Source organism: Nicotiana tabacum, chromosome 11 (assembly GCF_000715075.1).
Source record: "Nicotiana tabacum cultivar K326 chromosome 11, ASM71507v2, whole genome shotgun sequence".
NCBI lineage: Eukaryota > Viridiplantae > Streptophyta > Magnoliopsida > Solanales > Solanaceae > Nicotiana > Nicotiana tabacum.
In genome coordinates this window covers 176,719,196-176,791,284 of record NC_134090.1, presented here as the reverse complement: position 1 = coordinate 176,791,284, position 72,089 = coordinate 176,719,196, and the positions used below count along the sequence as shown (strand labels likewise).

The window sequence follows — 72,089 nt, the reverse complement described above, 5'->3', positions numbered from 1 at the left end:
CCTGACATGGACAACTAGTTTATTTTGGAAGACTGGCATAATACTCTCTCAATTTTATGTTTATTTGATTCTATTAAACTCTCCATTTTATAAAATAATAAAATATCAAACTGGTTTGTTGTAGAAAAAAATTTAAAAAAAATTAAGTGGGGCGAGCGGGGAGGGTTGAAAATTAAAAAAAAATAACTATGCGGGGCGGGCCGGGGCGGGTTGAAATTTTTGTGGGTTTTGCCAAACCCGCCTCGTAGCCGCCCTGCACCCGCCCCACCCCGCCCCATTGCCATCCCTACTAGAAGCCAAGATGTGATGCCACTTAAAAAACGTGCTATGATTTTTCTCGATGAGTCAAATGACAAAAATCCTCTCCCCTCCTCCGGTATTGGGGCGTCTTAACGATAATTGTGGCCTAAAGCCGAACTTTGACGAAAGATTTTAATTTTTTTTAAAATATGTACACATTTAATTAAGTCTATTTTCTAGCTTCAAAGTTATTAAATATTTTGTAATACTTTTTTTCCAATTGATAACATAGGTGATTAATTTGATAACCACCTACTTTATCAAAAAAACATTGTTGCTTCTAATACTTGATGCAATACTTGAAATTTCAAAGAGAAACAAAAAAGAATCACAATTTACTTTATTTTTAATTGGTTCTTGATTTTATATTTTTTATTTTTATAAAGGCAGTAAAAACTTCAAGTGGCTCTTGTCTATTCTTGTTTTGGCAGGAAAGGAGCAATTTGTTTTACGCGTTTTAGTATGATGAGAAAGCCAAAAGATAAACAAAGTCAAAATTTGGGTCACTTGTCAAAATAGTAGAAAAAAATCCACTTTCATAAAGCAAGATCTCCAAAAAGTAATTTCTTGTCCAAATTACTATATTTATTTCCTAAAATGATACTCAATCTTTGAACAACAACAACAACCCAGTATAATCTCATTTAGTGGGGTCTGGGGAGGGTAGTGTGTACGCATACCTTACCTTTACCCTAGGGTAGAGAGGCTATTTCCAAATAGACCCCCGGCATCCTTTCCTCCAAGAACTTTCCACCTTGCTCTTGAGGAAACTCGAACTCACAACCTCTTGGTTGGAAGTGGAGGCTGCTTACCATCAGAGCAACCCCTCTTGTCTTAATCTTTGAAATAATCATGAAAACTATTTTTTTCCTCTCTTATAAAAATTGTATTGTTTCACTTAAAGCGCTTAAATTTTTTTTAAAACAAATAATTCATAAAAAAAAATAGACAAGAGCCACTTGAAGTTTTTACTGCCTTTATAAAAAAAATTAAAAAAAGAATCAAGAACCAAATTAAAAATAAAGTAAATTGAGATTCTTTTTTATTTCTCTTTGAAATTTCAAGTATTGCATCAAGTATTAAAAGCAACAAAAAGTTTTTTTTTATAAAGTAGGCGGTTTTCAAATTGATTACCTATATTATCAATTGAAAAAAAAATTATTACAAAAAATTTAATAACGTTGAAGCTAGAAAAATAGACTTAATTAAACATATATATATATATATATATATATATATATATATATATATATATATATATATATATATAAAAAAATTAAAATCTTTTGTCAACGTTCGAATTTAGGCAATAAATATCGTTAAGCCTCCCCTATAAATTAATTTTGGACCATATACTTGATCACAAAGGTTACAAAGCTTGGCATAAATATATTCCCCATCCTTGCCCCCCTCCCCCCTCTCCCTCTCACACGCGCACACACAAAAACTGTCCCTCCCCAGGGGGATTTCTGTCATTTAACTCATCCAAAAAAAAATCATAGCACTTTTCTTTATTGATGTGATATATTTATTGATATAATAGAAACATTAGTGGTAAGTAAATGTTTGTCCAAATTCAATTCATGGACCCAATACGTGATGGTACAAGCTAAGATGTGATGACACTAAAAAAACGTGTGTATAAAAACGTGTATATATATATATATATGGGGTCTTGAATTCACTTAATTTTTTTATTTATTAAATTCTTTTGGTAAAAATCCTCCTTTTGCCACCGACTTAAAACCTTTGCTTTAGCTCCTCTAGAGCCGACCTAAGACCTTTGCTTTATGCTGGGCCCTGGTTCTCAACAAGCCATGTGGTGTTAATTGTACAAAGGCCACAGCCTCTCTATTATCTAGCCTAAGTTGTTTTTATATTTAACTTTCCTTAAATGAAGGACAATTATATATATATATGTCGCAGCCTAAAATTCAATTAGTCGTGATTGTACCTAACCCATCCCACCAGGTAGTACAAATCACGAGCTTCTAAGAATAGAGTTTACAAAACTGATATGAAGAAAGTACATCATCCGTTTAACAAATAAATAAACAGAGTTTAAAATTCTAAGGCTACCATGAACAAGAGGCAGCTATAACAGTGACGCCAATACTTCTTCCAAGTCAGCTCCCATCAAACACAGCACCGTTGACATCCGAAATCTACACACAATGTACATGAAGTTTAGTATGAGTACAACCGACCCATATACTCAATAAGTAACAAACCCAAACTTAGGTTGAAAGCAGTGACGAGCTGGAACATAGGTCGGGTCCAACACCAATATCCAATAACAGTGCATAACAATATAAAGCATATAATAAGGAAGTAACTTAGAGATAAAATGTTCCGCTTTTTCACAATTTTTCCAAAATAGTTCCGCCTTCAAGAATATCAGTGAAAACTCAATTTCTTTACCAAAAACGTCGAGAAGTATGAGATAGTTTTAAAATCTGTATTTTCTTTTTCAAAAATCCTTTCCACAATAAATAAGATGTTTCATTTTCTTTCCAAATAGCAAGTGTGAGATACCTCTATACGACCATGTATCAATGTGCGTAAAAATGTCATGGATGACATGATAGCGTACAACATGAGGAAAATGCGACTCGATGCATGTAAGTCATATATGCATGCCAATGTCATGTATCTCAGAGATGAATCATGTACTCACACTCTCAGAGTACTCAATCTCTCGATATCACACTTTTCACTCATTATCATCAACCACTCGGTACTGTATATGGCCCATACGGCCCAGAAAAGATCCATCCCGGAATATATACATAACTGACTATAAGTCACCCAGTACCGAGGAAAAATAGGCCAAACCAGCCTCATGGAGAAGATCCATCTCCGGGTATATATACATAAATGATCACCCACTCGGCACTGTGTAATACTCGTTGCGGCATGCAACCCGATCCCTCTCTCTCTCTATATATATATATATAGTCTTAAGGCTCGTTGTATATATACATACATATATATATATATACATATATAGCCCTAAGGCTCGTTGGGGCGTGCAACCCGATCCATGTATTTATAGTCGACTGCGCTTACTGGGGGTTTTATAAATACATGGATCGGGTTGCACGCCGCAACGAGCCTTAGGGCTCTCTCTCTAGATATATATATATATCCCTATCCTAAGGTTTGTTGCGGTATGAAACCCGATCCATGTATTTATAGTCGACTGCGCTCACTGGGTTACAGAGCTTGGCATAAATATATCCCCCCTCCTTGCCCCCCCCCCCCCCCCACACAAAAATTGTCCCTCCCCCAGGGGGATTTCTGTCATTTGACTCATCGAGAAAAATCATAGCACGTTTTTTTATTGATGTGATATATTTATTGATATGATAGAAACATTAGTGGTAAGTAAATGTTTGTCCAAATTCAATTCATGGACCCAATACGTGATGGTACAAGCTAAGATGTGATGACACTAAAAAAATGTATATATATATATATATATATATATATATATATATATATATATATATATATATATATATATATATATATATATATATATATACTTTTTTCATATCTATATTTATATCTATATTACTATAAAAGCATGAATACAATGTCGGTTTACAAAAATAACCTTATAATATTAAGCATAATAACTCATAATAAAAGGACATAACCGGAATTCCAGATATTAGCCTTATAATCCTATTAGTTTTAGGACATAATATTACACGTTAGAAATCATACATGATTACCTTTAAGAATCCTATTAGTATAATTACTTTCGGGATGTCTAATTCATATAAAATTGAACAAGTAAATATTTTTAGTCCGGTAATCTTATTACTTTTAGGATACACCTTAAAAATCCTTATTTGATTCTTATTTACTTTTCGGAAAAAAATCTTTAAAATATTACATTTAGAACTAGTAACTATCTTCCATACACGTTCTTCTTGGAGGAAGTTGACACAAATTCAAATTTCTTTGACGGGTGAATTTACTAAGCTATCCCATAAATAAATACCTAATTATTGGAATTCAATTTGCTTATTTTTATTTCAAGAATATTAAACTATACTATTTTGTGATGACCCAAAATGTCACCTTTAAATTAAATAACTATCTTGGTATTTTAAGACCTTGAAAAGCGATATCAATAATTTCTCGACTTGCGTGCGCAGTCCATATAATTTTCCGAAAGGTTTTTATGTGAAAAATGGATTAAATTGTGAATTAGAGCTTTAAAACTCAACTGAGTTGACTTCGGTCAATATTTTGAGCAAACGAACCCGGAGCCAAGTTCTGACCATTCTGGTAGTTCCATATCGTGATTTGGGACTTGGTCATATGCCCAAAATCGAATTCGGAGGTCCCTAACTCAAATTATCGCCATTTAACGGAATCTAGAAATCTAAGGCTAAAGATTTCTTAAGTTTGACTGGAGATTTGACTTTTGAGCAAACGACCCCGGAATGGAATTTTGATGATTCCAATAGTTTCGTATGGTGTTTTGGGCTTAGGAGCATGTTCGGATTTGGATTTGGAAGTCCGTAGGACAATTTGACGCATTTTGGCGAAAGTTAAAAATTTGAAGGTTTTTGAGAAGTTTGACCGAGAGTTGACTTTTTGATATCGGGGTCGGATTCTGATTCCGGAAGTTGGAGTAAGTCCGTAATATCGAATGTGACTTGTGTGCAAAATTTGAAGTCATTCAGGAATGATTTTGGTAAGGATAGAAATACTTAGTCTTTTTTAAGGAAGCTTAAGTTGGAAAAGTCAACCGGATGTTGACTTATATGTTAGAGGGCTCGGATGTGAGTTCTGATGGTTCGGTTAGCTTCGGGAGGTGATTTATGACTTAGGAGCGTGATTGGAAGGAGTTTTGGATGTTCATAGTAGATTTAGGCTTGAATTGGCGAAGTTGATATTTTGGCATTTTCCGGTTAATAGGTGAGATTTTGATATAGGGGTCGGAATAGAATTCCGAGAGTTTCAGTAGTTCCGTTATGTCATTTGGTATATGTGTGCAAAACTTCATATCATTCGGACGTGGTTTGGTTGGGTTTTTTATCAAGAGAGTGATTTAGAATATTTTGAAATTCTTAGGCTTGAATCCGATGCGAATTTGGTGTTGTGATAGCGTTTTAAGCGTTCCGAGAGTTGAAACAAGTTTGAATGATGTTATGGGATATGTTGGAATGTTTAGTTGAGGTCCAAGTGGCCTCAGGTGAGTTTCGAGTGGTTAAACGGACTATTTCATCTTTGGAAAAGTTGTAGATTTTTTTTGAGCTTCAGGTGTGCACCAGAAAAATTCTGGTGCGAGGAGTCTAGTTTGGAAGCTCACATCATGAAATATATAAGGAATCGGAAAAAGTGCAAAACATAAAAGTTGTATCCCTTGTATTATAGTTTCAAGAAAGTTCAACCATTTAGCATTTGGATATTCTATGAGAAGGTTATGATAGATCCAATATGGCTGATAGATCAGGTTTGACAGAATTTTCTGATGCATTTTAGAAGCTCATATCTCGGAATATATGAAGCGTTATATGGTGTACAACCTATCAAATGAAAGATCTTCGAGTCTAGTTTTTAAATATTTAAACCGTTTGTCATTTGGATATTTTCACAAGGATTATAGGCACTTTAACAGAAGATGTACAGCAGGGAAAATGGTAAGAGGATGTACAACCTGTACAGCGCAAGGTACACCTTGATGAAGCTTGGGCAGAATGTTTTTAAGTCCTCTTGTCCGCGATTTGGGTCCATTTTTCTGCCATAGTTGATCATTTTGAGAGCTTTTTAAGGATATTGAAGAGAGATTCAAGGAGAAACGTTTGGAGGTAAGAATTTCGGACCTAAAACTCATTTATATTGTGAAATCCACCTAGAAAATCATTGAATTCTTGCTAAAAATGGAAGAAATAGGGCTTGGGATTTTGAGATTTTGATTAGGGATTTGGAGGACCATTTGGGGTCGGATTTGAGAACTTTTGGTATGTATGAACTCGTGGGGAGATAAGGAACCCGTTGATATAAAAATTTCTGAATTTCAAGAAATGAGCCCGGGGCTCGGGTTTTGCTAATTTCGGGATTTTTGATGTTTTTTGATTGTTTTTGCTTGGGCTTTGTTCCCTTAGCATATTGTGACGTATTAGTTCTGATTTTGGATAGATTCGACGCATGTGGGGGCCAATTCGAGGGGCAAAGGCGTCGCGAGCTAAAGAATTAGCTGGTTCGAGGTGATTAATGATTTTAAATGATGTCCTGAGGGTTTGAAAACCCGGATTTTGCACAACGTAGTGCTATACTGAGTGATACACACGCTGCGTGATGAGCGTGGGGTTCATTGCTACTGGGGATTGCGACTTGGTCCATCCCAATTGATATTTTCACTACATTTTGACTGAGACTTATGTATTGTCATCATGACTTGGGCTAGTCGCCATGTTTGGGGCCTTGTGCCGACCTGTAGAACCCTTATGGGATTTTTGACTGGTTTTCCTCACTTATTTCCTAAAAATCATATCCTCAGTCATGTTTCTTATTGTTTAAAAATGATATGAACCGGGTTATAAAATGTTAATCATAAATGAAAGAAATATGTGGGCTGAGATCCCTACCTTATATTATTTTGCCGGAGAGGTTGTGATTATAATGACTGAGAGGGGTTGAGGACCCAAGAGTGAGGATATTATATATGATATTGGATCGGGCTGCATGTTGCAGCAAATACTTATATGGATCGGGCTGCGCGCCGCAGCAAATATGTATATATATGGATCGGGTTGCACGCCGCAGCAATATAGCGCTTGGGCTGTAGGAGCCCCTCCGGAGTCTGCACACCCCCAGTGAGCGCAGTTGACTATTATTATTATGGATCGGGTTGTGCGCCACAACGATATATAGATCGGGCTGCACGCCGTAGCGGTATATATATATGTTTCGATTTTGTTATTGTGAGAAGTATATAAATTGAGTGTTGAGGGTAAGAAATAAGTAAATGAACAGAAATGCTCGAAGAGCGGATTTATACTGGATTAATGCCTGTCAAACTACCTGTTTTCACCTGGTTCAAAGAGTTCCATTCAATTTTCTTTACTACTTGCTCTTTAAATGGTTTTACTACTTTGATATAGAACTACTTAGTGCCTTTACGTGATTTCATACCGTCAGCCATTATTTATTATTATAACTCACTGGGTCGGAGTACTCACATTACTCCCGGCATCGTGTGTGCAGGTACAAGTGTCCCTGAGGTGTAGAGCGAGCTTTCCTGCTGTTCAGGTTTTCATCAGAGTTATCGAGGTAGATGCATGGCGTCCACAGACCCGATTTCTCCCTCTATCTTTCTTTACTATTCCGCATTTTAGACATATTTCTACATTAGGCTGTTGAAACCTTGTATTAGAGGCTTAAACTTGTGACACCAGATCATTGGGCATTTGTAGAGATAACCTTGTAAGGACTATTGGGTGTTTGACTTCCGTCTTGAGTTGACGTATGACCTCGAGCTATGGATATGTTGAAGGACCTCTCGTGTAGTTTAGTTGTGGAGTGGAGTAGGTCTTCATGTTGTTTTATGAGTTAGATTGACTGGTACGAGGGTGAATGCGAGATTTGCAAATGGTTTGAGGAATTAGATGGGTTGTGTTGCATGAGCTTATGAAGGATTTAGCTTAATCTCATCTAGTTGGAGCAGTCAACTAGTTATTGCGGCACAAGCCGATGACATGACGCCTTGTCTTTTGAGGCTTTGCTGAGATTGGATAAGTTTACCTAGCTATTTCAAGTCCATTTTAGTGGTACACCTTCTGAGGACCCACATGATTTTCTGAACGGCTGCCATGAAGTATTGCAAAATATGGGAATAGTTGAAAGAAATAGGGGTTTATTTTACTGTGTTTCAGATGACGGGTTCCGCCAAGAGGTGGTAGAAACATTAGGTATTTACTAGATCTGTTATAGTTCCGTCTGAAGATACGGATGTATTAAGAAGATCACCCAGTGAATCATGCAGGGGTGCAACGGACCTTGACGTCAGGTTGATTTATATGAGTTACAAAGGACAACATTATGGATTATTGGACATTGTGACCCATGACTTCGCGCCAAATGGGGATGTATACTATCAATGAATGGACCGAATGGTCATATGTTATATCATTCTTGACCTGAAATGTGTGTATATATATCTACTATCAATGAATGGATGGAATGGTCATATGTTATATCAATCTTGACCTGAAATATATATATATATGGTACTGAAAGGCTCCCCAATAATTTACACATATTTAAGGCCTGAGACATGCAGGGGATAAGGTTAGGACTTGCAGTATCTCTGCCTCCTTAATAATCCAATACTTCAGTATCAAAGGAGTTAGAAAAACAACTATAAATTTATAGAAGGTCTGCTCAGTGTGGAAGTCAAGGTTGCAGATTTTGGGTGCTTCAAAGGAAGTACAGTGGTTGACGATCTTCTGGACTATGTAGTTCGTGCCAAGATTTATCTTGATAGAGCTATACTTTTGTGATTATTGTATATAATTGGGGGGAAAGAGTTACCCTAAATAAGAATCGAAGAGTATACGAATAAATATGTTAGCTCAGCAGTGTTGAATCAACATAGCAAAAGAAGAAATTAGCCGCCGGTGTTTGTGGCAAGCCTATGAAGAAGGCAAACTAGCTAATGCAACACCACCTACTCAGCTCAGTTCTCATAAATGTTTTTGAAGGAGTTTGTCTCCCAGATTCCTGTAATATGTGGTCTGGACGGTTGTAACAGGTCACCATGACAGTGTCAGAATATGTCATCAGGTTTTATAAGTTAGCCGTCATACTCCTACTTTGGTTCCTAAGCCCGAGAGCAAGTCCACAGACTCATTAAAGGACTCAATTATGATTTTGAAATTTAGTAAAACCCGGGAAGCTACAGGTTGATGCTTCATTTCGGCTAGTGGTAGAAATTGCCAAAATATTAGAATGTGTTCTGGATAAAAAAAAAAGCTAAGAAGACCAAGAGGTCTCGAGGTTTTAAAGGATTCAGCGGATCCTACTCTACAACTACAAATCATTATGATAGGGGCTCGGGCAGCTGGCCATCCCAGTCAATATATCTGATTACTCGGGGTGCTCCAGAAAGTTCTTTTAATGCACCACCGCCACGGGGTTCATATAATGGTTATTCTAGTTATCTAAAATAGATTCAGTATGAGCAGCCGAACCCTCAAAGGGATTGTTATGAATGTGGTATTACTAGGCACATCATGGGAAAATTGTCCTAGACTTGGGAGAAACATATTTTGTAAAAGCACTCAGGCTACATGCCCCATTACAATTACTACTCCACCTACATGACCAACCAGAGGTAGGGGGTAGGATGTTAGAGGTGGAGGTGAGACTCCTAGAGGTGGAGACCGAGCCGTTGATATATTTTCTATGGTATGACTGAGGTCGCAACACCAGATGGTGTTGTTACAAGTATGGTCTCGAATTATTATAAAGTAACAATTTTGTTAACTTGATTCGGTTCCGAGTATCGAGGCAAGTCCTCCTATTGTGCTCCACTCATGAGTGAGCTTCGTAATTCTGAAATCTGCTTATGTGAATACTCCTGTTGGGAGATTCGATGGAGATAGCTATGTCCATCATTATGTGTTGAAATTTTGTTAAACGGAAAATTATTCAAAAGAAAAAAATGGAATGTTCCAATTTAGCACGATGTGCATATTACTTGTGGTACAGAGTTGAGGATGAGATCCTCGTGTTTTATATAATGTAAAATATTTAAATAGGGCTACAAGCCGCGGTAGATGTTATATGAGGACGAGGTCCTTGTGGTGAAAAACAATATTGTATGAATATCATTGTGATAATGTCGTGCTTGTAATGCGGGGATTAGTGTTATTGATATATACTCTATGGTGCTTTGCTGGGTTGTGTATATGTTGTTAGGAGTTTATTTTGGTGTTACTCCGACAGGTGGATATGCCCAATTACAGGGGAGACTCTGCAGAAATTTCTGGAAAAAAAATTGGGAGTTAGAAAAATTTGGGATATTGAGATGTGCAAAGAAAGAGATAAGTTATATTATGTGTTTGAGGACGGACTCTACTTCTCATTTGAGGACGAATGACCCTAAGTAGGGGAGAATGTAATACCCCATATTTGATGGGTGCGTAGGCATGAGTTTCTATAGCCAGTCGAGACTAATATCATGTGTTGACGTGAAAATCAGACCTTTCTGGAAATGATTGGAGTGTATGAAATTTGGTCTTCAAGTTTAAAAATATGGATAAAGGAAATAATCTCAATTGAAATGGTATTGTCAGACTTATGTTAAATGCGGTAATGTGGGATCAACCGCGAATATTTGTGTAAAAGTAAAATCATCAATTTGGCAACCTGAGAATAATTCTTAGTACGTTCGAGGACGAACATTTATTTTAGAGGTGGAAAATGTGATGACCCAAAATGTCACCTTTAAATTAAATAACTATCTCGGTATTTAAGACCTTGAAAAGCGACATCAATAATTTCTCGACTTGCGTGCGCAGTCCATATAATTTTTCGGAAGGTTTTTATGTGAAAAATGGATTAAATTGTGAATTAGAGCTTTAAAACTCAACTGAGTTGACTTTGGTCAATATTTTGAGCAAACGAATCCGGATCCAAGTTCTGACCATTCCGGTAGTTCCATATCGTGATTTGGGACTTGGTCATATGCCCGAAATCGAATTCGGAGGTCCCTAACTCAAATTATCGCCATTTAACGGAATCTAGAAATCTAAGGCTAAAGATTTCTTAAGTTTGACTGGAGATTTGACTTTTGAGCAAACGACCCCGGAATAGAATTTTGATGATTCCAATAGTTTCGTATGGTGTTTTGGGCTTAGGATCATGTTCGGTTTTGGATTTGGAAGTCCGTAGGACAATTTGACGCATTTTGGCGAAAGTTAGAAATTTGAAGGCTTTTGAGAAGTTTGACTGAGAGTTGACTTTTTGATATCGGGGTCGGATTCTGATTCTGGAAATTGAAGTAGGTCCGTAATATCGAATGTGACGTGTGTGCAAAATTTGAAGTCATTCCGGAATGAATTTGGTAAGGTTTGAGACACTTAGTCTCTTTTAAGGAAAATTAAGTTGGAAAAGTCAACCGGATGTTGACTTATGTGTTAGAGGGCTCGGATGTGAGTTCTGATGGTTCGGTTAGCTTTGGGAGGTGATTTATGACTTAGGAGCGTGATTAGAAGGAGTTTTGGAGGTTCGTAGTAGATTTAGGCTTGAATTGGTAAAGTTGATATTTTGGCATTTTCCGGTTGATAGATGAGATTTTGATATAGGGGTCGGAATAGAATTTCGAGAGTTGCAGTAGTTCCGCTGTGTCATTTGGGATATGTGTGAAAAATTCCATGTCATTCAGACGTGGTTTGGTTGGGTTTTTTTATCAAGATAGTGATTTAGAAGATTTTGAAATTCTTAGGCTTGAATCCGATGCGAATCTGGTGTTGTGATGTTGTTTTGAGTGTTCCGAGGGTTGGAATAAGTTTGAATGATGTTATGGGATATGTTGGCATGTTTGGTTGAGGTCCCAGTGGCATCGGGTGAGTTTCAGGTGGTTAAACGGACTATTTCATTTTTGGAAAAGTTGCAGATTTTTTTTTGAGCTTCAGCTGTGCACCAGAAAAATTCTGGTGCGAGAAGCCTAGTTTGGAAGCTCATATCGAGCAATATATAAGGAATCAGAAAAAGTGCAAAACATGAAAGTTGTATCCCTTGCATTCTAGTTTCCAGAAAGTTCAACCATTCAGGATTTGGATATTCTATTAAAAAGTAATGATGGATCGAATATGGCTGATGGATCAGTTTTGACAGAATTTTCTGATGCACTTTAGAAGCTCATATCTCGGAATATATAAAGCGTTATATGGTGTGCAACCTATTAAATGAAAGATCTTCGAGTTTAGTTTTTAAATATTTAAATCGTTTGTCATTTGGATATTTCCACAAGGAGTTATAGGCATTTTAACAGAAGATGTACAGCTGGGAAAATGGTAAGAGGATGTACAACCTTTACAGCGCAAGGTACACCTCGATGAAGCCTGGGTTAGAATGTTTTTATGTCTTCTTGTCCGCGATTTGGGTCCATTTTTCACCCATAGTTGATCATTTTGAGAGCTTTTTGAAGGAGATTGAAGAGGGATTCAAGGAGAAACGTTTGGAGGTAAGACTTTCGGACCTAAAATTCATTTATATTGTGAAATCCACCTAGAAAATCATTGAATTCTTGCTAAAAATGGAAGAAATAGGGCTTGGGATTTTGAGATTTTGATAGGGGATTTGGAGGACCATTTGGGGTCGGATTTGAGAACTTTTGGTATGTATGAACTCGTGGGGAGATAAGGAACCCGTTGATGTAAAAATTTCTGAATTTCGAGAAGTGGGCCCAAGGCTCGGATTTTGCTAATTTCCGGAATTTTCATGTTTTTCGATTGTTTTTGCTTGGGCTTTGTTCCCTTAGCATATTGTGACGTATTCATTTTTATTTTGGATAGATTCAACGCGCGTGGAGGCCAATTGAGGGGCAAAGGCATCGCGAGCTAAAGAATTAGCCGGTTCGAGGTGAGTAATAATTTTAAATGATGTCCTGAGGGTTTGAAAACCCGGATTTTGCACAGCGTAGTGCTATACTGTGATGAGACGCACGCTGCGTTATGAGCGTGGGGTTCATTGCTACTGGAGATTGTGACTTGGTTCATCCCAATTGATATTTTCACTACATTTTGAATGAGACTTATGTATTGTCATCATGACTTGGGCTAGTTGCCATGTTTGGGGCCTTGTGCCGACCTGTAGAACCCTTATGGGATTTTTGACTGGTTTTCCTCACTTATTTGCTAAAAATCATATCCTCAGTCATGTTTCTAATTGTTTAAAAATGATATGAATCGGGTTATGAAATGTTAATCATAATTGAAAGAAATATGTGGGCTGAGATCCCTACCTTATATTATTGTGCCCGAGAGTCTGTGATTATAATGACTGAGAGGGGTTGAGGACCCAATAGTGAGGATATTATATATGATATTGGATCTTGCTGCACGCCGCAACAAATACTTATATGGATCGGGCTGCGCGCCGCAACAAATATGTAAATATATATATAGATTGGGCTGCACGCTGCAACAATATAGCGCTTGGGGTGTAGGAGCCCCTCCCGAGTCTGCACACCCCCAGTGAGCGCAATTGACTATTATTATTATGGATCGGGCTGTGCGCCACAACGATATATATATATATATATATATATATATATATATATATATATATATATATATATATATATATATATATATATATATATATATATATATATATATATATATATATATATATATATATATATATATATATATATATATATATATATATGAATTGAGTATTGAGGGTAAGAAATAAGTAAATGAACAGAAATGCTTGAGGAGCGGATTTATACTGGATTAATGCCTGTCAAACTACCTGTTTTCACCTGGTTCAAAGAGTTTCATTCAATTTTCTTTACTACTTGCTCTTTAAATGGTTTTACTACTTTGATATAGAACTGCTTAGTGCCTTTACGTGATTTCATACCGTCAGCCATTATTTATTGTTATTACTCACTGGGTCGGAGTACTCACATTACTCCTTGCACCGTGTGTGCAGGTACAGGTGTCCCTGAGGTGTAGAGCAAGCTTTCCTGCCGTTCAGTTTTTCATCGGAGTTATCGAGGTAGCTGCATGGCATCCGCAAACCCAGTTTCTCCCTCTATCTTTCTTTACTATTCCGCATTTTAGACATAATTCTGCATTAGGCTGTTGAAACCTTGTATTAGAGGCTCAAACTTGTGACACCAGATCATTGGGCATTTGTAGAGATTTCATTATGGCTTTCCGCATATTTCAATCTTTTATTTCAGACTTCTACTTATATTAAATAGGTATCTATTTCTGAAAATTGGTAATGAATTCTAATAAGAAGGGATTGTGAGTGGTAATTGGTCGGGCTTGCCTCGCATCGTGTTGGGTGCCATCACGACCGGAATTGCGGTCGCGACATATTTAGGGATTGATCTAATTTTTAGGATTTTGAAGTCAACTATTAAATGTATTATCCACTTGGACAATTTAACATTGTGCAATAGAATCATGACTTTGCATAGACTTCCAATTCCAATTTCCTTCTCTTATAAATATGAAGTATGGAATATTTCATGCTGTAGAAACATTTTAACGCGTAAGCTGAATGTTCATGTATAATAATAGTCGCAAGAAATATATTTCTTTCATGGATGATGAAATGCTGAAGGTAGTCAAATGAAACTATTGGCACTACAAAAATATAAGAAAGATCTCATGGCAACTATTGGTGGGTGTATAATAGCCAGATCCATCAACAATATTTTTCTTACCAAGATAAGATGATCTTTAGCGTATATGCATTATAAAAATTATTTTATTGGAAAAATGCATAAGTACCTCTGACCTATACCTGGATTCTCAACTACACACTTTTTCTTTGCGAGAATCCTATTACCCCCTAACCTTATTTTAAATGTAATTATTTGTACCCTTAAAGCTGACAACCAAATTCTTGGCAAATGGTGAGCTACACGCACCCCCACATGTATTTTTAGTACTTTTTTATTCTTTCTTCTTTTTCTTATCCTTTTTTCTTCTTTCTTATTATTCTCATTTTTTTGGTTATTTAATTCTCTTTCTTTTTGTTTTGGTCACCAGCGGCATCAAATGGTGGTTGTCGGAATTTCACAAACACCATTTTTTCGGTGAATTTCTTTTTCCAGCAACAGATTTTTATCCCGATCTAAGTGTGTTTTGTTTTATATATATATAAATTTTTCTTGAAAGTGTAATTTGTGTGTGGGAGGAAGAGCAAAAGAAATAAAAACGAATATAAGCTGAGAAAACTTTTTCCAGTTAAAATTTCAATACTTCATTTTTTTCCGGCGTGGGAAGGTTTTTCGATGATGAATTTTTTCCCCCAAATCTGAGTGTATTTTGCTTTGCTTATGAATAGATCTTTTTGAGAGTTTAATTTGTGTGTGAAAAGAAAAAATAGAAGAAAAACGGTTAGACAAAGTCGCCGATGAATGAATATCTGCCGGAATTAGAGAAGAAACGAAAAAAAAAAGAAAAATAAAAAAGAAAAAGAAAAAGGAAACGGAAAAGGAAAAGGAAAAGGAAAAGGAAAAAAAGTAAGAAAAATGGTAAAAAAGAATAAAAAATAATTTGAAAATCGTTTTTTCTTGCTTCTCACTCTCCCTTTGAAATACACACACTCTGCCACGACAGCGTTAATGGTGCAAATAACTCCATTTAAAATAAGTTTAGGGGAGTAATAGGATTCCCGCAAAGAAAAAGTGTATAATTGGGAATTCGGGTATAGGTCAGGGGGTACTTATGCATTTTTTCCTTTTTTATTTTGTCATCCTATAATTATATATATGTTAATGCAAACAATCTAATATTCTTTGCATGGTTAATATATAATTATTAGTATCACCGGACGTGATTCATATTTAAATAGAATTAGGATATACTTCCCATCTTTTATTCCTTATCGTGTGGCATTGATTCAGCTTGAAGCATAACTCTTTGAGTTCCTTACACGCATTTGTATGCTCACATGAGTGCTCGGTATCGACTATGCATCGATGGCTTGTGATCCACTGGTTGAGGCGCGAGATGTAATTTAGGTGTGCTAATGATGGGACAGTTTGGAGGACTTGAGGCCGAGTTTTGACTGTAGCTTGAGCACGGGGATTCGGTTATGTGAGCATATGCTTTTGGACATATACGTCCGGTAGTGTCCTTATGAGTGGAATCTGTGGCTCGATGAGCGGCTAGATGGATACATGATGAATATGATGTGTCTGCAAAATGTATTCATATAGTTTGAATGTGGCGAGAAGAGTTTGCTTGATGTTAAAAGGACTATTGGGTACTTGATTTATGTCTTGATTTGACGTAATGGATCAAGTTGTGGGCGTGCTGAGGGATCTTTCATGTTGTTTAATTATGGAGTGAAGTAGATTTTCATGTCTTGTTCTGAGTTCGAACTAAGGAAGGTTAAGTGATTGCGTAGTAGTTGTGACTGTGGAAAGCTATAGAGAGATGTCAGTTTGAGGCAAATCAGGTGGGTCATCTCCTGCGGGGTGTCCTAAGGTTGCTTGATCCCTATGTTGTTTTGTAGAGAGTTCTCATGTAGCGACGTGGCCAGTCGTTTTAAAAATTAACGCCCTGATCCCCTATTAATTGCATTCTCCGTGCTTGTTTCTGCTATTGTGAGTTATCGGGAGGATTTATCTGGAGTTTCGGAGAGTTTTGGGGCACTTAGTCCCTAAATGAGAGCTTAAGTTTTGGATTTTGGACTGTAGACGGAGCAATGTGAAGATCACGGAATTCTGTCGGTTCTGTTAGCTCCGATGGGTGATTTCGGGCTTAGGGGCGTGTTCGGATTGTGTTTTGGAGGTCTGTAGCTTATTTAGGCTTGAAATGCCGAAAGTTGAATTTTTGAAGTTTTCGGTTCGACAGTGAGATTTTGATATCGGGTCCGGAATGGAATTCCAGAAGTTGGAATATCTCCTTAGTGTTGAATGTGATGTGTTTGCAAAATATCAGGTCATTCGGACGAGGTTTGATAGACTTTTTGGTTGAAAGCATAATTTGAGAGTTTTTGGAGTTCTTAGGCTTGAATCCGATGTTAAATTGATATTTTGATGTTGTTTTGAGCGTTCCAAATGTTGGAACGAGTTTGAATGATGTTTTAGGATTTGTTAGTAGATTTGGTTGAGGTCCTAGGGGCCTTGAGTGAGTTTTGGGTTCTTAACGGAAATTGATTTTGGACTTAGGCAGAAAATCTGATTACTGAACCTATCATAACCACACCTGTATGTGTGGGACTGTAGAAGCGGCTAGGTGAGAAAAATTTGGTCCAAGCTCCAGAAACCGCAGGTGCGAAAAGTGGAACGCACCTGCGAGACCGCAGGTGCTGAAAGGCAGTCGCAAAAGCGGAAATTTGGGTTTAATGAAAAGTCGCAAATGTGACTTGGTCTTTACAGAAGCGGGATCGCAGGTGCGGTCCAAGGGCCGTAGATGCGGTTTCACTGGTCAAAAAAGGGCAGAATCGAGGGTTTAGTCTCAAAACCTTAGAAATTGATTTAGGAGCACATGATTGGCGATTTTCAGAGGGGTTTTCACCTGGGTGTTTTGGGTAAGTAATTCTTACTCGGTTTTGATTAACTTCCACTAATCTATGCTTAAGTTCATCCTTTAAATTCGAAGGTTAGGCTAGGCACTTACTGAGTACCAACATGGTGTACTCATGCCCTTTCTGCGCATGTTTTTCATGTGCAGATCCAAGTACTTCGACTCAGCCCTACTACCATTGAGGCAAGGTGATTCTCCAGAGACTTCGAGGTATATCTTCTGCGTCTACAGACCGAGGAGTCCCTTTCCATTCTCTCTTATAGTATTAGCCCTTCTGTATTTATGTTTGTTTAGATATTCTGGAGTTAGACACTTGTAGTTATTCAACAACTTGTGATTTCATGAGATTCCGGGTTTTGGGAAGTTGCTTAGTTTTGCTATCTTGTATTAGTATATGCCGAGCGAAATTTTAAACATTTCTATATTTTCTTATCTTCAGTTTTATTGGTGTTTTTTGCATTTTGTTTCTTTTTCTGCAATTGTTAGGCTTACCTAGTCGTAGAGACTAGGTGTCGTCATGAAAGTTCACAGAGGGCGAAATTGGATCGTGACAAGTTGGTATCAGAGCTCCAGGTTCATAGGAGTTATGAATCACAAGTCGGTTTATTAGAGTCTCGTGGATCGGTACGGAGATGTCTGTACTTATCTACGAGAGGCTATGTAACTGTTAGGAAAATTTCACTTCATTTTATTTCCTTGTCGTGCGAGAAATTGTATACCAAAATTCTAAACTTTTGTCTTCTATTCTTGCACAGATGGTGAGGACACGTGATACCAGAGATGATCATGCACCCGCATCCCCTACTGGAGCCGTCAAAGGTCGGGGCCAGGGTAGAGGCTGAGGACGCGCACGTGGTGCAGCCAGAGCACCCGTGCGAGCTGCCACCGAGGTACCACCAGCAGTTCCAGCCAGAGTCCAGGAACCTAATACGCCTACTGCTACTACTACTTCAGCTCTCCAAGAGACTCTTGCATAGTTCATGAGCATGTACACCACTCTAGCTCAAGCAGGGTTGCTTCCCCTTGCTGCTGCTATATGTCAGGCCGGGAGAGGAGCACAAACTCCCGCCGCCCGTGCTCCTGAGTAGCGAGTGCATGTTGATCAGGTCCCAGAGATTATTCCTGTACAACCTGCAGTCCTAGATCAGCCCGAGGATAGGGCAGCGACTTACGAGGATAAGCAGTGGAGGCTTGAGAGGTTCAAGAAGTATAAGCCTCCTGTATTCAGTGGTCTAGCATCGGATGATCCTCTGGGATTTTTAGATGAGTGCCATCGTATTCTCCGTACCATTGGTATATCAAGATCGAGCGGGGTTTCCTTCACTACTTTTTATCTTGTAGGAGCGGCCTATGAGTTGTGGCATACTTATGAGTTAGACAGTACGGATTAGGTAGCTTCCCTAACTTGGACTCAGTTTTCAGATATGTTCCTGAGAGAGTATGTTCCTTAGAGCCTCAGGGACGCATGGCGCACATAGTTTGATCATTTGCGCCAGGGTGCTATGACTGTCTCAGAGTATGCTGTCTGTTACACTAGCTTTGCTAGACATGCACCAGCCTTGGTTTCTACTGTTCGCGAGAGGGTTCGCCGGTTTATTGAGGGGCTCATTCCCAGCATCAGGTCTAGCATGGCTCGTGAGTTGGAGATGGATATTTCTTATCAGCAGGTAGTGAGCATTACTAGGAGAGTTGATGGTATGCATGCTAGGGATAGATAGGAGAGGGACGCCAAGAGGTCTCGAGAGTCGGCCATTATTCTGGTGCTCGTGCTCCAACTGCATATCGTCATGGTAGGGGTTAAATAGGTCTCCCCGTTTATTCATCTCTTCCAGCAGCCAGTGGTATTCCAGCTCCTCTTAGGCTATAGGAGCCTTAATATGCACCTCCAGTATCTAGTGCGCCTCCTGCGCGAGGTGCTTTTAGAGGTCAGTCCAGCAGACCTGGCCCGAGCCAGTCATAGCCTCCACTTCCTTCCAAAGCTTGTTTTAAGTGTGGTGACACACGCCATGTGGTGAGGATTGCCCTAGACTTGGGAGGAGTGCACCTCCACAGACTTCTCAGCCACAGCGTGCCCCGCAGAGTTCTCAGGCTATGATTACAGCTCCAGTTGCTACCCCACCTGCTCAGCCAGCTAGAGGTGGAGGTCGGGGAGGTAAAGGTTGCCCTAGAGGGGGAGGCCAGGCCAGATATTATGCCATTCCTGCCCGTACTGAGGTTGTCACACTCAATTCTATTATCACAGGTATTGTCCTGGTTTGTCATAGAGATGCATCGATTTTATTTGATCCGGGCTCCACTTATTCTTACGTGTCTTCTTATTTTGCCCCATATTTGGGCATATCTCGGGATTCTTTGAGTTCCCCTATTTATGTTTCTACTCCTGTGGGAGATTCTCTTATTATAAACCGCATTTATCAGTCATGTGTGGTTGGTCTTAGTGGTTTTGAGACCATTGCCAATTTATTATTGCTCAACATGGTAGATTTGATGTTATTTTGGGCATGGGCTGGTTGTCGCCACATTATTCTATTCTTGATTGTCACGCTAAAACCGTGACGCTAACTATGCCATGTGTACCGCGAGTAGAATGGAGGGGTACCTTAAATCATACTTCAGTAGAGTTATTTCATTCCTTAAGGCTCAGCGTATGCTTTGAGAAGGGGTGTGATGCGTATCTAGCCTATGTAAGAGATGTCAGTATTGATACCCCTACGGTTGATTTAGTCCTAGTAGTACGAGATTTTTCTTGATTGTTTCCAGCTGATCTTCCGGTAATGCCACCCGATAGAGATATTGATTTTGGCATTGATCTATTGTTGGGCACTCAACCTATTTCTATTCCTCTGTATCGTATGGATCCTCCTAAGTTGAAGGAGTTGAAGCATCAGTTATAGGAATTCATTGATAAGGGTTTTATTCGGCCTAGTGTATCACCTTGGGGTTCTCTTATCTTGTTTATGAGGAAAATAATGGTTCTATGCGTATGTGCATTTATTATTGCCAGTTGAACAAAGTTACAGTGCAGAACAGTTATCATTTGCCCCGTATTGATGATCTGTTTGACCAGTTACAGGGTGCATAAGTGTTTTTTAAGATTGACTTGCGTTCAGGTTACCATCAGTTGAAGATTCGGGAGGCAGATATCCCGAAGACTGCTTTTAGGACTCGGTATGGTCATTACGAGTTCCTTGTTATGTCATTTGGGCTGACCAATTCCCCAGCAACCTTCATGCATTTGATGCACAGTGTGTTCCGGCCATATCTTGACTTGTTCGTCATTGTCTTTATTGATAATATTCTAGTGTATTTCCGGAGTCAGGAAGATCATAAGCAGCACCTGAGGACAATGCTTCAGACTTTGAGGGAAAAGAAGTTATATGCAAAGTTCTTGAAATGTGAGTTTTGGTTGGATTTCGTGGCATTATTAGGCCACGCGGTATCAAGTGAGAGTATTCAGGTGGATTCGAAGAAAGTGGAAACAGTGTAGAGTTGGCCCAGACCATCCTCAGCTATAGAGATCCGCAATTTTCTTGGCTTTCTAGTTTATTACCATCAATTTGTTGGGGGGTTTTCATCTATTGCAACCCCTATTCCAGGTTGACCCAGAAGGGTTCTCCGTTCTAGTGGACGGAAGAGTGTGAGCCGAGCTTTCAGAAGCTCAAGATAGCTTTGACTACAACCCCAGTTTTGATATTGCCTATAGGTTCAAGGTTTTATACTATCTATTGTGATGCCTCGAGGATTGGCCTTGAAGGGGTATTGAGGATACAAGGTCGGGTATATGTACCCAATGTTTATGGGCTTTGAGAGTTGATTCTAGAGGAGACTCACAGTTCACGGTATTCCATCCATCTGGGTGTCGTGAAGATGTACCAGGATTTGAGGCAGCGCTATTGGTGGTGGCGGATGAAGAAAGATATAGTTGGGTTTATAGCTCGGTGCCTCAATTGTCAGTAGGTGAAGTATGAGCACCAGAGACCGGGTGGGTTGCTTCAGCAAATAGAGATTTCGGAGTGGAAGTGGGAGTGGATCACCATGGACTTCGTAGTTGGACTCCCACGAACTTTGATAAAGTTCGATGCCATTTGGGTGATTGTGGATCGACTAACCAAGTCCGTAGACTTCATTCTTGTGTGTACTACCTATTCTTCTAAGCGGTTGGCAAATTTATATTCGGGAGATTGTTCGTCTGCATGGTTTTCTAGTTTCCATCATTTCAGATAGACGCACTCAGTTCACATCACGATTCTGGAGGGCCGTACAACATGAGTTGGGTACTCGGGTGGAGTTGAGTACAACATTCCACCCTCAGATGGACGAACAATCGGAGCGCACTATTCAGATTCTTACGGATATGCTCCGTGCTCATCTGAATGAGTTTGGAGTGTCTTGGGATCAGTTCTTGCCATTGGCAGAGTTTGCCTACAACAATAACTATCAGTCCAGCATTTGAATGGCACCGTACGAGGCTTTATATGGTAGGCGGTGTAGATCCCCGATGGGTTGGTTTGAGCCGGGCGAGGCTAGATTATTGGGCATAGACCTGGTCCATGATACTTTGGAGAAGGTTAAGGTGATTCAAGATAGACTCTGTACATCCTACTCCAGACAGAAGAGTTACGCAGATCGGAAGGTTCGTGATGTTTCCTATATGGTTGGAGAGTGGATTCTACTTCGGGTCTCACCTATGAAGGGCGTTATGAGGTTTAGGAAGAAAGGGAAGTTGAGTTCGAGGTTTATTGGTCCTTTTAAGATATTGCGGCGTGTTGGGGAGGTTGCTTATGAGCTTGCCTTACCTCCCAGCTGTTGATACCTAATTTTTTCCTATATATTTTTTTGCACACAATGCTTTACAAATAACATGTATATGCATATTAAGCATGTCAAAGTGTTTTGGTATTTTTTTCTAATTTTTAAAGATTTTTAAAATCAATTTATTGTCTATTTTAGCAGTATAAAGACCAATAATTACCTCCAAAATCATCAATGTTAGTGAATAATTTATTTTATTCCCATATTTATAGTAAAATATAATTAATTTAATTTTTGTATATTTTTACAAATTTATTTGGTATTTTTAAAGCTGAATTGTATATAATTGCGATTATAGCCTATTTTATGATTAATATTTTTTTGTAATTGTAAAATTTGTTCCATTATTTTTAAATTAATATTTATGTATTATTAATTAGCTCAATACTTTTAATTTTCTATTAAAACCATTTTCATTATTTTTATAAAATAAAAGGGGAAAATTGGCTATTTAATATTTAGCCCCATTTTTCTTTCAATAACAGCCCCATTATATTTCAATCGTAGCCCTTAATTTGACTCAATTAAACCAGCCCAATTCCATTTGGACCCAACCCACAACCCAATTCCAAATGACCCGCTCGTTTTCCTACTATTGATCCATGCCGTTGATCAATTTGATCAACGGCCATAAATCACCCTTACCTTTTTTAACCCCAAATGACTACCATAATCCCTCATTTCCCATCTCTGAGCCGCCTTTGAACCCCTTCGTCTCTCAAATCCTCTCGAACCTTCCTGAAACCCTAATCGTCTCCCACCTTATTTCACCGTGTTTCCACCGGAATCCATGGTGTCTCAGGCCATGAATGGTTTGTACTCACCCTTTCTCACTATTAGACCTAAGCTATTCAAGGCTATGAAGCCTGAGTTCGATGGTTCTCTCCAAGACCTTCTCATATTTGTAGATCTATGGCTTCTCCGGCCATTACTCTGGCATATTCGAGCGATATGAGTCTTTTCGACTCAGGATCTGACTTTCCTCAAGACCTTTCTCATTTCTCAGGTTTTTCTCTTCAACCCTAAGCTGTCCGAGGTTCTTTACTTGCTTATTTTCTTAGATCTGGAATATGTCCATGTTCTATTGAACATTTAAAAGGTTTTCTCCAAATTTCCTTTTCAAAATTATTTTCTTTCGATTTAGGTTTTCTGAAAGGGTTTTTTTTTTCAAAAGCATCTTTCTGATTCTTTTGTTCTTTCTTTATGTGTGTTTATCTGGCTTCTTTTACTACACATGTACTGTTCTTCTATTTTGTTTTTCAACTCTACCTGTATCCATGTACTCACATGTTAATCCGTGTTGTTTTCCTTATTCTTTGCTATATGTGTTTATGGTTGTGTTCTTTGATTTTGTTTACTTTACTGCACTTTGTTTGTGTTCGTGCTAAGCATATTCCATCTACTTCTATTTAAGCTCGTATCATCTTTTTCTTCTGAACTTGTTTAAATTCCAAGTTTTCTAGAGCATGTTCTCATGACTTTGAATCGGTGTTCTTTCTATCGTGTACGTTTGTCTCTCATAAGTCTTCGGAAAAGGCTTCTGGACCTCTCTCAAGTGACTTGCCTTCTCATCTCTATTGTCTGACTCAATTCGAAACCCTAGGATTTGGGGATTTCTTGGCAATTTTGATTTCTTGTGTGCGAGTTGGGGTTCCACTTTGGGACCCTGGACTCTCAGACTCGTTTTGAGTCTGCAAACTGGACTTGTACCACTTTTTGCTTATGATTCTGAACCTTTCTTTGATTAAACTTTCTTCAGAACAACTTGACAATTCCTTCTTGATTCACTTATTTGTGTACTTTATATATGAGAAATTTCTCTTTCAAAGGGTTTTTACCAACTAATTGATTGATTTTGAAATCCTTTTAATAAGGCTGACGGATTGTCACTGATGTTTCTTTGATTGAACCTCCCTTACCTTTATTGACTTGGTTCATTCGAATTGAACTTGTAATTTTGGTGTCACTGGCTGTTTGATTGATTACCTTGTCATATTTGGCACAAACCGTGTACCATTGATTGCTTTCCTTAAATAACTTCTATGTATTTACCCTTTTTATGCTACTGTGAAAAGATTTTAATCAAATTTCTTTCCTTAATTGTATTCTACGCATTTGAAACCAAATCCCTTAACTGAAGGGAGATCATATGAGACTGATTTCAAAGTTATTTCCTTACCTTTCTTACTCATTTTCTGCACTATAAAAGGGACTGCCCTTCTGCACTTTTGACACCACTTCGAGTTCAATACCTCGAACTTTTAGATCAATGCTTTCAACTTACTTATACACTTTATTGCTTTGAGTTCAATACTCTTACAACATTCTGCTCTTTTCTGGGATCTTTTGGAACTTTTGCTTGCAACTTGGCTTTTTCAAGACTATTGTTTTACTTGTTTTCCCCTAAAACTGGTATGTTCTAATTTAACGTTTCTGCCTCACCCCTATGTGCTTATTTACAATTTTTCTGCAATCATGTTTACTTTACTGCTCATGTTCAATGATTTATGCTAAGTATGTCCTTTCCCTGCACCTATTTCTATTATGAATCCCTACCCCCTATTCCCTTCTATGTGTTTGGGTTAAGGCTCATGGCCTGGCAGTATTCAAATTGCTGCCCAGGTCATAGCCTGATCCACAATGGATTCTAACTCTTAAGATTTGGCTAACAGGCTGGTCAGGGGTGTGCCAGCATTCCCAATTGCTGGGCATGACCACCAGCCTTCCATGGCTTTCCCTGATCCCCCCTATGCACTTATACTTACTCTTAGACTCTTAAGTTCTGCCCCCTCTTATGAGCCTTGCTTTGGGACCTTGAGTTCCCTCTGAACTTGGACATCTGAGGGCTAGCCCTTCCACACTGCACTACGATCTTAATTTTGCAATGTGTTTGGGGTGTAAACACTGCCCGGAGCCCCTTTGAGACTCTTGGGAACTTTAACACATCCCAAACATGAGAAAGGCTTTTTGGAAATCCGATCTTGTAAGTTGGTTTATCTCATATTATTAGACCTTGAGTCTGAATTAGGCTGTTTGGTTGTAGCTAGAACTTCTGATGTAATTTTTTTTACCTTTTTTTTTTTGAGTTATTCGGGTCTGTAATAATTTGTAATAACTATTGGGGATGACTAGTGGAAGGGGGAGGGTCAATTTATGTTGCATATGGGTAGACAACATACTCATAAGGATTACTATTTACAAATTCTGCATTCATGCATATCATATAGTACTCTTACCCATAAGTCATCTCATTATTACATTAGAAACCATGCCTATAAGTTTATGCATATAGAAATCATGTATAAGTTTTTTCACTTATGCATTTAGAAATCCTGCCTTTAAGTTATGTATTACACGTAGAAATCTTGCCTATAAGTTGTTTCATTACCACATTAGAAACCATGCCTATAAGTTTCTGCATATAGAAATCCTGACTATAGTTTTGTTTCTGCACTTCTGCATATACATGTCATTAGGCAAACAATCATAGGTTTAATAATAATCAACTTCATTCTAGATATCATGCCTATAGGACTCTCGTATTTTTGCAATCGTTTAAAAATCAATAACGCTTAGAAATCATGCCTATAGGAGCAGCCGTCTGAATCTGATTCGTCTATTTTATCTATAAGTCTAAACTCAGTAGTAATGTTTGTTTAATATCTGCAGAATTTAATTAGTTCTAAAATCAGTAATCCTCTCTTTAAAATCAGTACGCTCTGCTAGATATCATGCCTATAGGTCTCACTTAGGCAGACCATTAGGTCATTGTTTAACTATGTCAGTTTTAATAAACTGCAACGAGACAAGGCCTAATTCGGACTCCTCATCTGAGAAATATGGGATGAAGTAGCATGTCCTAACGCTTTAAATTTAATCCGGACCATAACTAGTATATGAAGTCATGCTAAATAATTTGCTCCTTTAAGTGAGGAGGCCTGTTTGAGCCCTTAAACTGCTATTTGTTTCCCCCTACTTGCTTATGTGTTTTATTTGTCGCATTAGAATTTTCTCCTTTTAAAACTCTGAAAAACCCCAACCTCCCTCACTTTAGGATTAGTAGTCTCAAATGCCTCCGGGACTGGTAGGATCGGGACGGGTAATAGCATGCAATAAGTAACGACACTATTCTGTGCTTTAATACCTTAACAGGGTGGGAAGGGTAGATATGGATATGATGACCGGTGCGCTAATACCACGTGTAGCCCCTCTTTTGAGGAGTGATTACCGGGTATTGCATTGATGTGATACATATTATTTGTAAACCTAGGACCCACTTTCCTTTATTCTCTTATTTGATTCTCAAACTATTTCTTTAAAATTTCTGCTTTCTTTACTTTCGTCAAACTCTCAACTTGCTTGCAATATTATGTGAAAACCCCCTCTACTTGAGACTTCTATTTGCTTACTTGTTATTCAAAGTCACAATTGTAGCATGGCCGGGAACCACAGTAGTGGATCTTGAGGGGTGCCTAACACCTTCCCCTCGAGATAATTTCTAGCCCTTACCCAAACTCTGGTTTTTTCAACTCAAACCCTTCTTTAGTGTCCTACTGCACTTTAACCATTAGGTGGCGACTCTTCAAATTTAAAAACCCAATTCCCAAAAGGGAACGAGTTGTCCTCCCAAATGTCACAAACCCGATTTCGCTTATAGAAAAAGGGGCCGCGACACTAGCTTGGCAAGAGTTCATCCGGTATTTCATGTTTCGATACTCCAGAAGTGTCACAATGATCCGTCGCACATGTTGGATTTCAGTTCAGTCCAGTTGGACAAGGATCTATCTTGTGTTGATGAGACAGTGGCGATATTGGCCAGGCAGGTTCGAAAGTTGAGGTCAAAGAACATTGCATCAGTGAAGGTTCAGTGGCGGGGTCAGCCGGTCGAGAAGGAGACCTGGGAGGCCGAGCAGGATATGCGCAGTCGTTACCCTCATCTTTTCACTATTCAAGTATGTCTCTATGCTCATTCGAGGATGAACGAATTAAGTGTAGGAAGATGTAATGACCCGGCCGGTCATTTTAAGAATTAACGCCCTGATCCCCTATTAACTGCATTCCCCATGCTTGTTTCTGCTATTGTGAGTTGCCGGAAGGATTTATCTGGAGTTTCAGAGAGTTTTGGGACACCTAGTCCCTAAATTAGAGCTTAAGTTTTGGAATTTGGACCATATCAGAGCAGTGTGAAGACAGCCTTAAAATGGAATTCCGTTAACTGCGTTGGGTGATTTCAGGCTTAAAGGCATGTTCAGATTGTGTTTTGGAGGTCCATAGCTTATTTAGGCTTGAAATGTCGAAAGTAGAATTTTTCAAATTTCCGGATCGATAGTGAGATTTTGATATCGGGGTTGGAATGGAATTCTGAAAGTTGGAGTAGCTCCGTAGTGTTGAATGTGATGTGCTTTCAAAATTTCAGGTCATTCGGATGAGGTTTGATAGACTTTTTGATTGAAAGAGTAATTTGAGAGTTTTTGGAGTTCTTAGGCTTGAATCCGATGTTAAATTGATGTTTTGATGTTATTTTGAGCGTTCCGAAGGTAGGAACAAGTTTGAATGATGTTTTAGGATTGGTTGGCAGGTTTGGTTGAGGTCCCGGGGGCCTCGAGTGAGTTTTAGGTGCTTAATAGAAATTGATTTTGGACTTAGGCAAAAAATCTGATTACTGAACTTGTCATAACCGCACCTGCGTGTGTGGGACCGTAGGTACGGTGCCGCAGAAGTGGCTAGGTGACCGCATAAGCAGAATTTGGTCTAGGCTCCAAAAGTCGCAAGTGCGAGAAGTGGAACGCACCTGCGAGACCGCAGGTGCGGAAAGACAGTCATAGAAGAGGAAATTTGGATTTAATGAAAAGTCGCAGGTGCAACTTGGTCTTTGCAGAAGCGGGACAGCAGGTGCGGTCCCAAGGCCGCAGATGCAGTTTCACTGGTCAGAAAAGGGCAGAATCGAAGGTTTAGTCTCAAAACCTTAGAAATTGGTTTGGGAGCTCGGGATTGGCGATTTTGAGAGGGATTTTCACCTGGGTGTTTTGGGTAAGTAATTCTTACTCGATTTTGATTTACTTCCACGAATCTATGTTTAAATTCATCCTTTATATTCAAATTTGGGGTGAAAGTTTGGAGAAAATTGGAAAGGTTCTTAGACCTAATTTTAGAGTTTTGATCAAGATTTTGAGGTCGAATTGGAGTAATTTCTATATATATGAACTCATGAGAGTGTAAGGATTCCGAATTTTTAAATTATACCCAATTCCGAGACGTGGGCCCGGGAGGCATTTTGGTTATTTTTTCTAATTTCGCGTAGTAGCTTAGAATTAATTAGTGGAATTAGTTACTTGAAGTTATATTTACATATGCACTTGAATTGAATAGATTTGGACCATTTGGACTAGAGTACTCGTGGCAAGAGCGTGGTTTCGGATGGATTTTGAGCCGGTTCGAGGTAAATGGCTTGTCTAACCTTGTATGGGGGAACTCCCCTTATGATTTGGTATTGTTGATATTTGAAATGCCTTGTACGTGAGGTGACGAGTGCGTACTTGTGCTAATTGTTGAAAATCATGTTTTCATTAAGTAACCATAATTGTGTTTCCTTTCCTATTTATACTACTTGCAATTTAAGCCTGTTGTTAGCTTAGGGAAGCATATCTAATTGACTTAATTGCTTTACTTGCTCAAACTGCTTATTTGGATTATGTGCAGCATGCTAGGTTAGAAATATCTATTTTGCCTTGGTATGAAATTTGAATTGAATTGACTATTCTTTGTGTTGCTGATGTGTGTTTGCTTTGGGACTACGAGACGGTATCCCGGGAGATCCCCCTACCTGTTTACTTTGGGACAACAAATTTGTATTCCGCGAGATCCCCTGCACATATATATTGATTTGAACTGCAATGCGGGATACTGAGAGATCCCATCACATATATTGAGGATACTAAGACATCCTCGGGATACCAAGAGATCCCCAGCATATATATTGAGGAAACTAAGAGATCCTTGGAATACCAAGAGATCCCCAACACACATATTGAGGATACTAAGAGATCCTTGGGATACTGAGAGATCCCTGATTGTTATCTTTATGTTGAGCTGTATTCCTTCTGTGATTATTTTGTCTCTGTTATAGTTGTTATTCTTATTATCATGTGTTACTTCATACTGTTAGCATTTAATTATATTGTCGTATTCTATACTATTTTACCTCATTTTTCAGCTATAATCAGTAGGGCCCTGACCTTCTTCGTCACTACTCGACCGAGGTTAGGTTTGGCACTTGCTGAGTACCACTGTGGTATACTCATGCCATTTCTGCGCATTTTTTTCATGTGCAGATCTAGGTACTTCGACTCAGCCCTACTACCCTTGAGGCGAGGTGATTTTCCAGAGACTTTGAGGTATATCTATTACGTTCGCAGACCGAGGAGTCCCTTTCCATTCTCTCTTATAGTATTAGCCCTTTTGTATTTACATTTTTTAGATATTATGGAGTTAGACACTTGTATTTATTCAACAGCTTGTGATTTCATGAGATTCTGGGTTTTGGGAAGTGGTTCAGTTTTGAGATCTTGTATTAGTATATGCCGAGTGGCATATTAAACATTTCTATATTTGCTTATCTTCAGTTTTATTTGTTTTTTCGGATTTTATTTCCTTTTCCGTAATTGTTAGGCTTACCTAGTCATAGAGCTAGGTGCCATCACGACAGTTCACGGAGGGCGAACTTGGGTCATGACATCTCCTTTACTAGTGAATTATATGTGTTGCAATTTGAGTTTGGACCGGTTGTGGAAGTTGGCTTAACTGTCACGAGGATGAATGTGAGATTTACAGATGATTTGGGGTATTAGATGGTTTGTGTTACATGGGTTTATGAAGGATTTAGTTGAATTTTGCTGCGGTATTATGGCAGTAATAGGGTATCGTTATTGTAAGTTATCAGATAATTTATTCCATGGCGTTGAGCCAAGTTGGGGAGTCTGTTATCGACGATTGGATTGTATAGTCATGTATCGTATTGGTTTCCATCTAAGGCATACATGTGGATCGGTTATGACTTGCATATGTTGGTTTTGAGGATGAATTAAGCAAGGGAATTTTTGGATACGGGTTGTATTACACTTTTTGGGTATATGGAGATCACAGGATGATTTGAGTAGTTATTCGTAAAAGATGTAGTGTGCAGGGAGTAAGAATTTGCTTGGTTGTATTATGGTAGGGTTACTTCCTTGGGTGTTGATGTGCCAATGGGGCATAGGTCGTTCGTTCCATTTGGTCGGTTTGATTGAGATTTGAGTAGAGTGGAAGACTCTCGAGAATGGTTCTAATGGATGCATGATTTAACATAGCAATTGGAAACTTTCACAATTTATATATGGCTAGAAACTGAGATTTTAATTGGATGGTGTCGAGACTTGTAGTATTTCTAAATCCTTATGGATTCTACATTTCAGCATTCAGGAAGGTGAAGGAAACAGTTTTAGGTTCACAAAAGGTCTCTTCAGAGTTGGTATCTTGGTTGTGGTACTTTTAAGGTGCTTAAGAGAGAATTCAGCGGCTTATGGGTCTTAGGGCATTGTGGTTTTGTGATAGGATCTCGAGGAGTGAGATTTGGTTAAGGATCGTGGTGTTCTGACAAGGAGAAGTGTCAACTTGAGAGTAATTCGGAAGGAACTCGGAGAAATAGGGCAGTTTAGTAGTAGATCGGATCAACACCGTAATGGATATGATCGGTTCTTTGGGTACTTATGATGTGGCAAATCTCTACAGGTATTTTGTGGCAAAGCTCGTGGGTTTTGGTGACCTGCATGGCTTGGTTAAGTTTGAGGGATTCAGTTCTGATAGCTTAGTTATGTACAAATGGATTCCAAAGTGTTCTCGATGATTTTTATCTCGATTCGAGGTGGATATTTCCTACTAGCGTGAGGAATACATTGCATATTATGGTTTTACCTGGATGGGATCAAATGGAACGTTTTTGACTATCGGGTATGTATTCTACTGGTGACTCAAAGTTGGTTATGAGATTCTCGTGCTTTTCATATGATGGAATAATAGATATGGTGTGTTGTGTAGGGTTTAGATTTGCATGTGGAAGGTCACAGTTCAGTTTTGAAGGGAAGGTCATGGATTCTTAGACAACATGGAATATTTCAGATGACTAGATGAATGATATTACTACTTGGTATTGCCTGAGAAGGGTGATCATTTTAAAAGACGCACCGTGTTTTGATTTATAGATACTTTGTTGGTATTGTGGCACTCTCCTGGTTGATCGATTGCTGATTTTCAGATATTGCTATGTGGCACAGAAGAATTAGAGGAGAATTCCTCGTGGGATGATCGTGTATGAGAGATGTGTTAGACATTTGGGCGGTGGAGTTGGGATTAGATATGGTGATTTGCGTGTTCTATGGACTTGGAGACTGGAGTTCTCAGGAGAAAATTATTTCATGGTTATGGATTGTGAAAATGTGGCCAAAGCTAGTCAGAGGATGATATGTTTTATGGTTAGGTCATTCTGGACCTTAAGAGAGTTATTTGTCTATTTATGGATGACCAGAGTTGATTTGGGGCCCATTGGTAGGCCCGATTAGGATGTGTATTCTATACCGGGTCGGATTGGTTGGCTCCATACTGCTATGGTTGAGGGATGTGCCATTCGGTTATTTTTGAGCTTATTCGTGTTCTGATATGATCTATTAGTTACTCTTCTATGCTACGATGAGTTGTGATTCGTAGGTTATTTGCACACATGGTGTGGTTCTATTGGGCCTTATAGCGGAACGAGTTGGGTATTTGGGTATTGCATGATTAATTGCATATTGGATATGTTCTTTCGGATTTTATGTGGCATTGTGTCATTTGCTTCTCCGTGGTTATGGTAATGCACTTTGGGTACTAGACGTCAAATTGCACGTGGTGGTTGATTTTGAGCATTGTGACTTGAGGCATTTCATGTGGACCATTGTTTGGATGGGGTCACACATTGAAGCGAAGTTATGTTGGGATATGATCCTTTGTGTTAGATTCGTGTGTTTTTGTTCTACGGTGTGTGATGGGTTCTTAGAATTGTGTTGTGGTGGTACTTTTTGAGCTTGCGGTATGGTTCTCTTATTGGAGTCATTTTATATGTTTGAGTATGTTTGAATTGTTGCATTTTGGGGCACGGACTGCACGATTTGTTTCTCTGGATAGTATTGGTGTGGCACCTCAATAGAGTAGCTTGTATTTGACAAGATGAGGTCGTTGGACCTAGAATGGGTGCTATCGGATTAGATTGCGGTATATTTGAAAGGATAATGTCGATGATCGACTTAGAAATTGGATATAGTTCTTGTCGAAGGAGAGAGATCTCCATGACTTGTTGATTCGATGAATGGTTATGAGTTTCTACATGTTTTTTCATCATCTGCAATACACAAAGGATTTAGAACGAGGTTTTGTTTGACATGAGGTTTATTATCGGTATTGGGTTATTTTGAGCAGCTATTATGGTCGGAAATTTTGCTACGAGTATACGAGTCGTGTGGTATGTTGGGTGACTACATCTTGGGTTACGGCTACAGATTGTTCCATTTTGTTCAGACTTATACAGTGTGTAGATTGCGAGGTTCAGGTCTTGTAGGAAATTCCGGATGTTGGAAAATTGGATTCCAAGGTTTATGAGCTAAGGGTGAGGTAATGATCTTCAGTATGTTGTGTCGTCATGCATATATGGAATAGGGTGACATAGGATCACTCCCGGGTATGTGCATGGTAAGGTTACACGGTGGCTTGGCGGCTTTGGAACAACTCTGGGCACATTCGAGGACGAACGCATGTTTAAGTGGGGGAGGATGTAACGACCCGATTGGTCATTTTGAGCAATTGCACTTCGCTCGGTAGTTTATGGGCATGAGTAGCTCCGTATGAAGTATTATGACTTATGTGAATCGTCGGTCTTGGTCTTCAGGTTATTTGGAATTGATTTGGGAGAATGATTCTTAACTAGGAAGCTTTAAATTGGAAGAGTTGGCCAAGTTTGAATTTTTAGTATTTGACCTTGGATTGAAGTTTTGATAGTTCTGTTAGATCCGTTGGTTGATTTTTGACTTAGGAGCGTGTCTGGATTTTGATTTGAAGGTCTGTAGTTGAATTTAACTTGAAATGGCGAAAGTTGTATTTTTGGAAAGTTTGATCGGGAGTGGACTTTTTGATACCGAATTTCGATTTTGGTTCTGGGAATTGAAATAGCTTCGTTATGTCAGTTTGGACTTGTGTGCAAAATTTGGGTTCATTCGGGGTTGATTTGATACGTTTCGGCGCGAGTTTTGAAAGTTGAAAGTTCATTTAAGTTTGATTTGAGGTATGATTCGCCGTTTTGATATTGTTATGGGTAATTTGAGGCCTCGAGTAGGTCCGTATTGTGTTTCGAGACTTTTGGTATATTCGAACAGGGTCCCGAGGGGCTCGGGTGAGGATCAGGCGGATTTCAGATCATTTTGGCAATGTTATGTTCTACTGATTTCTCGTGTCACGGTCCTTTATCGCGATCGTGATTAGCTGACGGCGTTCGCATAGAGTTGTTTGAGGGTTGGGACAAGTTGGTAAATGCATTCGCGAGTACTGAGACGTGTTCGCGTAAGTTGCTATAGATTGTGCATCACATTCGCACATGTATTCACGTGTTCGCGTAGTGTATGATTGAGCTGGGTAGTCGATGGCCTCTTCTTCGCCTTTGCCTTTGCCTTCACGATCCTTCTACTACGTTCACGTAGTTCTGTCTCATATCTGTATCACGTTCGCGAGACTTGTGCGTGAACGCGTAGAGTATTTTGGTGCCAAATTATTTTTGTTCATCGCGAATGCGATGGATTTCCCACGTTCGCATAGGAGGACGCCTGGGCAGAAGTATAAAGTACTCTATTTCGAGGGTTTTGGTCATTTTTATATTTTGGGAGCTATGGAGCTCGAATTGAAGCGATTCTTGAAGAAAATTTCACCACGTGGATTGGGGTAAATGTTCTTTACTCATTTTTTATTTTATATCATGATTCTATCTTCGTTTTTGGCATTTGATTGAGGGTTCCAAAAGAGAAAATTGGGGTTTTAGCCTAAAGTTTCATTAAGTGATTTTTTGAGTTTTGAACATCGATTCGGAGTCTGATTTGAGTGAAACTAGTATGGTTGGACTCGTAATTGAATAGGTTGTCAGCTTTTGTGAGTTTTCTCGAGTTCCGACGAGTGGACCTGCGTTGGACTTTTTGGATGATTTTGGGCTTTTGATTAAAGATTCAATATTTATCAATGGGGTTATTTCCTTAGACATTATTTGATGTATCTGAGTTGCTTTTGGATAGTTTTGAGTCATTCGGAGGTCGGTATGCGCGAGATGGAATTTTTGGAGCATCGCTTGGCTTGCTCATTATTGGAATTGGCTTGTTCGAGGTAAGTAACACTTCTAAACTTGGTGTTGAGGGTATGAACCCCTGAATTACGTGTTATGTGATTGGTGTTGATATTAAAGCACATGCTAGGTGACGGGCGTGTGGGCGTGCACCATGTGTATTGTGACTCCTTTATTTATTTGTTACTGTGTAGTTACCTAATAATACCTGTAACCATAAAATTTCTACGTACTTGAGTTGTTGAGTTGTGATCTATGTTAGAAATCCGGAGTAGGCTACATGTTTATCCTGTTGGGACCTACTGAGGTCATTGTTGTTGTTGAGTTATCTACTTTCATTGCATTACATATTCAGTCATACGCATTCATATGCATATAATATCTTAGTCTCTGTTACCATTTATTGATACATCATATCATCATTTTGGGCTAGTTTCATGGCATCGTGAGCCCGGGAGACTAGAGAGATTGATGACTAAATGAGGCCGAAGGCCTGATTATGAGTGACATTTATAGGATCGGGCTGCACGTCGTAGCGGTTATATCGATTTTATGATAGCGCTTGGGCTGAAGGAGCCCCTCCGGAGTCTACACACACCTATAGTGAGCACGATTGACTATATTGAGGGATAAATCTTCCCTGGACATGGATTTTGTTCAAAGCATTTATATACCCAGGGATGGAACTTCCCCACGGGTTGGATTTGGCCCCACTCAATACTGAGTGATTGATGGTCAGTTGATGTATATATTATGCGATGGATCTTTTCTGGGCCGGATTGGCCATATACATTACTGAGTGATTGAGCATGTGAGTGAAAACTGTGTGACAATGAGATTGTGTACTCTGAGAGTTTGAGTACATGAGTTCATCTCTGAGATACATTACATTGACATGAACACATGACATACATGCATAGAGATGCATTTTTCTCGTGTTGTATGATATCACGTCATTCGTGACTTCTCACACATATTGAAATATGGGCATAGAGAGGTATTTTCCACTTGTTATATCTGGAAATAAAATGAAACATCTTATTTATTGTTGAAAGGATTTTTTTTGGAAAAATTACAGTTTTCGATAAAGTATTTGGGTTTCTCACTGATATACTTGAAAAGTTGTAACAACCCAGTCGGTCGTTTTGTGAGTTGTATCTACGTTCCCCCATTTTCTACTTTTTTGGTGTTCCACGGCTGTATTATGACTTATCAGGTTAGTTGGTTCGGGTTCGAAGAGATTTTGGATAGAGTTGAGACATTAGTCGCTTGTGAGAAAGTTTAAATTGGGAAAGTTGACCGGATTTGAATTTTGATGGTTCAGTTAGCTCTGTTAGGTGATTTTGGACTTAGGAGCGCATCCGGAGTAGAATTAGGCTTGAATTGACAAAAGTTGGAATTTTGGAGATTTTAGCGACGGTCGAAATTTTGATATCGAGGTCGGATAGGATTTCCGGAAGTTGGACTAGGTTTGTGGTGTCATTTCTAACTTGTGTGCAAATTTGAGGTTATTCGGACGTGATTTGGTAGGTTTCTGCATCGTCTGTGGAATTCGAAAGTTTAGAGGTTCTTAGGCTTGAATCCGAGTGTAATTTGGCGTTTCGATATTGTTTTGAGTGATTCGAAAGTTTGACTAAGTTCGTATGATGTTATAGGATCTGTTGGTATGTTTGGTTGTGGTCTCAAGGGCCTCGGGGTGATTTCAGGTTGTTATCGGAGTGTTTGGAGTTAGAAAAATGCAGCTGAAGCTGCTGTTACTGGTGTTTCCGCACAAATAGAGTGGGAATTGCAGGTGCGAGGTCGCAAAAGTGGATGGTGAGGCGCAGATGTGCAGTTGAATTGCAGATGACCCGCATTTGCGATGGCCGTAGATATAGTCAAGTGATCGCAGGAGCGGTGCCATCCTTTTTAATGAATCTCCGCAGAAGCGGAACCCTGCTCGCAGATGCGGTTCCGCAGGTGCAGTTTAGCTTTGGGAAAAAACCCCAGCTCGAGGTATTGTTCTCCATTTTTCAATTTTGGACATGAGGAACTCGAGAGAGAGGCGATTTTTCGAAGGATTTCAAGGAGCAACGTTGGGGTAAGTGATTCTAACCCATAATGGTATAAATTTCGGGAATCCGTGGCTTTATTCATCATATAATTAGGGATTTGAGCTAGACATTTGGGCATTTTGAGGCTTGAGAATTGGAGAGTAGATTTTCGGAATTTGAGTGACCATATGAGGTCGTATTTTGATAAATTTTGTATGGTTAGACTCATGAGTGAATGGACTTTCGAGTTTTGTATTTTTGTTAGATTCCGATATGTGGGCTCAGGGGGGGGCAGGTTTGAGCCGATTCAGAATTTGGTTATAATTTGGCATTTTTCTTGTGGAGTTGGTTCCTTTAGCCTATATTGATCGTATTGTATTGCTTGTGGCTAGATTCGGGACGCTTGGAGGCCGATTTGAGAGGCAAAGGCATTGCAGAGTAGGATTTTTGCTTGGTTTGAGGTAAGTAACATTTTCAAACTTGGTTCTGAGGGTTCGAAACCCCGAAATACGTGTTATGTGGTTAGTATTGAGGTGACGCACATGCCAAGTGACGAGCGTGCGGGCGTGCGTGCATGCACCGTGAGAATCATGACCTGGTTCATTCCATGGCACCATTTACTGACCCTTTTTTGTTGATATCCGTGTTTCCATCATGTGATAAAGTAGATGAGCTGTAAATCATGTTAGGGCTTTATGCCGATACTTTTGGGACCCCTAGTGGTTGTTTCTTGCTGTCATCTCATTGATTTCATTGGTATTCTGTGCTCAGTCATATTCATGCATTTCATATCATATCTCAGTCTCAGCTGTTATTTATTGGCACATCATATTATTGTTCCAGGCTAGTTTTATGACATTGTGAGCCCGTGGGTGAAACTAGAGAGTGATGACTGAGTGAGACCGATGGCCTGATTATGAGTGACAGATATGGGATCGGTCTGTACGCTGCAACGGTTGTATTGATGTATGATAGTGCTTAGGCTGAAGGAGCCCCTCTAGAGTCTGTACACACCCCCAGTGAGAGGTTGATATTATTACTTGGAGATGGATCTTCTCCATGAGGCTGGATTGTCCTATGTCCTCGGTACGGAGACTGATGGTCAGTGATGTATATATTCCGAGATGGATCTTTCCTGGGCCGTGTAAGCCATATACAGTACCGAGTGATTGTGAGGTTATTATTTTTACCTAGAGATGGATCTTCTCCATAAGGCTGGATTGGCCTTCCTCAATACTGATTGACTGCTGTAAGAGATGTATATAATCCGAGATGGATCTTCCCTGGCCCTATGAGCCATATACAGTACTGAGTGGACGAGCATTTGAGAGTGTGAGCACATGAGATATTCAGCATGGTGCATCATATACAACATGTGCATTGGCATGTAGATGTAGTAGAGTTTTATTCTTTACCTTGTTCGTATCTGCTCTATTTTACTATTTCAGCTGCCTATTAAATTGAAAGCATGCCTACGTTTCTGCACATTCATTTCTGTTATCTCTGTGGCGGTTGAGTTCGTCACTACCTTTCAGTCCACAGTTTGGACTCGTTACTTACTGAGTTGGTGTACTCACGTTACCCCCTGTACCATGTGTGCAGATTCAGGCACTTTTGGTCCCAGTGGCAGTCGCTGATCGAAGGCTTCAGGCTTTGGGAGACTATCGAGGTATCTGCATGGCGTTCGTAGGCCTTGACTCTCCTTCTTTATCTCCATATGTATTTCAGTTTGTTCCTTTAAACATTGCAATAGACTATGTTTTCCTTTAGATGCTCATGCACTCAATGACACCCCGGTTTTGGGCAGTTGTATCGTAATTTGGATTTTATTATGTTTTCAAAAATATTCCTTAATGAATTGTCACTTCCGTATTTAATGTTTAAAATATTTTTTGCGATGTTGGATTATTGAGTTGAGGCTGGCCTAGTTCCACAATAGGCACCATCACGATGGGTCGAGTTTTGGGCCGTGACAAAAGCGAAACTATTTTTCGGGAAAACTATGGAAAAGCTGAGGATTTTATCTCTGAGTTACTTCTTTTGTTACCTGCTTTACATTGTTATGAAATGTTGTTGGCTATTGGATGTTGGACCCGACCTTTGTTCCAGCTCGTCACTATTTTCAACCTAAGGTTAGGTTTGTTACTTATTGAGTACATGGGGTCGGTTATACTCATACTACACTTATGGACCTTGTGTGCAGATGTTGGCTGCTGATGTTGCTGTGATCGATAGGAGTTGGAATTGAAGACGTACATGTATTCCGGTTATAGCCGTATCTTGTTCATGATAGCCTTAGATTTATAAAACTCTGCGTATGTGCTTTTCAAACAGATGATGTATTTACATCATACAAGCTTTGTAAATTCTATTCTTACAAGCTCATGATTTGTATTACCAGTTCTTGGGGAATTTATAAGATTGAGATATTTTCTTTTATTTAATTACCTTATTAATTTCATTAGAATTGGATAGTTGTTAATTGGCTTACCTATTGAGTTGAGTTAGGTGTTATCAGGGATAGATGGATTTTGGGTCGTGACAGGTTTTATCAGTTATTTTTCTTGTGTGGAAAATATTTTTTCGGTAGGACAAATAATTTCCTCCAATTATGAGGAAAATATTTTTCAAAACATTTAAGTCAACCAAAAATGGAAAAATTAAAAAATATTTTTTGGAAAATATTTTCCTTCATACCAAACAAACTCTTAGTCAGAGGCGGACACACATGTTAAGTTGAGGGGTCACCGATACCGAAAACTTCGGCAAAAACTCCATGAATACTTACAAATATTTTCAAAAAATAGTTAGATATTAGTATAGGCCCTCGTACCAATCATTATGAGCAGTGCTACATTTGTATTGAGTGTCATGGTGCCCCTGCAATCGCCGAATCCTATGCCTGCCTCTGCCCGTAGTGTACAATATTTACTCATTTGGCTCGTGAGGACAATGATGGAAATTCAAAGGATAAATTTGGTTTCACCCATCTGTAAATACCTTATTTAATACAGGAAGATCCAATTAAGAGAAGGAGAGATGGAAGTTGCTAAAATTCTTAACATGAATAGAGGAATTGGAGACACTAGCTATGCAAAAAATCTCTACGCTTCAGGTATCATCATACGCCTTTTTATTTCCTAATGGAGTTATAAACTCAGCAAGGATTATAAATAACATTTTCTTATGAATTACTTATATATAGTGATAGTGTAAAAGGTATAGTTATCATTTAAGTAATCAGACATTATTTTTATTTGATCGGTACATAAAGCTTAAACTCATTTTCTTTTACTTAACTAGTATTTGAACAAAGATTTGGTTGAAACTTGAAAAGAAAATAAAATCAAAATTGAGTTGAAAAAGCCCTAATATAGACACTCTCAAAATAATTATATTTACATATGTTTTAAACAATTATTTACTTATTGATATGAGTACATGCACTAAGTGCCTGCCTTAAGACTTGTTTTCTTAAAAAAGAAATCCTTCCAAACTCCAAAGAGAAATCTTCCAGAAAACATTTCTTTCTGAAATAAACAGTTTTATATTTTTCTTTTCTTGACTTAATTTTCACCATTCAAATTGATGTATTGTCATCAGAAGCGGATCCATAATTTAATGTTTATAGGTTGTTGTAGGTGGGGAGGTGGATCCGCCCCTGACTCTCGTGATCGGCAATTAGTGGGATAGATTCCTAAACAACCATTTTTTAGTTTGTGTAATTTAAAATTAGCAGTTATCACGGAATTTCAAATTCTACAAGTGAAATTCAGAAAATTGTGAGTTTCTCTTGAGAAAATTTAAAACTCTATGATAGTGACTATTCAATAATTGCCGACTAAAAATGACTAGCTCGTGCTATTACCGGGATTGACCTCATTCAGTGAATCTCTTCAAATTGATTGACTCGCAAATTTTACGATAAAAGTTTATCCGCACCGAGTATACCAAATTATATAAGTTTATCATGTTTAAGTGATTTTATTAGGTGGAAACATATATGTTTTAATCATAATTAAGTGTTGTGATATATTTATTAATGTTATATAAACATTAGTGGTAAGTAAATTTTTATCCAAATTCAATTCATGGACCCAATACGTGATGGTACAAGCCAAGGTATGATAGGCACTAAAAAACATGCTATGATTTTTCTCGATGAGTCAAATGACAGAAATCCCCCCGGGGAAGGGACAGTGTGGGGGGGAGGGGGGCAAGGGGGTTGGGAAGTGGGGATATATTTATGCTAAGCTTTGTAACCTTTGTGATCAAGTCTATGGTCCAAAACTAATTTATAGGGGCGGCTTAACGATATTTGTTGCCTAAATCCGAACTTTGACAAACGATTTTAATTTTTTTAAATATGTATATATTTAATTAAGTCTATTTTTCTAGCTTCAAAGTTATTAAATTTTTTGTAATAATTTTTTTTCCAATTGATAATATAGGTAATCAATTTGAAAACCGCCTACTTTATCAAAAAAAAATACTTTTTGTTGCTTATAATACTTGATGTAATACTTGAAATTTCAAAGAGAAACAAAAAAGAATCTCAATTTACTTTATTTTTAATTTGGTTCTTGATTCTTTTTATTAATTTAATTTATAAAGGCAGTAAAAACTTTATTATTAAACTGGCTCTTGATTATCGACCAAAAACTCATCGAAAATGATGGGTTGATTTTTTATTTTATTTTTGGTTAGTATTAAAAATCAATCTACGCGGTCAATTTATTGACTGAAAAAAATATAAGATTTAAAATAATTGATCGAATTCGGTCGGACTTTTTAAACTCCTCAATTATAAAATGCATCTTTCGGGAATAGCTAAATACGAAATAATTATAATTTTAAATTTTATACTGAGGTTAGTATCTTAATCCCGGTAACCAAACGTCCTTAGCTCCCGTTTTGGCCATAAAATTTGGAAGCATTTTTTCGAATATGTTTTTATATAGTATCTGATTTTTTTTCATAGATTTTAACTATTTTTTGCCAAATTTTGAAAATAAAGTCTTCAAATCCCAAAAAAATAACTCTCTGAGTAGTTTTGAAGTTATTCAAATTTTTTACTCATAAAACTTTAAATTCTTTTCAAGTAAAATGCATGTCCAAGCACACTTTTCAAAATAATTTTTTATCTTATCTTTAAAAAATCTTTTTTTTTTTTTTAACTAATTCTATATCCAAAGTCCAAACGCTAGCATAATTGGCTTGTGAGGGACACTGTTGGAATTTCATGGATAATTTTGGTATTACTCATCTATAAATAAGTGATACCCCCATTGGAACTTTAATTTGCCTAGCCAAAAAATACTATATTCGTATAATACAGGAAGATCCAAGAAATGGAAGTTGCCAAAGTTCTTCATATGAATGAAGGAATTGGAGAGGCTAGCTATGCCAAAAATTCTTTGCTTCAGGTATAATATAATCACACAATTTTTTATTTCCGCATAGAGAATCGTTAGCTTAACCGGTAAAGTTGCTGTTATATAATCAGGAGGTCACGGGTTCGAGTTGTAAAAGCAGCATCTTGCAGAAATGCAGGGTAAGACTGCGTACAATAGATCCTTGTGGTCCGGCCATTTCATGAAACCCGCGCATAGCGGGAGCTTAGTGCACTGGGTTGCCTTTTTATAGAGGTTATAAAGTCTCAATTATAATTAATTTACTTCATTTCAAAGCCACACAAATACTACTACTGGTTCAAATGACAAGTTTCAAAAGTTTTATAGCAACATAAATATTATGATATATTTATGATCACAAGTTCAAAAATGTTACTCTCTCTATTAATTTTCATGTCAAGTCTAACTACGACAAACAAATTGTAACCTTCTGATTTACATTGCATTTTTATACAGCAAAAGGTGATCCTAATGACAAAGTCAATAAGAGATGAAGCCATAGCTGCACTCTACCGCAGCCTTTCCCCAGAAACAATTTGTATTGCGGACTTAGGTTGCTCCTCTGGACCAAACACTTTTCTCGTAATTTCCGGACTCACTAAAACTATTTATGAAGAATGCAAAAGCAATGGCCAAAAACAGTCGCCGGAATTTCATGTTTTCTTGAATGATCTTCCCGGAAATGATTTCAATACCATTTTCCGGTCGTTGCCGGCGTTCTACGAAGATTTGAGGAAACAGATGGGAGATGGATTTGATCCTAATTGCTTTGTTACCGGAGTTGCTGGTTCATTTTATACTAGACTTTTTCCTTCTCAGAGTCTGCACTTTGTCCACTCCTCTTACAGTATCCACTGGATTTCTCAAGTACGTTTCATATACTCCCTCCGTTTCAATTTATGTGAAACTATTTGACTGGGCACGGAGTTTAAGAAAAAAATGAAGACTTTTAGAATTTGTGGTCCTAAACAAGTCCAAATGGGGCCCAGAGTATTTGTGTGGTTATAAAAGCTTCTCATTAAGGGTAGAGTTGTAACTTTAAGCTAAATTGTTACCAAATTTAGAAAGAGTTCATTCTTTTTGGAACGGGCCAAAAAGGAAATAGGTTCACATAAACTGGAACAGAGGGAGTATAATATAACATACTCCATTCGTTTCATATTAGTTGAAGTAGTTTGACTCGGCACAAAATTTAAGAAAAAAAAAAGAAGATTTTTGAAACTTGTGGTCTTAAAAGCTTATGGGGTAAAAAGTTTGTGTGACCATAACATTTGTGTGGCTATAAAAGCTTCTCATTAAGGGTAAATGAGTAAAATGAAAGAGTTTAAAGTTGAATTATTTCCAAATTTAGAAATGTATCATTTGTTTTGGAACAGACTAAAAAGGAAAGTACCTCATTTAATATGAAACGGAATAATATAATATTCGTATTTGAAGCATATGATTGCACTCTTTGACTTGGGAAACAAATACAGATGTGGTTTTAATAGGTCAAATATAAGATACAAATATTTCGGGTCTGTTGCATTTTACACCCTTAATGTTTGTCCCATTTTGTGATATGTACTATGTCTTATTTTCTTTTATAATTCTTTTTCATGAGAGCAAAATAGGAAATATAAATAATAAGAAAAAATGACATAAAATTAAAAGATAAGGCTTCGTCGCTTAGGAGTTAGGAGAGAACCAGCAAGTTTTGGAAGGTCTTGTATTTTTGCTTGAATTATTTTTGAAATTTTATAGCTTCTTTTAATTTGTACTTCCTATTTTGTCCTCATGGAGAAAATTTATAAAAAAGAGTGGTTTTATTATTTTGCAAGAAATTAAATAAAAAGATCGGGGTTCAAATCATTTTAAAAAATAGGACATGGTGAAAATCACAAAATATGACACTCATTACAACAACACCAACAACAACAACCCAGTATAATCTCACTAGTGGGGTCTTGGGAGGATAGTGTGTACGCATACCATACTCCTACTATGGCTAGAGAGGTAGTTTCCAAATAGAAACTCGGCATCCTTCCCACCAGGAATTCTCTACCTTGCTTTTGGGGAGACTCAAACTCACAACCTCTTGGTTGGAAGTGGGAGTTGCTTACTATCAGGGCAACCTCTCTTGACACTCATTAAAGGTGCAAAATGCAACAAATTTAACAACTGTACATATCTAGGGATGGCAAATGGGTAGGTCGGGTCGGATATGGACGGGTCAAAATGGGTAATGCAAAAAACAGATAAATTATCCTACCCGTCTCACATTTAAAAGGATAAAAGGGTTAACTGACGGATTATGACTAATCCATGGGAGAATTCTTAGTCTCCCAAATTTGAGAAATCTCCAATTTGAGACTTTACAAATGTAAAAGTTAAACTCATTGATTATCCATTTTCTAAGTGGATAATATGGTTTTCATCCATATTTGATCAATTTTTAAATAGTTTATTATCCAACACATTTTTTAATAAATAATATGGGTGAAAACTATTTTCTTTTAACTATTTTGCCACCACTAAATGTATCTAACCACTCTTCCCCTCCATGCAAGATTGTTTAGGAGCATGCATGAATTGACTCAGCGTTTGAACTGCAAAGATATTTCTGGCCTAATTTTTTTTCTGGCCTAATTAATCATGGTTAAGCATGTCATTCTTGTCAGCTGCTACCTTTCCAACCGCTTTAACAAATTTATGTTGAACGAAATTTTGTCTCTATAGTTATAAGGTAAGGGTAACGTCTGCATATACATTATTCTTTTAAGAATTTTCTTTTCTGATTACACTGAATTATTGTTGTAATTTCAATCTTTAATTTTGCTTTTTTAAATTATTATTTGAAATCATTTGTATATATAGGCGTCAGAAGAATATAGGACTTGTTGTTGTTGTTGTTGTTGTTGTTCTGCATGTTTAATTAAACGGCTTACGGGTCGAATATATATACAATAAGATCATATTTATTCTGAACAGCTAACATAAGATTTGAATTCATGACTTGTGATATATAGGTGCCTGATGGTATAGAGGATAACAAGGGAAGTATTTACGTGTCAAGAACAAGTCCAACAACTGTGGTTAAAGCATATTATGAGCAATATGAAAGAGATTTTGTAACTTTTCTTAAGTATCGTTCAAAGGAATTGGTGAAAGGAGGACGTATGATATTGACAATGCTAGGTAGGAACAATGAAGATCTCTACAGCAAAGGGTGTCACTACGTGTGGGAGCCTCTGGCCATGGCCCTCAAGGAGCTAGCTGCAATGGTAAAACCAAACAAATTTTAATATTATATACACATCGTAGACATATAAATACCAACTTTTTTTTTTTTTTGCATATATCTTGAAAAAAATAATTTGCATATTCCGTAATATCTTGATTATGTTATGATATTTCTGTAGTTATAAGAGCATGTCATTAGGGTCGTAACGGTTCAATGAGCTCCGTAGTTTTTGCCCAAAGGTAATATACATATTAAGAAATCCACTAAATACTTATATATATCTGATTGTGAACTCAGCTATCATATTACACATTAACTTGAGGTCGTTGTAGCCGTGTAGGTACCCATAGACTTAAATCGCAGATCCGCCTTTGCATGTCAATAATGGTACGAGAAGTTTAAGTTAAATCAGTTTTAAGTATTAAAAGTTTACTATTTGTGAAAATTCAGTATCACGTAAAATAGAGCAGAAGGAATATAACATTTGAATTTCAAATTGCCAATCCAATTTATTATGAACGATAATTTTTTTAATTGACCTAATAGCATAAAAACAATTGCATTATTAATGTATAGAAGTTAAACTCATAGTGTATTTTCATTATTAATATGCAGGGTTTAATAGAAGAAGAGAAAGTAAATTCATTCAACATTCCTATATACCATCTATCTCCCGCAGAAGTGAAGTATATAGTTGAAAAGGAGGGATCTTTCACTATTGATGTCTTGGAAACTTCGGAACTTCATATTGATGTTTCTGATGAAACTTGCAGTAATACAGGTCGGTCCGGCGTACAAAGCGATTCGCATTTGTGTAAGGACCGAGAAAAGGCCACACCCCGAGATTGCATCAATAGTGACAATATGGCAAATAGCTTGAGACCCTTGGCTGAGCCTTTGCTTGTCAGCCATTTTGGTACTGAATTGAATATGGATCAAGTGTTCAACAAGTGCAGAGAAATCTTTGTCAATTGCATGGCAAAAGAGAAAACTACATTCACAAATGTCATCATCTCCATGACCAAAAGAAACTAGGGCTATACTCCCCCTTTGTTATTTCGTGCTTTTAATTTAAGGAGATGGTGCCTTAATTTGGTTATTTTAAACATGAAGAATAAACCCAAACAACCATCCACCTAATCACTTAAATTAAAAATAGTTGGTGGATATATAATATATGTATAATTCATATGTTATAGGTGTATAATCATTGCATATTCTATATATTAAACAGTGAATCTGGCCGGCTATTTGTGTTGAATTAACTAAGAAGAAACCCAATACAAATAGTAGAATTGAAACTGCTATAAGCCTATAACTACTAAGGCAACGAATAAATCAAGGGAGGAGAAGAATAAGATTAGTATGATTTTTTTTTGAATTTCCGGCAAGAATTCCTTTGGGTTTGCGCGAATTGGTGGACTGATCACTACGTAGGGATGCTCCTAGTAAAAATTGCACGGGGCGCCCTATTTGGTCGCCCTCATTTAATATTTACCCATTTTTTAAAAAACTTTTAACTTGTACCCACTTTTTAAATAATTTCAGCCCCCTTTCTCCTCCTCCTTCTCCTCCTTTGTTTTCTTCTTCTTTCTTCTTCTGTTGTTGGTGCAAATTATTTTTTAGGTAAAATTTCTTTTAAACTGCTGGTGCATAGAAGTTAAAACTTTCTTTTGTACCTTTAAATGATTAAAAAAGAAATTATTTTCCATAGTTCCTTTTGTGAGTGGAAACTATCAAGATACCATTGTTAAGTGACGACGTCTTTGCATTTTAATCGTATTATGGAGCTCATTATTTGTTCTCGCAATCAGGGATGATTAATTTTTATTTATTTACTTCTTTTTTTGGGGTTGTTTTGATAAATATTATTAAGGTGAAAGTTGTTTCTTGTAAAGCTAAATTGAGTATGTTAGCACATAAAAATTCTTGAGCAAACTAGCAAGTTGTTTGATGGATGGATCCCCAGCTTATTTGAGCAGATCTTATTCTAAAGCTAGCTTCCAAATAACTTTAGCTCTGGAGCTGAAGTTTGACATTTACAAAACAAAAACTTCAGCTCTAGAGCTGAAGTTCGCCAGTTACAAAAATAAAAACTTCGCCAGTTACAAACAAAAAACTTTAGCTCTAGAGCTGAAGTTTGACAGTTAAAAAACAAAAACTTCATCTCTAGAGCTGAAGCTTACAAACAAAAAGCCAGTTACAAACAAAAACTTCAGCTCTAGAGCTGAAGTTTCGCCAGTTACAAACAAAAACTTCAGCTCTAGAGCTGAAGTTCGACAGTTACAAAACAAAAACTTCAGCTCTAGAGCTGAAGCTTACAAACAAAAAGCCAGTTACAAACAAAAACTTCAGCTCTAGAGCTGAAGTTTGACAGTTACAAAACAAAAACTTCAGCTCTAAAGCTGAAGTTCGCTAGTTACAAACAAAAACTTAAGCTTTAGAGCTGAAGTTCGCCAGTTATAAAAACAAAAACTTGCTACTTCAGGCCCGGGTACTAGAATGCTGAAGTTTTGCGTGATTGCATTTGCTACTTCAGCCCCGTATGCTGAAGTTATGCGAAAAAGCGGGTACGCTTGCAATTTATTTTTGCAAAGCGGACACAAGTTAAAACGTGGCACAAAAAGCGGGTATAGATGCAATTGCCCCGATGCTCCTATGGCTGTCAAATTTGGCCCAAGACCAAATGACCCGCCCAAGGTTGATTGGTTTTGACCCGTCCATTTGTTGAACTTATCCTATCTTGAACCAATCCATCTCACCCATTTAAAGTTGGGCTAATCTTTAGCCCAAATTGATCTATGAGTAACTTTGTCAGAATGTCTTACAAATAATTTTTTTGTGATATGTTAATATATGACCATAACCCAAAAAAAAAGTCTTATTTAGTAATTATATAATTTATAAGAAAATAACACATATTAATTAAAGCTTAATAAGAGTTGGGTGGGTTGAGTTATGACCCGAATTTTAGCCCATCTTGACCTAAACCATCTTAGCCCAAGTAATTTTTGGACGGATCTGTTGACCCCCTCAATTATTGACTTAACCTATATTGACCTGCCCAAAAGCAATCCGGCCCACCCATTTGATACCTCTAGATTCCCCTCAGCATGAGACGACAAATTCGAAATTGGTTAAGAATTTCTGCCACTATATATCCCAGCTCGGAGTCAACCAGATTCTATTGATCATATTCCCTTTGTAATAGTTGTACCTTGTCTTGGGATGTCTTTGGCTTTGTATCTATATCTATAATATCTATCTATCTATCTATATCTATCTATCTATCTATCTATCTATATTATTATAAAAGTATCAATAATAAAAGTATTAATACAATGTCGGTTTACAAAAATAACCTTATAACATTAAGCATAATAACTCATAATAAAAGGACATAACCGAAATTCTAGATATTAGCCTTATAACTCTATTAGTTTTAGAATATAATGCTACACATTAGGAATCCTGCATGACCTTTAGGAATCCTATTAGTATAATTATTTTGGGCATAGACATATAATATTACATCTTAGCATGTTTGCCTAATACCTTTAGGAACACGTTATGTTTACTTTTAACATAATTGGAGAAGAATGACTATTAAGAAAGAGAATCAGCTTATCATATTCTTTAAAATTTATTAAGAAAATTATGTAGGAAAAAATTATAATTAATACTTTGAGGTTAACACATAAAATTAGGACCCAAAAAAAAGTTGGAGTAAGATTAAGCTTCTTTATTACTGTATTTTATTCTCCTCTATTTTTGAGGTAAGCGTTAAAAGGGTAAACGAATCTAGAGATAATCTGCAGAATATCTAGACTTTAATTACTTTGCATACAGATATTGGCTTGATGGAAAAGGAGAAGGAAGCATTGGATGAGCTAAATAAGTGGTCGGACATATAGGAAAGAATTCTAAAGCAAAAAGCTAAGGCACGCTGGATAAATGTTGGGGATGGGAATAACAGATATTTTTTTGCTTGTACGAAGGCTAGGTCCAGTTCAAACAATATATCTATATTAAGGGGAGGTGATGGTGGAGTATTGCAGAAGCACGATGATATTAAGGATGAAATCCTTCAGTTCTACAAAGGACTCCTAGGATCTGCTGCTGACAGAGTGCCTTGTATTGACTTGAATATTATGCGACAGGAACCTAGTCTTACCATGCTGTCGCACCTCCGTTTTCCGCCCCCGCGAGGGTGCAGGGAGTTTTCTCCAATTAAAGGACAGTCGAAATGAGATTTGTTTATTTGTTTCAGAGTCGCCACCTGGGAATTTTATGGCGTCCCAAGTCACCGATTTTAATCCCGAATCGAGAAGAATATGACTCTGTTTATCATTCTGCGAACCAGAAATCCGGATAAGGAATTCTGTTAACCCGGGAGAAGGTGTTAGGCATTCCCGAATTCCGTGGTTCTAGCACGGTCGCTTAACCATTTTTATACTTGGCTTAATTATCTCGATTTACTAAATATATTTTTTATTGTTGCCTGATTTCGTTACCGCCTTAGATTGTTTATGATTATAGACCCTTCTTTGAAACGAATCACGCGCACGTATATTCGTATTATATATTTTTTATAAACGTAGAGAATCGTGTCACGCATACGTGTACACAATAAGATTGATAATATTTTTATATTTTTGTTATAAAAAAAATATGTTCGAAATAAAATTAAGAATATCATCACCCTTGTATTATTAAATAGTGAACTGCACATCTCGGGTTATATGAAATTATTTTAACATCCTCCGAGGAACCCCTTTTATTAAAAATTTGCTCGAAGTTGCGCGAACGCATAATCCGAATTGCCTTTAGAAGTATAATCAAGTCGCGCGAACGCATCCCTAATTATGCAAATATTCTTGATGGTAATATAAATTCTCTACAAATGTTTATTGCATCCATCTATTTTTAAATGTGAGAGTCATGGAGAATCAGGATGCCACCAAATTTCTTGAAAAAAGAATTCAAAATTTATTAGGCGTTGACCGCGAGTTATATTTTACACGTATGGGTTATGTCTCTCAAAGATTATTCAAATTTAAGAAATTAATGAGAAAGAATAAATAACGTGCGGCTACAATTACCATTTTATTAGTTAATATGGTATTAGTATAAAAAGTGAATTACACGCAAAATTAGGAAAGATTTAAACGGATAAACAAACTAATATCTTTTCGAAGAATTTGCATTATTCTATTTGTAGCAAATGCTATTTACACATTCTTAAAATGTTGCAATTTATAAATCCAATCTTCTTCTACACCACTTGTTTTTAATCCAAATGTATGATTATGTTAATTTGCTCACGATGATTGAATTTAGGATAAATATAATCAAACCAATTCTTATTCTCGGCCTATGCGAATATTTGCAAACACTAACTCTATATTTTGTAAAATTATTGACATTATTTTTATACTTTGTTTTTTTTTAGAATTGAGTTGATCGCACTCTCAAAATAACTATGGTCATTTGTTATTAAGAAAGAGAACTAATCTACCAATTGATTTAATAAGACGACATCACATATAACGCAAACATACATCATGAACTGTTCGCAATATTCCAACATTGTAATCGTAACGGATTATATCAATTCACCTTTCAACTATTGATTATACACATAACCATTATTGCGCCATATATGATCAAAATACAACTAACAATCATCTAGCTTTGAACAAAATCAAATATTGGACGAGATATGCCAGTAATGTAGTTTCTTGGTATTTCCATACTATCCTACGCTTAACCAACAGTATCACAAAATGTAATTAATGGCCAACTTTCTGCCATGTTCCCTATCTCAACAATTCAAACAGTAAATGTCATCACTAGTCCTTAAAACATATAAGATTATCGTGGAATTTACTACTCCATAATGTTAATTAGTTAACAGTTTATCATGTCAAGTATAATACTATATTAACCAACTAAAACAAAACTGAAACTTAAACTAATAAAATTTAAATGAGTAGAAGACATCCTTATAATTCCAAACTTCATTTACTTGCCATGTTGAAGCTTTTCATGACATGAGTTTACAGATATGTACCTGATATTGGAAGCAAAAGAAAATGAAGATGAGAATCAGCAGCAGTAATAACAGTACAGCCCAGCAACAACAGCCCAGCAACAGTAACAACCCAGGAAAAGAGTTTGCAAACCAGTAGAGCAGTAATCCCAAAAAAGTTTCAAGCTTTGAATCAAACAACAACAATTAATACTGATTTCAAACAATAAAGAAAGCAGAAGATTTTTTTTTTTAGTTTTTTTTATTTGAAAGCTTAAATATTTTTCGGAATTTTTCTTTCTCCTAAATGTTCAGCCCTTTTTTCTCTCTTTCCTATTCTCGTTTTTTTTCTGTTCTGTTCTCTCTCGTATCTTCAGATTCGTTCCTCTATCTGTGTGTGTTTGTTTTGTGTTCAAGACTTCCTATATATAATCCCAACCCTTTAATAAATTAAAATCAATCCCTTTCCCCTACCAAACCCATTATCTTCCCACTCATCCCCATTACATTAAATAAATATATCATCACCACCCCATTATATTTTGTCCCCCATGCTTCACTAAACAAATACAAGATTCCTCCCCACTAAATTTTGTCTTGTCCCCCCTTTATATTAAACAACTATATCACAACCCACCCCATTACATTTTGTCCCCCATGCTTCATATAAAAAATTACAAAATGTACAATTCCTAAACTACCCCTCCGACCTTATTGCAATTACTATTTTACCCCCAAACGTACTGCGATTTACCAAATTACCCCATCAGCTATAACAAATCAATTAATCAAACTCAACCAAAATATAGTCAATATGACCAATTTCTACATAAATTCAAACAACAAATCTCATGAACATGATTTCTTCAACATTTCAACAACAAATCTCATGAACATGATTGAACAACAAAGAACAACTAAAATTTGATTGAACAATATTTTAGCAACAAACAAACCTATTTTTGGATTCAACAACAACAACAAACAAGTATATTCAGATTTCTAAATTCAATAATATTGAACTTAAAATCAACTCTAACAACATTACAACAAACAATTCCTATATTAAACTTAAACAAGATTATGAGACAAATTCAAGAAATAATCATAAATGATAAACAAGAAATCAAACTATACAAATTTCGGATTCAAGATCAACCAAACAAAGTATGAACATGAATGAAAATATTCAATAACAATAACAAACAAACTTTGTTCAAACTTCGAATTAAACTTAAACAAAATAAATAAACATATTCAAATTACTAATCTTCAAATAATCAATTTAACTTCAACTTAAAACAAACATCATAACAAAAATGAACGATTCACACTAAAATAAACACTCGAGATTAAATTACTTGATGAAGAACTAACAAACTTCAAACATAACAAACATGAATCTGTCACCTTCATGAATTTAACAACAAATCCAAACAAATTGGGGGTGCAACACGGCTGTCATTTCTATGTAAAGCATTTACAAATTAACAACAGGTATAAAGAATGGAGAAACGGAACCTTTCGTTGAACGATCAACTCGAGTCGACGTACAAAAGACTCGACGGACCAAAGCTCGATGTTGAGGCGCCGTAATGGCAGCCATGGCTGCCTATATCGATGAGGCAGAAGCTGGACGAGGCAGCTGAAGCAGAAACGTGACCAGCAGCAACAATGGTGAAGCTGAAAACGCAGCGACGCAGCAGCACGACAGAGCAACGGTGGAGCTCGTTTTTGGGCTGGTTTCGAGCAGCTCTCATTGCTGCGTTTTGGAGAACGGAGCAGCTTGGTCGTTTGGACTTGAGGTTGAGAAGATGGAAGCAGAAGGGCCTCCATGGATGACGAAGGAACAGCAGTAGCAGCTGCAACGACCGGAAGAAAACGCAGCAACAGTGGTGGACGTGAGGCTACTCCAATGGTCGTTTGGTTTTGACAACGGGAAATGGGGGGAAAGCAGCCATGGCTGCTCGTGTTGGGCGTCGATGGGATGGTGGAGAATGTCGTGTGTGTGTGTGTGTGTGTGTTGAGGTGTGAGGAAGGGCAGCCATTGATGCTAGGGAGGGGAGCTTGAGGAAGAAGAAGAAGATAGGAGGAGGGGCGGATGACTTAGCCTTTTTTAAGGTTTTCTTCTCCTTTTTTTTGTTTTGTGTTGTTTGTAAGATAATACGGGTGTTGGGTAATGGACTGGGTTGACCCAGTTCGAAATGGACTGGGTCGTTTTGGAAGATTGGGTATTTTTTGGGCTTGTGGCTTGAATTTGAAGAAGAGGCCCAATTCCGATTTTTTGTATTTTTGTTTTCTTTTTTTCTTCTTTTATTTTTCTAAAACTAAATTATAAAAATACTTAAATTATTATTAAGAACTAAATTAAGTTATAAAAGCGCAAATTAACTCCCAATAACAATTAACGCACAATTAAGTAATAATTAAGCATAAAATTGTATATTTGGACATTAAATGCTAAAAATGCAAACGATGCCTATTTTTGTAATTTTTATTTTTTGTAAACCAAACTTAATTATTAACAATTATAGGATTAAATCCTACATGCAAAATGCGACATTTTTTGTATTTTTATTAATTTACCAAATAAACATGCATAGACAAATACAAATAATTATTCAAAAATATCACAAAATTACACACCAAAGAAAATTATTTTATTTTTTTGAATTTTTTGGGAGTAATTCTCATATAAGGCAAAAATCACGTGCTTACAACTGCCCCTCTTTGCCCGAAGACACGAAGGGTTTTCGTGCAAAGATAAAGCGAGCGATTTTTGCCCATCCGAGTACTCCGTGTGAAGTTTTTTTTTTTTTTAAAAAAGATTTGACCGAACCTTTGCTTCAAAGGTTTCCTACATATCCTGGGCTAAACAGGAATCAGGTCAATGTAGTTCAGGAAGTTTTGGTAGCTGGGACTACCGTGGGACTGCAATGTTACTGTTGTTGCATGCTATTACCACTGCTTTCCGATCTCCTTGTTACACCGTGCTTAAAAGAAAACAAGAAGCTAGGCTAGACTGCAATTTGTTCTTGTTGCCTTGCTTTCTTGTCTGCTTGCATTTTTTCCGGTGCTTTTCTTCTTTTTGACACATGCACTTGAGTTTGTGCTGTGACCTCTTGTTGCAACCTTCTGCTTCCCGGTGCTGGGGATTTTTATTGTTTCCTGCTGGGGATTCCTATTGTAACCCTCTGTTTTATTGTCCTCTGACTTGATCTTAAAATGTATGCCTCTGTTGTATGGGCGGGCTCCCAACTTCAATACTTGAAAATTAATGCTGAATGTATTCCTCTGTTATATGGGCGGGCTCCCAACTTCAACGCTTGAAATGAAAAGACTGAATGTATGCCTCTGTTCTATGGGCGGGCTCCCAACTTCAACGCTTGAAATGAAAAGACTGAAATGTATGTCTCTGTTCTATGGGCGGGCTCCCAACTTCAACTTTTGAAATGTAAAGACTGAAATGTATGCCTCTGTTATCTGGGTGGGCTCCCAACTTCAATGCTTGAAATGTAAAGACTGAAATGTATGCCTTTGTTATCTAGGCGGGCTCCCAACTTCAATGCTTGAAATATAAAGACTGAAATGTATGCCTCTGTTATCTGGGCGGGCTCCCAACTTCAACGCTTGAAATGTAAAGACTGAAATGTATGCCTCTGTTATCTGGGCGGGCTCTCAACTTCAATGCTTGAAATGTAAAGACTGAAATGTATGCCTCTGTTATCTGGGCGGGCTCCCAACTTCAACCAATAATTCGTCATTCTGTTCTTCAGGGGGGCTCCTGACTTCAACCAATAAATCGCCATTCTGTTCTTCAGGTGGGGCTCCTGACTTCAACCAATAAATCGCCATTCTGTTCTTCAGGGGGCTCCTGACTTTAACCAATAAATCGCCATTCTATTCTTCAGGGGGCTCCTGACTTCAACCAATCAATCGCCATTCTGTTCTTCAGGGGGGGCTCCTGACTTCAACAACTTTTCAAAAATGCCATTCCTTTCTTTGGCTGGCACGATTTTAACAACCTTTTTTTAAAAAAATGCCTTTCCTTTCTTCAGGCGGGCTCCTGATTTCAACCAATAAATCATCATTCTGTTCTTCAGGGGGGCTCCTGACTTCAACCAAAAAACGCCTTTCCTTTCTTCAGGCGGGCTCCTGACTTCAACTTTAAAAATAAAATGCCATTCCTTTCTTTAGGTTGGCGAGATTTCAACAACTTTTTTTTTTCAAATTCAAACTTCTTCTTTTTTTCAAATTATCCTAGGAGAAAATTCATCAGACTAGATTTTGATCCTAGGAGAAGATTCATCCGACTAAGATTTTATTATACTATCTTGGGAGAAAAATTTCATCGGACCAAGATTTTGACTCTAGGAGATAAATCGTCAAACTAGGTCCATTTTGTTGTGATCTTAGGAGAAAGATTCATCGGACTAAGATTTGGTATCTTAGGAGAAAATTTCATCGGACTAAGATTTCTGTCTTAGGAGAAAGATTCATCGGACTAAGATTTGGTATCTTAGGAGAAAATTTCATCGGACTAAGATTTGATATCTTATCTTGGGAGAAAAATTTCATCGGACCAAGATTGTGACTCTAGGAGATAAATCGTCAAACTAGGTCCATTTTGTTATGATCTTAGGAGAAAGATTCATCGGACTAAGATTTGTTATCTTAGGAGAAAATTTCATCGGACTAAGATTTCTATCTTAGGAGAAAGATTCATCGGACTAAGATTTGATATCTTAGGAGAAAAATTCATCGGACTAAGATTTGATATCTTATCTTGGGAGAAAAATTTCATCGGACCAAGATTGTATCGGGAAAGAAATTCATCAGATTAGGACTTTTATCCTAGGAGGAAAATGTAAAGATCAATGATTTGAGAAACTTACCTTCGTAATTTCTTCTTTTCTTTTCTCCTTCCTTCGCTCTGCTTTGTTCTTGCTTGCTGGGGATAATACCACTGTGGGAGTCTCCTTTCTTCCCCTCCTTCAAATTCAAATTTTTTTTTTCAGAATTTATTTTCTCTCAACACTGCTGGGGATAAAAGTGTTATCTTCTTGGGATAACGTTGTTGAGGATAACGCTGCTGGGGAATTTTATCCTTCCAAATCGATGCTTCATTCTTCTGGAAGCTGCTGGGGATGATAATGGCTCTTTGCTTTTCTGAGCACAAATGTCATCCCTTTGTTCTGTCTGCTGGGGATCAACTTCCTTCATTGGAAACTTATTATGTCGGGGGCAACACTGGTTCAAAGACCACTTCCCTTGAGACTGGTGTTATTTTTATTCTTCCTCGAATGGGTACCTGACTTCCAGAAAATTTTCCATATGAAATGAAAATTTTCTGCCCCAGTTTTACAGTCTCCCTTATGGAATGCATTTTCCGACACCAATGCCATTTCTTTTACCTGTTTCAAATTAAACAAAATTTGTTAGTTTAAAAAAAACGGTGGTTGGTTGTGATACTCCTACTGGGGATGGCTTTCCCTTTGTCCTTCCTTGCTCTGCGTTCCACAACTTGTTGGGGATGATATTATTTGCTAGGGATAATCCCTTTCCGCTGGGGATATCCCTCTTCTTTTGTGGAACAGCTCGGAAATTGGCTTTTCCCCGACTTTTTAGTCTCGCATGAATTTCCCAAATCATGCTCATTGCTCTCCTTGCTGTGTTCATAGGCCTTGGCCTTGAGGTTTATAACCTTTGGTTTTGCAAGGATATCCCTCTTGACACTCGTCAATCCTTCTGTCAATTCCCTTTTGCTGGGGATATCTTTCTTGACACTGGCCTCGCGCTTGTTCCTTGCTGACTATACCACTTGGATGTACTAGTCAGATCTCCTCTTGCATGATTGGAGAGTTGATGGCCTATTTTGAAGTCATTTCCCACTGGTACTGACCAAACAGACTCTACTGGGGAATTTTCTATGAAAGGAGAAAGATAAAAAGGAACAGAATAAAAGACAAAGGAAAAAGATGACTCTTTAACAAAAGAAACTATAAATAAAAAACCTATCACACGCAGACACCGACTCTAATGGTCATGACATGCATATGTGGCCTATCCTCTGCTGTCAATCATCTTTCAAGATCTTCAATTGGCAATTCCCCATCTGATTCTTAATCTTATTCGACTTGTAGTGCCCGAAGGGTTTTCACTATCAAGCCTCTCTCATTTTGGGTTTTTCTCTCAGCTTTCATCGCCTTATGGTGTCCGTGAAGATTTTCACCGATAAGACTCTCTCATTTATATCACTTTCCAGCTGGGGATTTGGAGTGTTGCCGGTATGACTCTCTCTGCTGGAGATTAGAGTCCTTTCTGCTGTGGAACAGAATGTTATGTTCGCCGGTAAGACTCTCATTTGTCTGACTTGGCATCTTTTGCAGACTGGTCAGAAGGTCTTTCTTTGGACCGTAATGTGGGTTTTTTGGATAGGCTTAGAAAGAAAGGGTATTAAAGGCACAAAAACAAATCAAATTTGGGGTTCAAAATTACAACCTTCGAAATCATATTTGTTTACAACAAGCGCAACCTTTGCCCCAGTTTCTTGCTTGGGGATTATTTATTATTATATATATTTTTTAAATTTTTTGTTACACTATGCACACCATGCACACTATGCACCCTATGACCGAGCCGTGAGGCGCCTACGTATCCTCTTTGAGGAATCAGGTCAAACGTAGTTCCCAATTCCTCTGTTGTCTTCTGACTTTCTTTTGTTTTTTTGTTATCATTTTTCTCTCATTTTTCGTTTTTTTTTTTGTTTTGTTTATTTTTTCCTTTACCTTCCAGGCTCGTATTTCCTAGTCGTTGCTATTGATTCCAAACGAGGGGTATGAAAGAAAATAAATAAGGCTCAAAAGGGATAATGAAGGATAAAGTGTTTAGGTAGCAGAACAAAAATGTCTTCGTCATTCCAGTCTTCAAAACATGCCAAGTGCAAACAACACGATTGAACATAGATTTATAGTCTCTTCCGATGGTGCTGGACTTGACAATTATGTTAAACACTTGCTTTTTCATTTGTCATTTCTAAAGCACTGCTGGGCGACACTCTCACTCTCATTCTCATGAACGACCCTCATGCCAATTTGGCGAACCCTGCATTTAACGGTTTTCTTTATGTTTAACTTGCCCCAGTTCCACATGACTCGGGCTTCAAATAATCTCAAACCATTCTTATTTCCTTTCAATGCTTTAATCACCTTCCGAGGGTTTTATGATTAACTTTTAAGATTAGGCCCAATATGTGCGCATGTCATGTCACGAGAATCGGCGCTGAACAAAAAATGATAAAAGGGACTAAACAAAAGATGACTGGAAACAATAAAAGACCGACTTTTGTATTAGACTACCGGCGAAATGGTTTGAATAATAAAACAAACAAAACAACCAGAATAAAATCCTAACACAGCCTCGACAAAACTTAAACAAACTGATATGACAAACTGGAAAGATCAGAAGGTTTGACACAAGACAATATTCGGATTACAATCCTAAGAATAATCCGGACAACAGAAATGACAACAAAATAAGCCACCACAAGCTTCTCTCTTGCTAACCAAGGAACGGAGCGTCCTCCCACTTTATCAAAATTGGCATCTTAGCCACTGAGCATTCGCATCAATACTGCCAAGACCATTATCAGCTTTAATATCATCAACCTCCGTCAACAAGTCCCCAATAGGATTCGAGTGCTTCTGTTATCAGGCCCGATTCCCGCAGAGTGTGTATCATGAGGTGCAAGTAAAGGATTCTGCGCGATATTCTGGGTGTCATTGTCAGGATTACCACAAACCAACCACCTTCTTTCTTTGTGATTCGAAACAACAGGTTAAAATGGACTCAGTCGGTCCCCATTATTAACAACATTTTTTTTCATTTTTTTTCTTTTTCTTTTTCTTTTTTTCGATTTTTTTTTCATTTTTTCTTTTCTTTTTTTTCGATTTTTTTTTCATTTTTTTTTCATTTTTTGTTGTGGTCGAATCTTATGGAGATTGCCTACGTATCATGACCCCGCATGAATCAGACCTTGCGTAGTTCGGACCAATAAAAGATAAACAATACTAATCATTTTTTCGATTTTCATATTAAAATAAATTGGGTTTCAAAGGTTTGAAGATGACCTACAAACTCGAAAATCAAACAACCCACATATTCTAATTAAAGATTTATAACCTTGAAACAAAAAGGCCAGCTTCCTTTCCCCGTTTTGACAAATGCAACCAAACTGCTATTTTTGCATATGTGGCCCCTTCCAAATCTCACATGAATTTTGAGGCCGAGGAGGATTATTTTGACACTTTACAAACTTGTCCGTTCTTTTACGAAAATAGCCTTTCGACAACTGAAAGATACTCTAAGGCTATTTCGGTAAGAACGGTTTAAGACGCGGCCGAAGCTGGCTCGGCTTATTTTTGACTAAAACGGTATTCACCTGACGGTTGACTCTTTGTTTTTTTTTTCAAATTACAATAAAAACCGGGTGTTGCAAACACGGCCCTTCAGCGCCTCGGGGACGAAGATTTTTACGGCTGTGTGGGTCAACTGGACCAAAATCTTAAACATGACCCAAAAGGTGGTTGTTTATGCAAAGTCAGCCTTCTGGCGTCTCATTCGGGAACATTCGGCTATTTTTGACAAAACAGCATCACCCGACTTATTTATGACTCTTTTTTATCATTTTTTTTTTCAAAATAGAAAACTCAATATTGCAAACACGGCCTTTCAACGTCTCGGGGACGAAGATTTTTAAGGCTGTGTGGGTCAACTGGACCAAATCTTAAAAAATGACCCAAAGGTGGCTGTTTATGCAAAGTCAGCCTTCCGGCGTCCCTTTCGGGAACATTCGGCTATGTCTTGATAAAACAGCGTCACCCGACTTCTTTATGACTAAATTAAAATTTGACATATTTTTTTCGGCTAATTTTAGCAAAAGGAGAGGTTAGACACCACCCGACTTATTTATGACAAAATTAAAATTTTGACACGTTTTTATTTATTTATTGGTTTTTGGCTATTTTAGCAAAAAGGTGGGGTTGGACCCGATGAGGGTTGCCTACGTATCTCACATCCGGTGAGAATCAAACCCGCGTAGTTCGGGCCAATTAACCGAACTATTTTAAAACATGATTTTTTTTCTTTTTCAACAACAAATAACAAAACCACTCTCAAAGCACGACTCTTTTCATTTTCATTTTGGCATTTTCAGAAACGAATAAAAAAAATTATTTTAAAAGTAAGACTCTTTTTCATTGTCATTTTCAGGGGAAGACAAACTATTTTCCTTTTTTATATTTTTTTTATTTTTTTTGTTTTTTTAAAAAAAAATAAGACAAAACAACGACTTTTTTTTCCCTTTGCTTTTAGTAAAACAAACTAATAAGACATTTTTTTTTCATTTTCTCAAATTTTCTGCAAGAGTTTTGACGGTATTCGGGCATTGGGGTTTTTTTTTCAAAATAAACAATCAATTCCCTAACCGCTTATTTTTTTTTCCATTTCAAAATATTATTCTTGATATTCAAAAGTCAGTCAACACACAAGTCCGAATCAAATAAATGCGCAAGTAGGATCAAGTAAGATGCATCAGGATGGTCATTTTCATTTTTGGTACACCCGTCCTAGACAGACCCAACCCCTGTGTTGAGCCTCCAAAGTCAAATGCACGTGATGCAAACAAACGTTCCTACTAGGGATCCGACATGAAGCTGAGTCATTCTAAGTGAAAAACCTGAGGCATATTGTTCTAGCCCTGGCTTACCCAAGTGGACAGCTTGAGCCGAAGTGGGGGCAACATACCGGGAGCACGAAAGTCTACCCGGCCTAGTTACTTGTCCCAACTTCGTTTTATTTGGTATGACTTCTAACATAAAGGTGGGCCACGCGCACGTGTACACCAAAAATTCGGAAGATTCAGAAAGAAGAAGGGTTTCGTAGCAGTTTTATATACACAATTCAGATAACATTAAAGCGGTAAAAGCATCATTTAGCACATTAGGCATATATCATGTAAAAATCAGATAAAAAATAAAACCAACTATAACAGTTATTTTAAGCTCAAATTCTTGAACCCTGAACCAGTGATTCTGGAACTCTTATCCCCAGCAGAGTTGCCAGAGCTGTCGCACCTCCTTTTTCCGCCCCCGCGAGGGTGCAGGGAGTTTTCTCCAATTAAAGGACAGTCGAAACGGGATTTGTTTATTTGTTTCAGAGTCGCCACCTGGGAATTTTATGGCGTCCCAAGTCACCGGTTTTAATCCCGAATCGAGGAGAATATGACTCTGTTTGTCATTCTGCGAACCAGAAATCCGGATAAGGAATTCTGTTAACCCGGGAGAAGGTGTTAGGCATTCCCGAATTCCGTGGTTCTAGCACGGTCGCTTAACCATTTTTATACTTGGCTTAATTATCTCGATTTACTAAATATATTTTTTATTGTTGCCTGATTTCGTTACCGCCTTAGATTGTTTATGATTATAGACCCTTCTTTGAAACGAATCACGCGCACGTATATTCGTATTATATATTTTTTATAAACGTAGAGAATCGTGTCACGCATACGTGTACACAATAAGATTGATAATATTTTTATATTTTTGTTATAAAAAAAATATGTTCGAAATAAAATTAAGAATATCATCACCCTTGTATTATTAAATAGTGAACTGCACATCTCGGGTTATATGAAATTATTTTAACATCCTCCGAGGAACCCCTTTTATTAAAAATTTGCTCGAAGTTGCGCGAACGCATAATCCGAATTGCCTTTAGAAGTATAATCAAGTCGCGCGAACGCATCCCTAATTATGCAAATATTCTTGATGGTAATATAAATTCTCTACAAATGTTTATTGCATCCATCTATTTTTAAATGTGAGAGTCATGGAGAATCACCGATTGGGATGCCACCAAATTTCTTGAAAAAAGAATTCAAAATTTATTAGGCGTTGACCGCGAGTTATATTTTACACGTATGAGTTATGTCTCTCAAAGATTATTCAAATTTAAGAAATTAATGATAAAGAATAAATAACGTGTGGCTACACTTACCATTTTATTAGTTAATATGGTATTAGTATAAAAAGTGAATTACACGCAAAATTCGGAAAGATTTAAACGGATAAACAAACTAATATTTTATCGAAGAATTTGCATTATTCTATTTGTAGCAAATGCTATTTACACATTCTTAAAATGTTGCAATTTATAAATCCAATCTTCTTCTACACCTCTTGTTTTTAATCCAAATGTATGATTATTTGGTTAATTTGCTCACGATGATTGAATTTTAGGATAAATATAATCAAACCAATTCTTATTCTCGGCCTATGCGAATATTTGCAAACACTAACTCTATATTTTGTAAAATTATTGACATTATTTTTATACTTTGTTTTTTTTTTTTTTAGAATTGAGTTGATCACACTCTCAAAATAACTATGGCCATTTGTTATTAAGAAAGAGAACTAATCTACCAATTGATTTAATAAGACGACATCACATATAACGCAAACATACATCATGAACTGTTCGCAATATTCCAACATTGTAATCATAACGGATTATATCAATTCACCTTTCAACTATTGATTATACACATAACCATTATTGCGCCATATATGATCAAAATACAACTAACAATCATCTAGCTTTGAACAAAATCAAATATTGGACGAGATATGCCAGTAATGTAGTTTCTTGGTATTTCCATACTATCCTACGCTTAACCAACAGTATCACAAAATGTAATTAATGGCCAACTTTCTGCCATGTTCCCTATCTCAACAATTCAAACAGTAAATGTCATCACTAGTCCTTAAAACATATAAGATTATCGTGGAATTTACTACTCCAGAATGTTAATTAGTTAACAGTTTATCATGTCAAGTATAATACTATATTAACCAACTAAAACAAAACTGAAACTTAAACTAATAAAATTTAAATGAGTAGAAGACATCCTTATAATTCCAAACTTCATTTACTTGCCATGTTGAAGCTTTTCATAACATGAGTTTACAGATATGTACCTGATATTGGAAGCAAAAGAAAATGAAGATGAGAATCAGCAGCAGTAATAACAGTACAGCCCAGCAACAACAGCCCAGCAACAGTAACAACCCAGGAAAAGAGTTTGCAAACCAGTAGAGCAGTAATCCCAAAAAAGTTTCAAGCTTTGAATCAAACAACAACAATTAATACTGATTTCAAACAATAAAGAAAGCAGAAGATTTTTTTTTTTAGTTTTTTTTATTTGAAAGCTTAAATATTTTTCGGAATTTTTCTTTCTCCTAAATGTTCAGCCCTTTTTTCTCTCTTTCCTATTCTCGTTTTTTTTTTCTGTTCTGTTCTCTCTCGTATCTTCAGATTCGTTCCTCTATCTGTGTGTGCTTGTTCTGTGTTCAAGACTTCCTATATATAATTCCAACCCTTTAATCAATTAAAATCAATCCTTTTCCCCTACCAAACCCATTATCTTCCCACTCATCCCCATTACATTAAATAAATATATCATCACCACCCCATTATATTTTGTCCCCCATGCTTCACTAAACAAATACAAGATTTCTCCCCACTAAATTTTGTCTTGTCCCCCCTTTATATTAAACAACTATATCACAACCCACCCCATTGCATTTTTTCCCCCATGCTTCATATAAGAAATTACAAAATGTACAATTCCTAAACTACCCCTCCGACCTTATTGCAATTACTATTTTACCCCCAAACATACTGGGATTTACCAAATTACCCCATCAGCTATAACAAATCAATTAATCAAACTCAACCAAAATATAGTCAATATGACCAATTTCTACATAAATTCAAACAACAAATCTCATGAATATGATTTCTTCAACATTTCAACAACAAATCTCATGAACATGATTGAACAACAAAGAACAACTAAAATTTGATTGAACAATATTTTAGCAACAAACAAACCTATTTTAGGATTCAATAACAACAACAACAAACAAGTATATTCAGATTTCTAAATTCAATAATATGGAACTTAAAATCAACTCTAACAGCATTACAACAAACAATTCCTATATTAAACTTAAACAAGATTATGAGACAAATTCAAGAAATAATCATAAATGATAAACAAGAAATCAAACTATACAAATTTCGGATTCAAGATCAACCAAACAAAGTATGAACATGAATGAAAATATTCAATAACAATAACAAACAAACTTTGTTCAAACTTCGAATTAAACTTAAACAAAATAAATAAACATATTCAAATCACTAATCTTCAAATAATTAATTTAACTTCAACTTAAAACAAACATCATAACAAAAATGAACGATTCACACTAAAATAAACACTCGAGATTAAATTACTTGATGAAGAACTAACAAACTTCAAACATAACAAACATGAATCTGTCACCTTCATGAATTTATCAACAAATCCAAACAAATCGGGGGTGCAACAAGGCTGTCATTTCTATGTAAAGAATTTACAAATTAACAACAGGTATTAAGAATGGAGAAACGGAACCTTTTGTTGAACGACCAACTCGAGTCGACGTACAAAAGACTCGATGGACCAAAGCTCGATGTTGAGGCGCCGTAATGGCAGCCATGGATGCCTATATCGATGAGGCAGAAGCTGGACGAGGCAGCTGAAGCAGAAACGTGACCAGCAGCAACATTGGTGAAGCTGAAAACGCAGCGACGCAGCAGCACGACAGAGCAACGGTGGAGCTCGTTTTTGGGCTGGTTTCGAGCAGCTCTCATTGCTGCGTTTTGGAGAACAGAGCAGCTTGGTCGTTTGGACTTGAGGTTGAGAAGATGGAAGCAGAAGGTCCTCCATGGATGACGAAGGAACAGCAGTAGCAGCTGCAACGACCGGAAGAAAACGCAGCAACAGTGGTGGACGTGAGGCTACTCCAATGGTCGTTTGGTTTTGACAACGGGAAATGGGGGGAAAGCAGCCATGGCTGCTCGTGTTGGGGGTCGATGGGACGATGGAGAATGTCGTGTGTGTGTGTGTGTGTGTTGAGGCGTGAGGAAATGCAGCCATTGATGCTAGGGAGGGGAGCTTGAGGAAGAAGAAGAAGATAGGAGGGGGGCGGATGACTTAGCCTTTTTTAGGGTTTTCTTCTCCTTTTTTTTTTGTTTTGTGTTGTTTGTAAGATAATAGGGGTGTTGGGTTATGGACTGGGTCGACCCAGTTCGAAATGTACTGGGTCATTTTGGAAGATTGGGTATTTTTTGGGCTTGTGGCTTGAATTTGAAGAAGAGGCCCAATTCCGATTTTTGTATTGTTGTTTTCTTTTTTTCTTCTTTTATTTTTCTAAAACTAAATTATAAAAATATTTAAATTATTATTAAGAACTAAATTAAGTTATAAAAGCGCAAATTAGCTCCCAATAATAATTAACGCACAATTAAGTAATAATTAAGCATAAAATTGTATATTTGGATATTAAATGCTAAAAATGCAAACGATGCCTATTTTTGTAATTTTTATTTTTTGTAAACCAAACTTAATTACTAACAATTATAGGATTAAATCTTACATGCAAAATGCGACATTTTTTGTATTTTTATTAATTTACCAAATAAACATGCACAGACAAATACAAATAATTATTCAAAAATATCACAAAATATCACAAAATTGCACACCAAAGAAAATTATTTTATTTTTTTGAATTTTTTGGGAGTAATTCTCATATAGGGCAAAAATCACGTGCTTACACATGCAACAACAAAGGGATATGTGTTCGGAGATAACTCAAGAGGAAATCAAAGATGCTCTCTTTGATATTGATGATAACAAGGCCCATGAATTGATGGGTTTAATGCTCTATTTTTTTAAAAAGCTATTTTATTTGGGGTTCAAGCATACTAATCACAGCTATTTTTTCTGCCTCAGAATGTGATTAAACTGATTGAGGCTACATGTAGAAGTTACTTGTGGACAGGTGAAGCCACTATCTCTAGAAGAGCCCTAGTAGCATGAGAGAAAATTTGTTTACCTAAAGGAGCAAGAGGATCGTGTATGTATGTTATGTAACTCCTGCCCAGAAACCTCTTCACATATCTTTTTTGAATGTCCTTACTCAAGATTAATCTAGCAGGATGTGCTAAGTTGGATGAAGTGGCAATGAACCATCTTGAACTAGGAATTGGAGTGGTGATGGGTTTCTAAGATAGCTAAAAGAATAACTGCACCAGGTGTTCTGCTAAAGGCATGTTTTGCTGCTGTTATATATGAAATATGGATTGAGAGGAATAACCGGGTGTATCAGCACAAGGCCAAAAGCAGGGATGCAATACTACATGACCTGAAGACTTATCTGTGTATAAGAGTTAGAGGCAACAGGAAATTATTTGAGTTTATTTGTTCATTATAGGTATTTTTGATGTCCACTATAGGTATTTGGATGTTTTTAAGGCTTCTAGTTGCATAGAATACAGTTGTTTTGAGAGGGGCGTGAACTAGTTTGTTTTGCCCTCGTTTTGTACAGCTACTCGTAATTAATAAAATTTCTTTAATTGCCAATTTTTTTTTATGTAAGCGTTCACATAAAACATCGATGACACTCTAATCACAAAAGAATGTGTAATTGCAAAGAGAAGTACATATAATGGTGAAAGAAGTAGAAAATTGTTCAAATCCATATAGAAAAAAAGAGAGCATATATTTAATTTAAAAGTGCAAATATAATATTAATAGATCAAAATAGCCCTAAAATATTAAATGGAAGAACTCATAAGGAAATGACATAACTGCAATAACCTATTTTTTTAACTAATTTGAGAATGTATTATATTGTCCAAATTCGTTTAGAAATAGGAGAGCCTATATTATTATAAAAGAAAAAAAATACAATATTAATAAACCAAATAGCCCTAAAATATTAAATGGAAGAACTTATAGGGAAAGGACATAACTGTAATAACCTATTTTTTGGACTACAATATCTTCTATGCTAATTTTTAATATTTAAAATATTAAATTAAAAAAATTCTATTAAATGCTTATTAAAAATATATAGAAAGGATTAATAAAATCAATTCCATAAGAATCCTCTGTATTCGCAATACATTAACACTCCATAATGCCTAATACCAAGAAAAAATAAAAGTAATATTAAATGGACTGCATAAAGAGTTGAAGTTGAGAAAAAGCAATATCCACACGATAATATATTTTTATATTATATATAAAATATTTTTCTACTCAAATAATATGTTATTATTCAATTTTTTGTGTAATACTAAAAAATACTCAATTATTAAGCAACAACTAAGAAAATATTTAAGAATATAAATGTGTGAGAAAGAGAAAAAAAAATAGTTGGTAAGAGTCAATACCACTAATGATTCTACAAACATAAAGATCTAAAAGTGAAATATCATATCAATTTTTAACTATTTGAAAATAAAATTTATGACGGATAAAATTATAATTAAGATTAAATATTCAAAACAAGAGATGAACTAATAATAAGATCTGAATCAATATAGAATAAATTATTTTTTATGTTAAAACTAAAGAAGTAAATCTTTTAATTAATTATTTAGCAAGAGAATCTGATTCAGTTATTTTTTAAATTCATCATATGATTAAAATTCTTATTCAAGTTTTTTTTTAAACTAGGATACATAAATTTATTCCATAAAAAGTGTGTTAGAGATTAAAAAAATTAGAACACAAAATAAAAAAGTTAGTATATTATTAAGAATCAAAATATTATACAAGTGTCTAAGGAAGCATAGAATCAATGCTAAATCTTAAATAAGAACAAGCTTTCAAGACTGTATTATAAAGAGTTGACTCTGGTAAAGCGGGATTATTCATTGTAGATACCTCCGGCGGGATCACAATAATATTTTTATCTCATGCATTACTTGCAAATATCATATCAAGAGGCATGATACTATTAGCAATAATAGTAAGTGGTGTGCCAACAACGATTTTATTGTGAGGCTACCCACTTTAGATTTTATATAACTCTTCAAACAACTTAAATAATCATCATAAATATATCAAAGCAGAGAATATTGCTAATTTATAAGAAAAGCAAAATTAATAATATGTGATGAAGCACTTATGGTTGAGTGTCAAACGATAGAAACAACTGCCTGAAGTTCTAGAGATAATATTGGATATTAATGAATCGTTTGGTAAAAAAAGTTAATGGTTTGGGAGGTGATTTGTCAAGTACTACCAGTAATTCCAAAATCGACAAAAGCAGAGACTGTAAAAGCTAGCTGGCCAAAGTTAAACTTCTGGCCTCAAATGAAAAAGATTCAACTTACAAGAAATATAAAGTAAGAACAAATCCAGTATTCAGTGTCTTTTTGCTTCGTGTCAAATACGAAAAAGAGCATCCAATAAAAGATGATCTGGTTCTTCCTATACGTTTGGTTATCAACTCCAATAATAATAGTAGTTCATTTAATAAGAGATATATTTCTATCATTAGATTAAAATGCGTAGCTAGCAGATATGAATATATTGATTAACTAAATAAGGTTGACTGCAAGATTTTATAGTAAAAACAAAATATTTTTCAGTTTTTGACTTAGCAGAAATGATACCAATAATTACTACCAAGAAGAATACTTAAATATCAAATGTCCTTCTACCATACATGTTTGTTGTCAAGTTTATTTATTTCTTACGTATGTTAGTGTCACCGTATATATAATAGACTAAGTTAAAATTGATCTTCCATTGTATATAGGTTAATTTTGAAGAAAAATATGCCCTTCATGCTACTGAAAAACTTAGATATGCCGAATAGCTTATGTAATAGCACACAAATGGTATATAAAAGTTTTGACAATAACGTCATATACACAAAAATTATGATACTAGGCAATTATGCTTCTAAGTATATTCATATCCCTGAATTCAACTTTGGTCTTCCGAAACTAAGGAATATCCTTTTAAATTTGTGTGAAAATAATTTTTAGTATGTTTATGTTTTGCAAATATAAGAAATAAAGCACAAGGACAAACATCCTAAATATTGAACTATATTTACCGCAATATGTTTTAATGCACGAACAACTGTATGTTGTACTTTCTAGAGGGATATCAAGATCGACAATAAGAGTTCTGGTTAAGGCAGAGCAACCAAATCATTACGAGAAAACATACACGCAAAAATATCATCCACAAAGAAGTGATTGGTAAGATTCCATCACGTTAAATACTTTTAAACTATACTTCCTTCGGTCCACTTAAGGTTAATATAGTCAATTAAATTAATAATTAATGCTAAAAAATAGATTCCTTAATATGTGTGAAATCGACCAAAAAGTTACTAAGTGGATCAGAGGAAGTAATAGATAGTTATCTAACTAACATGACAATATTGATCATTTGTGTAAGTTTTGATGAAGTCTTTTTATTTTAAATTCATGTATTATGCTAATTGCCTTGAGCCGAGGGTCTATCAGAAACAGCCTCCCTATCTTTATAAGGTAGGGGTAAGGTCTGCGTACACACTACCCTCCCCAGATCCCATTTATGGGAATACACTGGGTTCGTTGTTGTTGTTGTTGTTGTTGTTTTTGTATTATGCTAATGTAATTTAATATTTTTCCGCATTTAGATGATTGTTATATTATTATACATAAAATTTCTCGCATTAATTAAATTTTATTATCCCTTCATATAAATAAATGTTTAAACTATCACATGCCATTGTTAACGTGCAACACACGTTCATAGATACTAGTATTGTTATGAAAGCATGAATGTTGGAACGCTAAATGTTGAACGACAAAAAAATCCCTGAAATATTGGCTGACTTTTATACCCTTCAAAATTAGATTAATTCTTCAAACAAAAAAATAAAATATGGGATAAAATTGTAATATTTAATGCCTGAAACATAGGAGTTTGAAACTAACTAATACTAGAAATTTTAAAACCATAAAACAACGTGAATCAAATTATAGTGCCTAAAATATAGGAGTTTGTTACCAACTAATAGTAGAATTTCTTAAAGCCACCTATCATTGGGGGAAAAAGAAGAAGACGTAAACTTCCAATTTTCAAACAATATAAAAATCAGAAAGCTATCAGATTGCTCTATAGCGAGGACAGAGGAATTACATTATTTTGTATTTTTATGTGTTGTTTATCTAACAAATTAAAATTTTATCTAACAAATTAAAAGTTTATATAACAAATTAAATTTTTATATATATATTGATTGGCAAAAGTATCAACACCCGCACATAAGACTTTAGAGTTGCATGGTAAGCATGAATAGGTTTGAATATGAGTGTTTGGCTGATATAATGAATTTTATTCCTTCGAATAAATTATAAATGAGTTTTCACTCTATGTCTAAGATAAATAGTAAAAAAGAAATGTTTACATATCAACAACAAGGATATAACGTTTGGTTTGGTAGGTATAGCGATCTTTTAATATATATATACACGCTAATTTGCAATTCAAAAACGTTAAATGTCAATTGGTGACTACTCCAAATAAATTAATCACTTTCAAAAATAGATATACTAAGTTACATGTCAAGATTATCTGTGATGATTGATTTGATTCGAACAATAAGAATTTGGGTTGAATAATTTCTTAGCAATAACTTTTGTATAATATGATTTCTTATGTATAATCAAAGAAATGTGTTTTCAATATGTGGCTAAGAATTTAAAAATTTTAGATATAAAATTGTTTAATAATTGAAACAGAATAACGTCCAACAAAAAATAGTCTCATGAAAGACAATGATATTCAAATGACTTTTAAGCTTAGTTTTCTCCATTATCAATATATTTTTATCTTGAGTACATTAGACGTTATATACCTAATGTCTTAACTGAAGTAAATCATAAATTCTCATAATAGTAAATAATAGTACATTCGTTAAGTTATTTTACAGCTTCAATCACATAACTTTGTAATTCTAGAATTAATTTGTTCTCTATATTATGTCAAAACACTATTTATGACTTAGTTTGTATAATATATTATATTTTTTATTTATTTAAGAAACTGATTTCGTACTGTGTTTATATGAAATTGAATGTTTATTGTTGTCGGTATACATTTCTCCTGCAACGCACGATCATAGATGCTAGTACTATATTAAAAGCACGAAGGCCATTAGGGAATTGTTCGTCTTTTTTACCCTTTAAAAATAGATTTCACATTAGACAAAATTGTCATTTAATTATTCACCTAATATTCAGGATTTTGAAATAAATCAAAATTTTAGCTATTAAACTTTTCCTTATTTGAATTAAGTTAAAAACCTAATACCTAGGACTTAAAACTCATTAACATATTACGTTTAATAAAGTTTCCTTTCATCTTCAATTTACTTCTACTAAAATATAGGATTGAACCAAACGATTCCATAAATAAGAAATAGGAGAAATAATTATATTAATCAAATAATAACAATGTACCATATATTTTATTCAGAGTTCAACGTTACCCATGATAACATGAGCAAAATAATTAATAAAAGTTTACCAAACGTTTTTTACATATTCTTCCTTTATATATATATATATATAGAGAGAGAGAGAGAGAGCTATGTATTTAAAAAAATACGCTTAACAATAAGAATAAATAACTATGAGATATCTTTATTAATACAAAAAAGAAAGAGAGA

At 36.5% G+C, this 72,089-nt stretch overlaps 1 protein-coding gene and 1 long non-coding RNA gene across 2 annotated transcripts; one reads left to right on the top strand and one right to left on the bottom strand.

Moving 5' to 3' along the window:
* Positions 1-42,094: 42,094 nt before the first annotated feature.
* LOC107825009 (S-adenosyl-L-methionine:benzoic acid/salicylic acid carboxyl methyltransferase 3-like) lies at positions 42,095-46,618 on the top strand. Its single transcript, XM_075225767.1, has 4 exons — positions 42,095-42,211; positions 42,656-43,066; positions 45,208-45,462; positions 46,038-46,618. The coding sequence occupies exons 1-4, from the start codon at positions 42,137-42,139 to the stop codon at positions 46,455-46,457; spliced, it is 1,161 nt and encodes a 386-aa protein (XP_075081868.1). The 5' UTR covers positions 42,095-42,136; the 3' UTR covers positions 46,458-46,618.
* Positions 46,619-63,204: 16,586 nt separating this feature from the next.
* On the bottom strand, positions 63,205-65,723 carry LOC142166600 (uncharacterized). The gene is made up of 2 exons (XR_012697005.1): positions 64,973-65,723; positions 63,205-63,488 (listed from the first exon to the last, which is right to left on the bottom strand). It is a non-coding gene; the product is annotated as an uncharacterized LOC142166600 (long non-coding RNA).
* Positions 65,724-72,089: the final 6,366 nt, after the last annotated feature.

Coding starts and splice junctions, on each gene's coding strand:
- LOC107825009 (XM_075225767.1), top strand. CDS start 42,137: ATGGAAGTTGCCAAAGTTCTTCATATGAATGAAGGAATTGGAGAGGCT. Junction 43,067..45,207: donor GTATCCACTGGATTTCTCAA/GTACGTTTCATA, acceptor TGTGATATATAG/GTGCCTGATGGTATAGAGGA. Junction 45,463..46,037: donor TCAAGGAGCTAGCTGCAATG/GTAAAACCAAAC, acceptor ATTAATATGCAG/GGTTTAATAGAAGAAGAGAA.